Source organism: Lagopus muta, chromosome 2 (assembly GCF_023343835.1).
Source record: "Lagopus muta isolate bLagMut1 chromosome 2, bLagMut1 primary, whole genome shotgun sequence".
NCBI lineage: Eukaryota > Metazoa > Chordata > Aves > Galliformes > Phasianidae > Lagopus > Lagopus muta.
The window spans coordinates 38,817,417-38,889,505 of record NC_064434.1 but is presented as its reverse complement, the minus strand read 5'-3'; positions in this window follow the sequence as shown (position 1 = coordinate 38,889,505).

The following is a 72,089-nucleotide window of genomic DNA, read 5'->3' as shown; positions in this document are numbered from 1 at the left end:
GTTACTTTTTCATGATGATTAATCAGCTACAAAAATTATAATTGTCCCACTTATAGTGGCTGCATGCTGTGCCTGATGACATCATTTGGGCTACAGATACTCAATGAGCGGTTTTCAAAAGAATATGCAGATGAACCACAAAGGGTGAATTAGGTTAAAACTACATTTTGAAGATCATCTTTGGCTTTTGTAACCCAGACTTTGCATTGTATTAGCAGCTGACTAAAGGGTCAAATACTTTGCTAGTTCTACTTTGAAATATCATAACCAGACTGCACTAAAATCAGAGGCGTGCATTTTGTCATTTACCACCATTAAACAATATTTCCATTAGGGAAGCATCTGGAGGCAGAGAACAAAACCAAAAATATTTTCATAGCATTGGATAAATGAGTGATATGCCCTCAGCATACATTTTCAAGAAGGAGATGGCAAAAAAAAAAAAAAGAGCTTCCAAAATGTCAGTGATATATGCTAAGGAAAAAAATAAAACTGGACTGGAATTGTTTGCTTCAGGTCAGAGGTGAGTAATAGAAAAAGAGGAATATTGAATATTGAAGGGAAACAAATTAATTACTGTTTTTATGAATCAAAACATGAGGTCAACAAAAAAAAAAAGAGAGAAAATTTAAATCCAATTAGAGACTTAATATGTAAACCAATCCAGCTGATTATTGCTACTTGGGTTCTGTGACTATACGTTAACTGTGTGATCTGAGATCCCATCTGAGGTTGGCATCCTCCTACTTCCTCCATCTCCCCACAGGACCTGGTTCCTAGGAGAAAGAAACTTGATCACACTGGCCAAAAGAGAACAGCAGCCTATCTGGGTCAGCCCTCATCCTGGATAATGATCAGGAAAGTGGGACTGTGCTGTGCAATCTAGACATAGCCTTGAGATCAAAAATGTAATGCACATATTATAAGGATAGTGACAGCTCCTGTAATTACAACAAAACTCCTGTACTTTTTAAAGCACATATGCAGTTATGCTTTAGGGCATAAACCAGCCACTTACTAAGGGTTTAAGAAACAAGTCCTTTTGCAGGCAGGTGTTTCTGCAGGTTTTTTTTTTTTTTCTTTTTTTTTCTGACAAGGTTTCTTGCACCTTCCTCTAAGGCAGTCGGGATTTGGCATCTGTCAGAGACAGGGGACTGCGCTAGATGGATCGCTGATCTAATCCAGTGTGGCAGCTCTTATGCTCCTACGAAGACTGTGCAAGCTTCATGGCAGATATAGGTTTTGCATGGAAGCCTGAAAGTGTCATCCGACTGTTGAGTGGGTAAAGTGCAGCATTTTATAAACATATAACCCTCAAGGCTCCTAGGGAAAGATTGTTACTTCGGGATCCTGGGTAATCTTAAAAGGATGATGTACTGAGATCTGACACAATAACCCAAATGATGAATTATTCCAGGCAATTTTGCCCCATCAGGCTAAATTCAAATATCCTAATGGACTGTGCAAAGGACTGTGCACTGCAAAAACCTCAGCCCCTCTTCTCTCACTATTTTACATTTCTTTGTATCTACAAAGAAATAGTTACTTGCAGAGTACGAGATCATACTTTAAACCTAAAGTTCAAAGTCTTATTTAGGAAGTGAGAGTTTTTGATGGAAGAATTCTTTAAAATCCTTAGAGATAACATGCTTGGAGGGGTACCATCTTTTACAGTCATTTAAAATAGGTTTCAGAATTCTTTACAGTCTGTTCTGCACAGGCGATACCTTTCTGAGCTGTATATAAGACCTCACTAATGATCTGTAATGAAGAGCTCCTTTTTGCACATCCAGCATTTTTCACTAAAATTCAAGAAAATAGCACAATTTTGCCATTGCTATTCCCCTTTTAGTGCCCTGCCTTTGCTTTTGAATTATAGCACTAACAGTGAAGTCACAAAGTATAGTCCTATATTTCCTTCTTATGTCTTCAGTACACAGTCTCACATCTATGTATCCTAAAGTTTGGTCCTGTCCTATTCCTTAAATGTTAACCTTGATAAGAACTCATCTTCTGAAAGACACAGAAGAAGAGGCTTTTTACAGATTTATACTTACTGAGATATATTTGGTACTCTCTTTTATTTAGATTAGAAAGGGAAACATGGAAACTCTGGTCTCTCGAGTTTTTCCTAGGCACCTACTAATTGTTAATTATTAGAGACTAACTAAGTCACTGAAGTGAGTCGTTTGGCTGGTGTCTCAAATGCTGTCATTTACTACTACACAAATCAGCCTAGTGATAGAGTGTCTTTAAATTAGGTTACAACCATGCAGTTATTGGACAGGGAGTAATTGATAAAACCATTAGTAACACTTGTAGAGATAACAGCTAGCAAAATCATGCAACCATAATTATTCCTAATGGATACATACTATAAATTGTGGCAAGAAAAAAAATCTTGCATTATCTTTCAATCAAATTTGACAGTCCTGGTAGATTACTGTAGACTAAATGCTCATGTATGAAGAAAAAATGACCTATCAGAATATCTTTGCTTTTTTCCCTTTCCTTTCTCTTCTCCCATCAAATTATGTGGTGTTTTTTTTTTCTTTTTTCTTTCTTTTTCCTTTTTTTTTTTTTTTTCCTTTTATAATTTATTTCTACAGTGGCTTTCAGGCTAAGGAAAATGCAGTCCTTCCTATTAGCTGCCTTTACTACAGTGTTTTATATTTTCCATCAGACACAAGGCATGTCAAGACTTTTTGTAATGTGACAACATGAAAAGAATTACCAGTTTGAATAAATGATTCCAGGTTGCATTACATTTTTCCAACAGCAAAATGTATTCTTTAATAATACATAAAGTTTTATCTGTAGTCTGGTGTCAACATTTGTTTCACTAAACAAAGACTCCAATTCTTAGTGCCATACCCCACCTCCTTCTGACTTTTCTCCCCTCCAAAATCACCAGTTATTTTACTGTTTTTTTTTTTCCTTTTTCTGCAAGTGACAAAAGCCAAAAACTGTCCCTATTGACTAGATCAACCTTAAAATCAACCTCATCACTTGATTATGTCTTTTCCCCACTTTCATGTGCAAGTTGATACTTCTCAATCAAATGCTTGAAGAGTATGAAAGAAAACAGGTGAATTATCCATACAGAGAAAAAGCTAATTAAATTTGGAAAACTTATCATATGATAATAACTTATCAGAGAGATGCATTCATCACTAGACTTCTGTAGCGTTTTCTACATTTCTTGCATGTCGTTGTGAAAAAGAATACACAGATAATTTGTACAAATAATTTGTACTATAATTTTTTTTTCCCAGTGTACCCCACACGTTTTCATTCACAAATTTATGTGCATATTATCACTTTAATATGCACATATTTCCCTTAAGAGGAAAGTAACTCAGGAGCACAAGCTTAGTTTGTGAGTACTCAGAGAGTGCAGCTTGCAGGTCCCCTGGTTCAGTGGATCATCTAATGTTTTGTCTTTGAGGCTGATGGAAAAAGTCCTTGCAAGAAAAGCAGTGCTACAATTAGCATATACTGATGCTCTTTTGGCATCCAAGGCAGAGGTGCTGTGATTGCTGAACTCCCGCTATGCTCAGGAAGGGTGAAGATTTGAGGAAGATGTCTGAATTATGCAGCCATGATACTGGTCATGCTGCTGCTGTTCTGTAAGTTAGCAGAGGCATCTGTGTTCACAGGGTGTTGCTCAGCACCATGTGATGAGTGGGATGCCATAGAAGTACGAAGAACTTTGTTTCCTCCCTCACATTATGCCTAGAAGCCAAAAAAGTGAAAGTTCCCCAAAAGCCACAATCAGGAAGTGTTTTTCTAGGCTGGCCGTACTATAGATATGCTGTGTGTCCTGTGCTGGACTGCTGGACCATTCTTTTCTGCCTTGTCCCACTCAGTTCCCCAGTATTCATGGGTAGCTTCTCGGCTCTGCTGTGTACCTCCAGTCTGAGGCACAAACAGACAACGCTTGTAGAGTGTCGCGTATTACTAACAGCACCTTTGCCATCTGCTGCTTGATAGAGATGGAGGAACATCTGGGAATGTGGAACATCTTCCACATTCCTTACTGTGAGAAAACTGCTCTGGGCCATGTTTTTCCCCTGGAAAACACAGACATAAAATGTAGTTAAGCCTAAAAATCATGTCTTACTGCGATGTAAGGAATAGTTTGCACCGGGGGATTTTATTTTTCTTCTATTTTACTCTGACACCAAGATCACAGTGTACCTATTATTTCTGCATTAGCCAGGCTTAGGTTTGCTTAGCAATATTTTTTGGCAGCTTCTGAAGTCACACTAAAATGAGTCATCAACATCTTAACGGCATGCCAAAATGATTCCCTTACTTTGACAAACAAGCACCCCAACTTCTTATCGATCTGTTGCATGCAGATTTAATGAAGATAAGTCAGCACTTATGCAGCAATGATAGTGAGAAGGAGCAAAACATTTGGCCATTCCAGAAACCTCTGATGTTGCCTCTGTGTGGGAACAGGGCAAATTTATTTTCCCAGTCCCGAGAGAGGATTGAGTTACTGTCAAACTGCTGCAGGTAGGGCAGAAGCAAAGGCTCTGGCATTGATTTCCATATGGGTGCTGCTCTTCTACTTCTAGACTGTAACATGCTGTAGTCTTGCAAAAACCTATTGTGTCTAATTCCTCAACTTGACAATCTAAATGGATTAGTTTTATGACTGAAGCAAGGACATCCTCTTATGTATTATATGCATCAAATTTCAAGCAGGTAAATGCTATCCTCATCTTCAATAACCACATCCACTTGATTTTTCTTTCTGGATGATTTGTTAACTGTGCATACAGACCCATACATAAAATGCTGCTTATTACAATACAGAATTGGAATACAGCCTATACTTATGTGCATTTTTATTATACAACCCCAAACTGTAAAAATTAAATTCAAAAATTAAGTTAAAATTCAACATGAAAAAAAAGTTTCAGTAAAAATCACAACCAAGCCTTTAATACTGTTTTTTTAATGGATTGTTAAATGCTTATAAACCAGCCTTGAGTATAACAAATTAACTCAGTGAAGATTAGTTCAGGTGAAACCCTTTGATTTTCTCATTGTCCTCTAAATTAGAAATTAACCACCCTGGCATATACACTATACCAGAGCTGTATGAACTTTTAATATATCCAGACACATACAAACCTCATACTTCCCCCGAGAAAGATGAGTTTCTAAAGATTTAATTCAAGTTCCAAGGTCAAACTGAATAGACCTGAATTTCTTTTTAAAATGGGAGTTTCATTCCAATGAGGACTCAACTTCAATTTACTGCTTTTTCCTAAGTTGTGACAATATGGCACATAACATCACATGCAGATAGCAAATCAAGTGCACTGACAGCACAATGCCAAAAAGGTTGCCCAAGAGCACACTGTGAAGGCTAGTTGTAAGAAAAGTTTCCTTTTTTTAAAACCAATTTTGAAAGGCTTTTCCAAATCATGCCATTGCATCTTTTATAAAAATCTTTCTTGTGTCTTGCAGACAGATTTCTTGTGTATTGCAGAGCATCACAAGTGTAATGAAAAACCAAACCTTTTACATATTTTGCAGGCAAATAATACACCTGACAATAAACCACACACTTCAGGGGACAGATTCTAGCCTCCATTAAATATGCTTTACTGAGCAACTCCAAATTGAGAGGTTGAGAATTTTGGCTTTCCACAGAGAAACTGTGGTGATGGAGTTGATAGTCTGACCCTGTGCTTTACGGGATGCTCAGAAAACGAAGGCCACCAGGTTTAGTTATCAACCAGCCCACATCACCAGAAACCTATTATTGACATTCAGGATTCCTCCAAACTGTGCCTGAGGTTCTCCGTAGGTGAATGAAGGTCCCTGAGAATTTTGACTTGTCTAAAACTCCACTGCACCACCACTCCATGGCTACATCTGATAATCAGCCACATTATTTTCCATGACTTTCTACACTCTATCTCATCACAGTCACTCACTAAAGTAATGTATACGGTCCGACTCAGTGCAAAATTCCCTTCTCCTGGCTCATTGTCTTCCTTCCTCATTTTTCTATCCCCCAAATTCTTTTCCATTAGCTATTCCCGAGGCACAAGACCCTGCAGATATAACTCCTCTGAGAACTATATGTCTCCAACTTGCTGGTAATTTGCTTGCATCGATGTAGTGGAAAACGACAGGCCAACACTGTAGAAGCTTCAGACAAGGGAGGTTTCAGATTCCAGTCCTTACGAGGTCTTCCAGGACATGTACACACTACAGGTTAGGATTTCAGGTTAGGTTAAGATTTTCTTAATTAGTGGAAGAAAAAAAAAAAGAAACATCTGAGGAATGTGCTTATAGTTAGGAAAGCACACTAAAAAAAAGAACTCAGATATGTGCTATTTGGTATTTTCTCCACAGACATGATACTGTCCTTGGATAATGTCCATGGTCTTTCTGATTATTTCCTATACTATAGAAATTAAGTAGTTCTCTGCTGGTTGGATACTGAAATGGAAATAGCACTCAGTAATAAGCCCTCTAATTTATTACAGTATTTTTACAAATGACATTCTGCATAAACTATTTGGAGGGACCTGTATCTGAATTGGAAATAGGATAGGAAGAATTTGAAGGTTTGTAACTACCTTTCTAAGATCCACAAATTAAAACTTGGTAGATTTCCATAAAAATAAAGCACATCAAGAAAGGCAATTCCAAATGTAAAGGATAAACAGTAATGAATAAAATTGAAGTTAAATTAAAAAAAAATAAATTACTCCAACCACTAAAAGGGTATTTACATGACGATAAGGCCTAACATTATTAAAAAAAAACAACAAACTCAAGTTCTGTTCTTGGACATGTAAAGCAAATTTAAAGCTGAATAGAACACAATTGATGCAGGTGACTTTGACAATAACATTTAAAAAGTGATATCAAAGACATGTTATCTAGAACAGATATCCAGGGCAACAGAATATATGTTTTAGAAAGTTAGAGACAACGTTCAAGCTGCACAGTGTTACCTGTGATAAATGTTATAGATGTGATATTACTGTTCTTGAAAAGGTGGCAAGGTTGAAAGCATAAGCTCTGAGGACAAGCTGAACATCTAAATCTATGAAGTCTAGAAAGAAAAATCACTTAAGAGAAGATTTAATTTAAGTATTTAAAATTTTAAATGGAACAGATAATGTCAACATGATCTTCTACTTTCGGACGGGCACAGGAAGATAGAACAAGAGGAACATAAATGAGAATTAAAGGAGAACAAATTCAGAGCAGACAGAAGTGCTCAACCATGATGAGAATAATAAACGTGCAAAAAATCGTCTTGGCTAGCGAGGACTCGCGTCAAAAAGGCTGGCAGCATTTTGATGGGATGTGCAGTGGATGGTCTATACAAACTACAGTCAAGTAACAGAAGCATAGGCTGGTAGACAAAGCAAACAAGCTTTTCCCATGAACATCCAAGGAAACTCTGTGCTTGTGTAGTCTTTGCTACAAGATTTTATACAGAAGTGTAAACTATGCAATGACGCACACTACTTATTTACTGTTTAACTAGAAAACTTTTTCAGCAAAGAAGGGAACTTCTAAAATTTATGTTATTGGGCAATTGTTAAAACAGTAGCAATATTATTAAGTAATACATTCTACAATGCTAGAGAGTCTGGGATTTTCACAGATGAGCGAGCATTCAAAGACAGAAGTGTGATGTTATAACATTTAGAATAAAAAGATAAAAGTAAATGAGAACATTACAGAACAACAGGATAAATCAGTTTTTCGGAGTCCAGAAACAACCAAGCAGGTAGATAAACATTGTTGTGTAACGATGGACTGGAACAGAAGCAATAGTGCTTTAATTTTAAAAAGATATCACTATAAAATGGAGAAAAAAAAAAAGCAGCAAAACCACTCCACATTAAAAGGGAAATTAAAGTAAAGGTTTCAGCAGAACAAGCAGAAAATTTTCTGAGAGAGAAAGAGAGAGGAATCTAAGAACTGCCCAAGCAGATGTTAGTAATCTTGAGTTATGATACGTACTACTATAGAAAATTTACCCCCACACACTTCATTATTTTAGTTTAAAAAATTTAGTGAGTTTCTATCAATATGTTGGAATGTTAGTAATAACTATTGGAGTGACCACTGACGTCTTGTACAGGGATAAATCAAGCAGTTTTCCTGGAACCTGTGCAAGCTCGCTTTGTCAGGTCTCAGTCAACCCATTCATCAGCTGGAATTTCCAGAAGTAAGTTCTGAGAATTGTAACTGGCTATTGTAAATCTCCATGTCAATTCCCAAATAAGTAGCTACAATATAATTTTATAGCTGAGAACGTTGGTCCATCTTTTAGGACAGCTGACAATATAGAGCTCCTAAAAAAAAGTCCTACAGTAACTGAGCAGGCATCCTACATCAAGGGCAGTTATTATTAATTTTAAATATGTTTAGGTATGGAAATGTTTGTTTAGGGCATTTTAATAATATCATAGAATAATCAGGAAGTCAAGTTTAATGGAAGAAGTTTCATGTTTGCAGTTTCTGAGTAGAGTGTTTTTTTGTGTTCCTCTGTGCCCCCCAAAACTGGAAAGTCTCTCAATATTGCTGCATGGCAGTGCTAGTGCTGTTTTATTTTCTTTCTATATAACTATACCTCAACAACTGGACATCAACTGCTTGATCCTGTTTATCCATTTTGTGTATTTTTGCATTGAAATATGAAGAGCCGTAAAATGGAATGCCATCCAACTTGCACAAGTGTCCACATTCAACTTTATCTCCCTTTTGGAGCAGGAGATTTCAAGCCCTGCAGCCTGAAATTTCCAAAGATATAAGGAAAGAGGTCAGTGACCTATGTGCAGGTAAAGTGATAAGGGCTGAGTGAGAAAGCAGTGACACAAAACAATACTCCAGTGGCTACTCTGATGCAGCTGCAGTGGCCCAGCTCACTCTCTCCTGCCTCAGAACAATCTCAGTTCTTTATTTCTTTCATAACCAGGAGTGGAGCTGTATCACAGTGCAACAGCACAGTAGTATTTCAGACAAGGACAATAATGCTCATAGTAATTAACAGATTTTCTTGTGAATGATCTGTAAATTAATTCCAAACTTAAGTTGTAAGTGCTATATTAGGAAAGATTCTCTCTTTTTTTGATTTTTATTTTTTTCCCTTTTATTTTATAACCAAGTGGTTGAAGTAATTGTTCTAAGGGACTTTTTTATGTTTAGCTAAGTCAGTAATTCGAGTAGTAGGGGGTATTAATTAAAAAGACTGAACTTGTGCTTGCCCTCCATCACCAACATTTATATTTTCTTCAAACAACACAAAGTAACTGGTTGATAAGGGAATGTTTCAGTCATTTTCAATTAGCTGTAAAGTGTTTTTTTTTTACAGTAGTCTGGCTTCTGGTTAACTGACCAACAGAACAATGATGGCTATTTTATACAGCGGAGACGGTGCTGACAGGGGGTATAATGAGAGAAACTGTCTCAGATTTTTTCTTATTAACAATTGTAGCCAAAGCCCCCATTGGCCCTGCTAAATGGGTAATAGCATATTACTCTATTGGTAGAGGTCTGTAGGAGATTACAGACAAAGTTGGTTAATTAGTGGGATCTGAAGTGTTACTTATAATGCTGTCCCAGCTCTGCAGTTTTCCTACAGTTTCTAATTATTTGCCTTTGAATAAGAATACAGTACTAGATTTCCCAACCTGATTATTTCATAAAATCTGAATAGATAATCAAGCATTACTTATTTCAATCAAAATACAGTCAAATTGAGCTTAACCACAGATGTATGCATACCGTAGATTTGGTATTGATATTGATTTTCCAGTAAATCATCTTAAGTTCAAATGATCAAAAATCAAGACAGGTCAACATCAAAGAAACAGGAATATTGGCATGAAAGCAAGCTCTCTTGATTGGTACAAATTAAAAGATCATTTATTAGTGATTATGCTGTATAATACTGCCAGTGCCAAATGAATGCAATTAAGATGAAATGGGCCCCTGCAGCTACAGGGGTTAATAAAGACTGAATTCCTAATGATTTTTCCATTAATTATGAAGATGTCCACAAAACAGCTTTAACAAAGCTGTGGCCACCTCAGACAAATCTTTGTAATCTGTATAAAATGCCTCTCTTAATTGACATGTCATTGGGATAATGTAAAGATTTAACAGCTCTGAAATCATTACATGCTAAATAAAAGCACTTTGTTAAGAATGCAAAACTTGGGGTGTGGAAGAAGTGCAACAGCTATACATGTTTTGGCTGGCTTAGAAAAAATAGGCACTGATTCAAGTCTAAAACTGCTTATTTCTCCTTTAGAAACATTTCTGTATATTTGCTGAAATAAGAATCCTTTACCTATGCAAAGTTCTTGTGCTTTTCAAGGGATAAGGAGGAAAGGAGTGTGAAATAGGAGAAAATAACTGAAAGATTTGAGAAAACACTCTCTCTAACATGTCATGGGACAAGAATGGCTGCCTCTACAGACATCTAGCTCATTTTTGAACAGGAATATGGTTCTAAAACACTGGAGACAATGAAAGAATAATGCCTTACCTTGGAAAGCTGCTCACTCAAAAAAGCAGTCCCCAGGACCCCACTCCTGAGTCTCCCAGTCCTGATGTGTGTTTTCTGGACACTTCCAGAGCAAGAAAAGAGCCTGGCATTTTTGTGGGAAGGGCAAAGCCAGATGGTGCCTTTCTTTCCTTTTCTTTTTTTGTTGCTTATTAATGTAAAGCTTTCTCTGCTTCTGAGGGTCAGTTTGCCAGTCTTTTGGCTGTTTCTTGCTTATTCATGGAAATTCCTCAGAACTTTTAACTGATTCTTTTTCATCATTAGCTCTCATCTGTCAGTAAACATGGAAAAGGCCCCAAAAGATATAAAAACGAGGAGATTGCCTGTATGCTCGATTAGGCACCTGTTGCCTTTCAGCATTAAGTTAATTTTCTTGCTAATTACACATTTTTTATACACTCTGCTTATTTTCTGTTTTCAAGATTTTTTTAATTTTTTTTTTTTTTACGGGAAGGAGAGTGGGGGAGGAGGATGAGGAAGGTTCCAAAAAACTTAGAACTACATAAATGGAACTCCAGAGCATTTACAGATGGGTATATACCCAGGCATAAGATGATTTTCCTGCAGGTGTTCCCAACTTTTATGTAAGCAACATAAAATATCTGCTCCAAACCAAAGAATATTCTGCATTACAATATGCAAGACCATGTTATAGAAACAATCACCTAGATCAGTATACTGAAAGGCTATAATCATCCAAGAGAGAGCAAAAGGAACTAATTGAAAGAAGCAGAAGAATCAGTAAGTGCAGGGATAAACGAAAACATTTCAAAATTCTCTTTGCATTGCTGCACAAGTAGGTTAGTAAATCAAATAGTTCACATAAATCCATGTAAAATAGAGCAGGTTACAAAGATACAGATACACTGATAATCAGTTAAGATGTAGTCAGGACCAACACCAATACAGGTATGATCCCCAAATTAAACAAACTAGTTTTCAATGAGAATGATATCAGCCAGAGGACAATGGAGGAAATGCAAAATGATTAACAGGAAAAGAGGTCCATATTAGGAAATGAAATTCCATATTCCTTGTGGAGTAAAGATATTTACTGTAATTTTAAAAATGAGTATAAATTAGAAATCTGCCAAATGATCAATTCAGATCTGTAAATGGGAAATTATGAAATAACCAACTTAGAGGCTAGAAGAACTTGCATTGTTCAAACTGTTGATTTAATTCCTTTGGTGGGACTGAAGTTGCAAATTTGAAAAGTCTCAGGGAACACTTGAGAATACAGAGTGACTCCAAGGCAATAAGTTGCTTGAAATAATAGTAAATAGCAGATTCTGATTCTGATCCTGCCATTGGAAGCCACTCCTCACAGTTTTGCTGTACTTCTTAACAGAACACTGAAGACATATTTGTTAATCTGATATTATCAGTGTGATCACCACGGATTTCCCAAAACCTTTTGATAAATCACATTTTAGAGTCAATCACTCCTTGGAAGTTCCTTCTTCTCTGACATTTGATTGGGTTTGGACAATTGAATAGAAGGCTTAAATCTTCTGCACAATAAGCACCAACTTACCGTACCTCATTTGCTATTTTGTAGTACAGAAGAGCTCACTAGTTTATGGCCAAAGATTTCTTTCTCTAGCCTTTGGATCAGTCCAATCTTTCCCATCTTGTTTTGTTTATCAGGTGGTTATTCCATTTTCAGAACTGTATTTTCTCCCCACTTCCTGGCTTTCTTTCATTTTTTGTATTTGTCTGAGCTCAGTCTAGCTCAAGTGTTGAATATCATCTAAGTTCCTGATAATTGGACTGCAGATCATCAATTTTATATAATTTGCTGGGATGTTGGAACTTCCTTAATATGAGCTGGGGTGACATATTTAGGAAAAAAACAACACAAGGCAGACAGCACTGCATGTGTAAAGTTGCGTGTGAATATCTAATTGATCTCATCCTATACAGTATTCCTACAAGAGCTAGTGTTAAACAAAACAAAACAACACAATTCTGATATATATAATCTATTTAAGTGTGAAATTGGATTTTCAACATAAAGATCAAATTCACTGACTTCAGTGATGTTTCACTGGGGATAAATTGGCCTTTTAGTCATTTTATGGCATCTGCAAACTCATACCTCATGCCTTGTCTTTGTCTGATCTGCTATCAAATACTTATTCATTCAGCAAATAATTTGACTCTTTAGTAAAAAGGCACCAAATTCAAATAATATCTGCTAGACCAATAAATATGAAAATGCTGCCAAATGTGCATGAATAAATCCCCATCATCTTACTTCTTAGATTTTTATCTATGCAGGATATGTTAGGAAGAATATTGTAGAGGGACTGGATCTGATTTTCATCTCTGTGGTATAAATCAGGAGTAGCTCTTCAGTAGTCAATAAAATTACACTGTTAGAACATGTTCTTTTTTCCTTTTTAAGGTGTTTCACCACTGTCACTTTAACAAACATCTTAGAAGTAGCAAGTATTCAGATTTCATTATAATTATTTTCCTCAGTAATTAAAAGTTAGACATTTTCCTGCACTAATTTAATTTTTGGTTATTATAGTCACTGATTTTTAGAACACCCTGGGGTGCAGTTTTGCAAAGCTATTAGGTGAATCACCAGTGAGCACAGAATTTGAGGAAAGAATAAGCCTGTTATAAAACAGAGTGCTGTTACTTTTGTTTGTGGTTGAACATGCATATTATTTTAAGAAATTTTTATAGTTTTTTTAATATATAATTTTTATAATTTTTTTACAAATCATATATATTTTGCACTTGCAATTGATCCAGGGTTAAAATTTGTGATGACTTCCATCTACTTGGCATTTTGTAAGTATTTTACGAAAGTTTGTAAAGAGGTCACAAATTTGTTGATGATACAAATAAAGCAACTAAGGAAGAGAATTGTGGTCCAACATTTAACATGCATACTCATAGTTATGCACACTTCAGTCATATAGGTGAGAAATAGGTGGGGGTACATAGAATTGCATAGAGAATTCAGCTGTAAACCATACTGTAAAGTATCTTAGAGTGTAAGAGTTATTAAAACAAGGAACTGCAGCTGAATGGATGTTCAAGCTCCTGTTGAAGATCCTGTTGGCATTTTTTTGTGTCTTATTTAGTTCATTTTCTGATCCTATATATTTTTATGCATATTAATTCCAAGTGTGTCACTCAATCATCAATTCTGCTTCATCCTGTTTGGGCCGACCAATATTGTGTGAAATAATCATCTTCCACACAGAGAAATAACTTGCCTTAATTGTCTCAGGAAGAGTATCTTATGCGTTTACTTCCTTACATCCTCCTTTCTCAAATAAATTTTAGAATTAAAGATCAATATCAGCATAACATAGACCTACAGAAGCTTTTAAACTTCCTAAATATTCAGTTAAATGCAGAGTTCGTTTAGTGCCTCCAGTGCCTATTGACTTTATATACATCTACTAACACCTTCATAAACACATAAAATTCTGTAAAATCATAGAATCTCCAAGGCTGGAAAAGACATACAAGATCATCCAGTCCAACCACCCACCTATCACCATTACTAAACCTAAACCACGATCTTCAACACAACATCTAAACATTCCTTGAACACCTTCAGGGTCAGCAACTCCACCACCTCCTGGGCAGCCCATTCCAGCACTTTACCACTCTTTTGGAAAAGTAGTTTTTCATAATGTCCACCCTGAATCACCCCTCACCAACTTGAGGGCATTCCCTCTAGTCCTATCACTGTTAAATGAGAGAAGAGTCTGACCCCCAGCTCACTACAACCTCCCTTTAGGTAGTTGTAGAGAGCGGTAAAATCTCCCCTGAGCCTCCTGTTCTCCACACTGAACAATCCCAGCTTCCTCAGCCACTCCTCATAAGATTTGTGCTCCAGACCCCTCACCAGTTTAGTTGTCCTTTTCTGGACATGCTCCAGGGCCTTGATGTCTTTCTCACAGTGAGGGCCCCAAAACTGAACACAGTATTCAAGGTGGGGGTCCAGTGCTGAGTACAGAGGGATGATCATTTCCCTGCTCCTGCTGGCATATTTCTGAGACATGACAGGATGCCATTGGCCTTCTTGGTGACCAGGGTACAATGCTGGCTCATGTTCAGCTGAGCGTTGACCAACACCCCCCGGTCTGTTTCCTCCACACAGTCTTCCAGCCACTCTGCCCCAAGCCTGTAACTCTGCCTGGGGCTGCTGTGGCCAAATGCTGGTATTATTTCTGGTTGTGTTATATCATGAGGCATGGTCAACCTGGATATTATGATTGAGTTCATGTTCATTGCATCTTTGCCTTCTGGACAATGTTGTGACGTTATCACATATGAGTCTTCTGACTTCTATTTCTTGTGACCATTGCTGCCATTCTGAATAAGCTTAGTGTCAGCTGATAGTAGCTTTTGTTTCATACAATCATTTATGTATCTGATAAAATCTTTGACATCAGCTTCTTATGATACAGAATGTCCTCTGGTACACTATCCATTATATGTAATAAAGTTTGAGCAGGTGAAAACTTATGTTTCTGTTGCTGTCACTGTTCAATCTCTTAGTGCTGGAGATGCATCATAACATGATCACTGAGCCTTCTTTTAACAGCACCTGAGCCCTCTTTTAACAGCACCTTTCTCTATATTTTATCTGCATGATTAAGGGCAAAAGAGTGAAATTTACATGCTTACATGCTCCATGCATACTGTTTAAACACATGTCAATAAAAATATTGCCATTAGCAAAAAAGTGTTGCTACAGCATCTGCACAGTAGATATGTCTTTCAATCAGGATAACTGAGTGAAGATGAAACAAATTACTTTGGACAATAGATGCTACTGAGTCACTTGTTAACAGAGAACTCCTTTTCATAACAACGCGTATGTACAATAACAAAGAAATATGAAAATCTGAATCACAGGATGTCAGATTTACCCTGTATTTTGCTGAACATTGCCATTTGCTAGGAAGGTGTCTGAAGTGCCTCTCAGTTATTTGATTTCCTTGTGCTTTGAAAAAGAGCAAGTTTCTTGAAATCTGTTCCATTAGTTTGATAAAGTGAACACAAATAGAGTTGATCAGACTGACAGAGAATGTATGCAGAGCAGGAACTGTAGTTGAGAGATTATCTGCCATTTAAAAATCTCACTTAGAATGCACTTCCTTTTCAGATCCTTTTATTTATTATGATTTACCTTTGCATGACCTTAATCTTGCACAGCATGCAGAAAGGAGCAAAAACACACAACCAGCTATTGCTGCTAAGAACAGGTACTATGTATAATTTCTATTACAAGGGTCATAAAAGTCTACATTTTAAGGCCTCATTCCCCCAAGTGATTTTCCAAGATTCAAATAGTTGCAGACTCTATGTGCCGAATGGCTGCAATGAATGTAGATCCTAATGCAATCTGTGCTGTGGTGAGGAGACTCCTTAGTTCCTCAATGAACACAGTGATGGCAGCTTCTCTTGGGGACAGTCAGGAGCGATCTTTTCCTGTTTTCATTTTTCTCATGGCTTTTAACTTATCTGAGAACCCTCTCCTCAAAAGCCTGCATCACCACCTTGCTTACAGTCAACTGTTGCAGTGTACACTGTTCATTACACGGTAGTAGTGACACCAACTTTGACTGGAACTTTTCTCCCTGTGCCTCAGTGATTTTGACCTGAGCGTTTATGAATCTTTTCTATTTGCTCACACACATAATTATACCTTGATGCATGCCCAAAGCACACCCTTTCTAAAGAAGTGGTAGAAACAATTCCATTGATCAGTTTTTCCATTTTGCATGTTATGAATTACTAAGCTACTCATGACAGACTTTTGTTGGACAGAGAGAATTTTCTTGGAAGAAGTTAATCACTTCTAAATATTTTCCAACTATTTTCTCTTGATTTACAGGACAATAAAAGTCACAAATTCCTTATCTTTTGGAATTATGACAACAAAATCATGCATGACACCTAAGTAGAAAATTACTAAAACCTAAAAATCAAATTTACTAACCTAATAAAGAAGTTTCCACCATAATCAGCAAAGGTTTTCTGTGTATTTTAATCTCATATTTGCTAGTGTTCCTGTAACTTAGGATGCTGGTATCCTTCTAATAAGTATTGTGAAGGTTCATTTTCTCTCCAGCACTTAGTTTGCAGCTCTCGATTATGCTAATTGGAGTTCCAAGCATGAGCAAGTTAAAAATGTAGTATGATAGTAGAGCAGGATAGTATGTCAGAACGTCCTGAAAAGTAAAACGCAAACATTAAGGCAATCTGTCCAAACATATGTCGTTTCAATATTTTATGAGGAAAGACATTACAAAAACATACAACAGTTGACACACAGGTGAGAATAGGAAAGCCAGTAGTTCTCCATTTGTAATATTTGTCACTGCTAATTTTGATTATCCTTTAGCACATAAATATGGATTTACAGTATGCAGTGAAAAGAGGAAGTGAATGCTTGAATGTTTGAATGCTTGCATACTGAGAACCTTTAAGATGATTCTTTTTTTTTCCTTTCCAAAAGGACAAAGCATTAGATAGATGATTACTCCAAAAATATGTGCTGTTATTCTTCAGATGTTTTACCAGTTTAAGAACACTTGCTAAATCATGGAACATCTACATTTCTGTTTTCAATATCTAATAACGCATTTCAACATACTGGATACAGTTTAAACCAGAAGTATTGCACTCAAATGTAGACAGTGTAGAAATATTCTGTTTAGAAATAGATTATTATTAAGCAAGAATTTGGAGTACAACAGATGCTCAGACACAGAAAACTCAAACTGAAAAATACAAGAATATTCTGGAAAACAAGAAAACGAACAGACAAAAAGCCACCACAAAAACAAACAAACAAACAATGCACATACATACAAATAATTAGATTTTAATTTCACATTTTATGAAGAGTGATCTGTGATTTAAGCGAACACACACATCCTTCCTAGGTCTTACTTAAAATCTTGTTGGCTAGACAATAGAAAGAAGAAATTCTTTACAGTGAAATATAGAAAAAGGTAGCAAAACAATCTACAGTAAATACAATGTTTAGACCTCTCTACCTTTCACATTCTTCTGCAAAGCTTCTGAAGGTCAACAAGGAACTACAGGCTTAAGAGACTCTCACTATTCTAACCTATACCTAATGTACTGTCTATTCCTGTGTATAATGCTGGGGTCTGTTGACTTAAATAAAATGATGAAGGTTTTCCAGGATCCAATACAGAGTGAAAGAGGGGAAAAATTCTCTGTTTTTCGTTCTAAAGGTGTTAGATACCACTCTAAGTTGTTGTATTTTCACCTCAGAAGCCTGGTCTAATCAGAGAATAGTGAATTATAAAGCAGATTTCTGCCTTCATTATTAATGAAAAATTTCTTTCCTTAACATTTATTACACAGTTTTCAAGGCTGTCCTTACCCTTGTTTTATAAGAGAATCAAATATCAATGAGATTTACATTTAATAGGGAATATATTTCTGAAACAATTCACAATCTCTTGCTTCCAGGCTGTATTAGTCTTCTGTTTCATTATTCCCAAATGTTTTGAGAAGTCAGTCAGAACATTAGGTAACAGCTTCATTTTCACTAAAATTTTTGGATGATTTGTAGTTTGTAACTTGAGGCTGGATATTAAAAGAAATAAAGTTGTAATGATAATCAACAAAAGTAAGACACAAGGCATATCACACAGTACTCATTTACTAAGATGTACAGGTGTAATTAAAGATTCTTGTTCTTCTAGAGAAGACATTTACTAAACATAAAATTATTATCTAGATCTATATAAATGACTAAGGCATCTTCAGAGATCACAGACATCCTAGAATTCTTTTAAAAATTTAGAATATGCAGATCATGTACATCCGTAGTAAGTACTTAAGTGTTCAACACTGTGCCTTTCAGCCCATGCACTTTGGTAAGTATTTTCCTTTTATCTGGTAACGCTGTAAGTTAGAGAGGGACAGAAAGAGCAGGATATCAAATAGTACTGTTTTACTCCTTCCTCATCGGAATATGATGCAGTGAAAGAACAACTGACAAATTTTTTGGCCTGCACAGCTGAGCCTCTTACCTCTACCACCTGCAGAAATCAAAACAGAGTTGTGATGAGTAACATCCAGATAAGCTGCTCCTTTTCTTTTATAATAATATGAAGGTGAAAGAAATCCAGCCTTCTTCTGTACCACTGTACAACTGTCTGTGTTTTTTCTCTTGTTGTTTGTTTGCTTTGTTTTTGTTTTGTTTTCTAGTTTGAGATCTGTTCCTTTTAATGTACTACAGAAAAAAAAATCATAAAAAGCCCTGCATTACTGTACTTCACTAAGCTAAAAATGGCATTGAGACCAAGAACATGAGCAACAATGAACCAGCACAAACTGCTTTTAACTGTATTTCATTGATAGGAAAAAAAAAAGAAAGAAAGAGAAAGGACAAGGAAGCCATCAGTAGAGAGGAAATGCTAAAAAGTCTATATATTATTTTGAATTGCCTCAATAATGTATCATAATTGCAGAGACAACCTTGAGGAATGAATACAGGAGAATCATAAAGATATCCATGAATGAAAACCAGGAAGACCAATCAAAAAGCCAAGGAAAGTTCCTTTTGGCTCTCTATCACCTATAGCTCAGAGAGTAGATTTGAATAAGAATAATATCACAAGAAATTTACAAAGAGCAGAACAAAACGAACATCTTTAACACTTTTCCACTCATTCCAAATTCCTCTGAAAAATATCTATTAGATGGGTTTCAATTCCAAGCCATGCAACCTCATGACACAATACACTGCCCTAAGTCTCAGAACTCACTGCACCAACATGCGCATACGCACATCTTCCACTGAACAGCTGCATGAACAATGAACAGCCTTTGAGCATTCATATTCTCAAATGTGGCCATACTGCCATTTTTCATTCATCCTTGGGGTATCAAGGTAATAAGTAAAATAACTCTGCAGTGTTTCTCACCTAACATTTCAGAACGAGCCTTCAACAATGAATTTTCAGACTTTTCTGAAAGGCTGAATGATATATGCTCCGTGTCAGTATATCAGCAGCTGTTTTATAAGTAACTACAGAAAAGTAAAGGTGAGCCACTTTCAGTTCCTTCCTTCCACTCTGCAAAACCGTGAAGGCAAATTGATCTCCTTCCCTCATAGTTTATACTGAGGTTTTATACCTGTTCTTAGGGAGATATGTTTGAGAATCCCTACAGATGGGAACTGGTACTTGTGGCAACTGGTGTCTGGACAATTTGGGGACTATACCCAGAATGGTTCTATCTTTATATTTCAAAATTACCAATCTTCTTAACCTTAAGAGAGCTAACAGTGTCTGTATATGCCTTTTAGAATCAATAAATGAAATCTGGAAAGAGTGATTCTCTCTCTCTCTCTCTCTCTCTCTCTCTTTCTCTCCCTTTTTTTTTCTTTTCTTTTAATTGGGAAGATCAAAATCAGCTAAAAACTAAAACTCTGCAAATGGTGTCTCTATGTAAGCAATGAAGAAAAAATAAGGAGTATGAAGTAGCAATGCCTCTAGTACTCTTGGGGTTAGTTTGAAGAACTTGGGGCCAAAGGCTAGACTGAATTTATTTTTTGTATGAAATTTCCTGTTATTAACTCATCAAAGTCATTATAAGTCTCTGTGAAGCCAAGTGCTAAAAATCAATCTGGCATTTGCTGTCTGTGTTCCTACCTGTTTCCATCTTTCAGGCTCTTTTCTTTTCAGAGCGCAGGTTTTTGCCACATTTTAGCAAGAAGAGTATCAGATCTATGCCCCTTTCTGCAGTGAACATGCTGAAACTTCACAATATTCCTGCCTCTGCTATATTTTCAATCTGAATATGCCAGATAAGAACAGTTGCTGCAGTCGTACCATCACTGCTACAAATCTGAATATATTCATCTACATATATTTAAATCCAGGAGCACTTGAAACATAAGGTCTGCCATGTAAGCAATTTTTCCTTCTCTTTGCAAACTTCAGTTCCTTTTCTGAGTATAGTTTGAAACAAAAAACAACCTTGCCATCCATCCAGAAATTCAAACACATTCTTAACCCCAACATCTTGTCATACACTTCAGTAGAATATATTGCTATACTTCCAAGAACCCTGATTTATATGGTTATTAGGTTCATGTAACTGTGCGAGAAATACATTGTATACTCAGGAAGAGAGATTCAATTGTCATCGGCAGTTCCATTTTTCTGGGCAGGCAGAAATTTTGAGATCAAATGTTGCATCTCTTTCCTTTGTCTCACAGCAGAAAGTATGACTTTGTAGCCCTTGCATTCTTCAGAAGTGAGCCGGTGACTGAAGCAAGAAGCAGCCATTGTGTCTGAACTACAAGAGGCGGCTGTGTACTGGAGCACTTGGTGTTCCATAGATTTCTGAAGCCACGGAAGGTGACAGTGATTATCTGATTTGATGGCCTCCGCAAGGCGAGCCACGGGGCTTGTTTTAATGTCTTCCTTGGAGTTCAGTGAGAGCCGAAAACCCTTGGGCTGGGGTCATTTGGTTATTTGTACACAAATGAACAACAGATGAATAATAAAGTATTCTGCAGACAACTTGCTTTTTAATAAAGCATTTAATTTTTCAGTTTTAACAAATAAGATTCAATTCCATGTTCAACATGTAGTACATATTTCAATGTGAGACAGAGAAACACATTATAATCATTTTGTGTCATATTCAGGATTTTGGACACTGAGACATCCTTTAAGCTTTCCGAGGAAGGCACTGACAAAATTTCAGGAGTATTGATCAATATTTGGGGCAGCTGGCAGAATTGGAATCCGGAAAGGAGAAAGGGAGGACATTTGGGGATTGTTCCATTGCAAGAAAAGTATGTTTTCCTTAACTTATGCAGATGCTTTCGGAGAATTAGGCATCTGCAAAGGGACATTCAATCAACAGTTATCCATGCACCTGTGTGTTGCCATTTGTGATAGACAAGTGTGGACCAAATCTGGAAAACTATAAATGGGTATAAACTTAAATATTCAGCTAAAATTTTCTCACAGTTTCTGAAGGATTTGACCTGAGTCTCATTTCTAATATAACAGACTTTATATTTGTGAATGAGTGAGTGTGACACATATAACTCAGAGTAATTTATAATTCCAATGCTCTGGTAGAAAATGAGATTTTTCTCATTACCAGATAAAAAAATTCAGCATCTAAATGAAAACAAAACAAAACAAAAAACAAAACAAAACAATGATTTTTACTGGTTTCAATATTTATTCACCAAGAGAGAATCCTAATGACAAACCATTATATAAGATTGTACTTTTAATCTAGTAGCCCTACGGGACATTACCTTTTCCTCATACACTTGAAAGAGGCATCCAATGACTTGTGGGATAAGATATAAATTGTATCTTGAAGGTAGGAAATCAGTCAGTAAGCAAAATTTACTTTTTGGGGAATCTATCTGTTGAAGTTGTATTATTTTAAACTGGTCTTAGCTTAGAAGAATCAACCTGGTATGAAATCATTAGCCCTAACATAGATACTGGTAACTCTAGGCTATGTATTTAGTGGATGCAAATAAAGATGCACATAAGTAGCCAATTATCTGAGGAAATGAACCATTAATGGATTAATGTAATTGGAATACATTCTTTTATCAAGAGAGACATTCACTTAAAGTGGTACTGTATTTGCTTTACACATGACTTGTTGCATATCTAATGCAATGTATTATCACACATTCCAAAATTGTGACATCCCAGGAGTCAAACTTGAGAAAGAAAGCCAGACAGAAGTAGAAACAAGTCAGACAGGTAGCCCACTCTTTATTTCTCCACCCACAAATATTTTGATGTAGCATTTATGTAAACTCTATTCCAGAAAAACTGCAGAGGTAAAGCAGTGGTGCACCCAGAGCCACAGACAGCCCAATATTTGCTCATCTCCCCTTACAGAAATGGTTAGTTTGTACCATGGCTTTTAGCAGTGCCATGATAAATTTCCTGCATACAATGGTTTGATAATGAGAAGCATTTCTCTAAGATTTTTTCCAAGTCTGTGTCATTTCCTGTAACAAAAAGTACAAAGAAATGTATCATCATTGAAAGGGCAAGTGTTCCCCAGAAAAAAAATCCAAACTCTTTCTCATATTTTCTCCCTTTCTATGCCAGGATTATTTTGAAAAGGGGGGTTGAGGGGACTGGGAGGGTGGGAAGAGATGAAATGTATCTCTGTGAACATCATGGTAACATTTGTCTGGCCTTTTTTTTGGTACTAGAAAAATGTTTGAAATACATTCTATGTAATATTGTGAGTGAAACATAGTAAAATTTTAATAGAGAAACTGTGAGAAAAACAGTCTTTCGTAAGTGCTATAGGAAAAACAACAACAACATAAAACCAAAAAAACTCAACTACATAGAGCTATCTTTACATGGATAGGAGAAAAAAAGACAAGAAATAAAGGGAAATGCAGATAACCACATCTATTAGCCTGAAAACATGGAGAATGGATGCAGTGCTAAATGCTTTTCTTACCTGTCTTTCAGAAACTGTTGGAAAATATCTAGAAGAAATACCTTAAATAACATAGTTTTATGCAGAACTCTTGTGAACAGGTGTTGGTGCCAACATTGCACATTTCACCATACACATTTTATTACTACTCTGTATTTTGCATAGAATCGGAATTCATGGCCTAGTACATGTTGAAAGATACAAGAAAGGTAACTTACACTTTTAGTAGTTATTGCTATCTATTTGTATTTATATTTTTACACATGCGAGCATGGAATTTGGTTCAAGACCATATGTAATTATAGTACTTTTTTACCCATCATGTATTACATATTCATGGTACCACAATACCATGAGAAGTGACTAAGAATAAAAGCTCAGTTCAGCACAGCTGAAAACACCTATGTTGAATCTTCATGACTGGATTTCCTAAAGAAGTTGGTGGAAAATGGGTGCGAGCCCAGAGTAAAGGAGGAAGATCAGTATCCATGCTGATGTAGCCACTCAAGTTGTGTGGAGCCAAGAGTTGGACTCTGTTCCTTATGAATCCCCTCCAGCTCAAGATATTCTGTGACTCTGTGATCTATGATTCATAGGAAGGAGAACAGGACAGTTCTCTGCCATTTTCCATACATGAAAACTGATGCTGAGCATGCCTATGCCCTAAATTTGAGGACTGGTTTTCTATTAACCACATTCATCATTAGCTTTCTATAGCCAAATATTTAAATCTATATCATTTATTGTTGATATATACGCAATATTCAGAATTTTTATTTAGATGAGTAAGTTTTGAGGAAGAATCAAATTTTTATGACTCAGGAATAACAAATAAAAAGATGTATTTTATAAATGACATGTGATTATTTTCCAGGGAAAATTACTTTACGGTTTAATTTTTTTCCTGACATTTTCCCCAATAAATAATCAGCTATTTTCCAACAAGACAACACACAGTTTGAACCCTGAACCTGGAGGTTAAGGCACTATTCATTTATCTCTGTCCACATAATGTGAATTATTGGTTACTTGCTTTTCATTGTAACTGTGTTATTGGAAAATTATAATCCAAGATATGTTTAATGTATTTTACTTAATCTCTACTCACATTTGTTTTGCATGATGTTCGGTCTTATTCTATTCTATTGATAGAGCAAAGGCTTTAGATTTTACTGGAAAGCAAGGCTACCATAGCTCAACACGGAGACTGCTCTCGGCACACACAAACATCCCGCCTTGATACTGCAGCAAGGTACCTAACTTGTGAAATGAAGGGTGCACATTCAGCAATTTACACCAACACAGCCACAGGATTGTTCTACTGTCTGTTGAAAAACTAGTAATGTGAATGCAGTCAGAATATACAGTAACTTCCCTGACTTTGGGGTAGAAAAAAAAAAGATTAGAATGACAAATAGTCAGACTCCAGGGTCAAATGCTTTGCCAGTAGTTGCATATGTTTATGCCAAAATACATAAAGAAATGTCACTTCAGCACATGAATGATGACAAACACTCCAAGTGGGACTGCACTTCATCAATCATTTCAAACGTGCAGATTGGGTTTACCTATATAAACAAAAGCAATAAAACTACTCAGAGCCTCACCTTAAACTATTCAGGCATGACATAAACAGTGTTACCACACAGTCAATCCCCGTTTTACTTGAGAGGCAGTCAGAAAGCACACGACAAACTGATTTATTAAGATTAATAAAGCATGTCCTCAATAAGAATAAAGCCAGGTAATATTTTGTATAATTACAGGAATCATGCTTGGAGCTAGAACAGACCAGAAAGCACGAGGAGCAGGAAAAGTAATTAATTTATTGTATTATTTTGCAATTTTTTTTTGCAGGATTCCCAAGAAGATTTAAAGACGCGTTAATCATTAGAAGAGTTTGGGGACATAGAGGTTTTATACAAGTTTTCTTGGGAAAAAAAAAATAGGGTGACTTATAGGAAGGACTCTGTGTCAGCAAACTGCAAACCCTAGCTGAGCCCTCTCTGGCTTGGTCCTTTGGGTATCATATAAACCTCACCGAAGTCAGTGGGAATCTTTCTGTTGACTTCAGTGAGATTTGGAGCAAACCCCCTGTGAGGGAAATTTAATTGAATTCCTTAGTATTGATCTCTTCATGTCAGATGCTCATTTAGCCTTTTTTTTTTTTTTTTTCCTTAAATCTGCACTTGCTTTTTCAAAGGAGATAGAATGGAAGGGAACTTTTAAAATGTAAGTTTTCAATAATTTCAGCAATGTTTTACGTAGCTTATGTAGTGATAAGAGATTCCTAAATCATTACAAATGTCCAAATAATACCTCAAGGACAGAACAAGTCAAACAATTTTTTAAGTGGTATTTCGTAATCCCTTGCAGACACAAGAAAGTGAGCTCCATGACACATTTTCTCACATTTTCACTAGCTTTCACCTATCTGCATTACATTGTTTCTATATTTAATTAGCCCATGGCAGAATCTTAGCTAAGCTTTTCCAAATCTTTCCCTCTACCCAGTCACTGAAGTGTTATGTTATCTTGCACACAAACTGTTTCCTTAGAATTAGGAAATATTCAAAGCAGGCTACATTATATGTCGAGGGTCTCTTTGGTTCAGGAGATGTTGACACCGGAGCTTTCCAGCCACCCACCCTAACACAAGCCAAGTATTCATCACTTACTAGAGACCAACTAACTATATCATAAGTGCAGGAAGAGAAGTCAATCTAACTCAGATCTGAAATTATATAACTGATACTCCAGCCCTTCAAAGCTAAGGAAAAGGAGAGAGATTTCAAATCTCTCTTTCCTCTCAATTACTTTTTTTTTTCTTCTACCTATAGCTCCACTTGAAACTTCCTCACCCAGGATAGCTTGTCTTCTCCATCTCACATATAATAACTGTCTTTTTATCTCCATCTTACTCCCGACATCTGAACACTCAGACCTCTGTTGCTTCACCAATACAAATATGGCAAAGGTCGTCACCCTGGGTATTGTACCATGCACATTCCTTGCCTATTTTATGGCAGTATGCCACTGCCTGAAAAATAATACACAAGGCAAGAGCTGATATACTGAAAAATCTCATAGTTCTCCTTTCTCAATCTGTCAGTCACAGATTTTACTTAAAGGAGATCTTGTTCACTGTAGTCTCTAAAAGTTTGTCATTTGCCCCCAGCATACATCTAAATGTTAAAATTTCTTTTAGGCAATGAATGATGCCTTTTAAAACTATTTATTTATTTATTTATTTATTTATTTATTTATTTATTTTTCACCTGTCCTTTACTGACTATTAAACTGTTGGCAAGACATAGACATCTCATCCTTAAAAGTGACAGACACTGTTGGAATGAAACTTAATTTTTAAGTTATAAACAAACTAATAACCCTTGCTGGATCCCGCAGAACCTACTTAGTTGTTGGTCAATATTTATGAGCAGTCAACAATGAAGTTATTGAAGTAAAGCAGCCAACATTGCTCTATTATAGTGACACGAACAGAGTAGTACAACCTCCTGGCATTCTGGAAAAAAATTCTCAGCATATTGCATTATTTCAGTGATCAATAAAATACTATGAAAAGCCTCTGAGGTGCAGAAAGTATACACTTATTTTACAAAGGAAATCCATGGAGGACATGGTTCCTAGAGTCACAGAGTAGATGTGAACAGTTGGATTGCTTGGAAAGGAAGACAATTCATAGACACTTCCTTAAGTCACTGCACTCAGTTTTCTATCAGTTACAGTCAGAGTTATGCCAAAAATAACATTGTAATCTATGTAGTGTCTTTCATTCACCAGTAGTAGTGGGAGTTATGAATGCAGAGAAAAAAGAGGTTTCAGTCATTGACTGCAACTCATGACTCTAAGAGAATTTTATCTTTCCATTTAAACTTCATTTATTCACTGTTTTTAAATTTGCTGAGTAGAAAACTATGCTCCATGCTCTAGGGAATGATAGCCTGTGTGAAGTGTCAGGAAAAGTGTCTTTAACCCAAAGACCTCTGCCTCTTTTCATTCAGCCTTAGACTTGATCCAGGAAGCTCATGCTTTTCTCGAAACAATAGCAGTGTATCAAACTAAATTTGAATTTTTTGTTTTTGTTTTGTTTTGCTGAGGTTTTGAGGTTTTTGTTTTGTTTTGCACTCAGTACTCCAAACAGCAGAATATTAACAAAGGACATGTTACTTAAAATGCACCTACTCTCAGGAAAAAGTGTTCTCGTCCAGCTCAGACTTCAAAAAGCCTTTTCAAGCAGCAAAGCTTAATTTGTAGTATATACAGATTAATTCTGTGTGAGAAACACTATTTTGAATGTGGAATGTATTGTGTTTTACTTAATAGAATAAATTTTTACCTTATTTTGTTGTTTAGAAAGACTTTGATACTGCGAATGAATGTATAGAATTGCATGAAAAAATAACTAACTCCACATTTTGGTAGAATTAGATCTGAAGTTTAGATTCTGTAAGTTGATGAAGTGACAGTTCAGTATGGCCAAGGAATTTCCTGTACTTTTATCAGCTTAAGACCATCTTTGATGACTACATTATGGTATTTGTTGTTTAGAGCAAAAACAACATTTTGAAATAATGTGTATACAACAAAAAAAACCCCACAGTTGTACCTTTGAGAGTGCTAGCTAAAACTTTGTAAACTTCTGTGACAGATGCAAGAGTATTTGGCCTTAGAGATAAGAATGAAACAAGTATATATAATATTTTGCTTTAATGTAAAAGAAATCATGTTTCTTGTTTAGGAAAACATCAGAAAAAATCTTGGAGTGAATTTGTGTATTAGTAGAAATGTGCCTAAGAGAGATCTGTTTGCCCTCAGATAGTCCTGAACACAAGCATCTTTCCAAAAATGTTCTTCAAGTCGAACTTTACCACCATGATTCTAGCAATAACACATAAATTTGATATTGACCCAAGGACAGAACATGAGGTACAGCTTATGTTGGTAAAGTATATAGGTATAGTATGTAAGTGAGCATATATGTAAAATTCTGCTTCTACACACAGAATGGAAAGAATCTGTTCTTCTAGACAACATTGCTAACACCACTCAATGGCTGTATTTCCACCTGTGCATAGCAAGGTTATAAGAACTGTTAAGGAACTGAAGTTATAAGAAAGCATGCTAAATAATTACAGAAAAAGACTATAAGGAAAAAAAATAATGTTACATATTGAAAATCTTCTTCATATAACTTCCTCTAACACATACCAGCAGTTCTTAGGATAGCCAGGAATGTAACTCAGACGGTTTACCTCCCTCTACTCAATCACAAGGTTTCTCTATTATATTTGTTGAGGAGCAGTGTTTTATATTTATGCGTTGAACCATAAGACTATCCTTATTCTTTATTATCTTTGATAAGGGGAAACATGTTTGTGTCTATGCAGTGAATATTTTAATTGACTATTTCCAGCTAACAGAATATTGCATCTTTTCTCATGTAGAAGAGATGGGTATGTGTACAATTCCATATGTAATTTTTAATGAAGAAAAAATTGAATAAGACTTCTGATAATTAGAAATAGATACTATATCAAATATATACAAATTAAGAAAAGAATTAATAAAGTAATTTAATGCTCTAGGTATTGAGATAATAATGCTTTTGAATAAAGAATATGAAGTACTGTAGATGTGAAGGTAGCTATTGCACATTAGCTTCTTGGGGATTTAATGTTTGCCAAGGTGCAATGGCAGCTCCAGACTCCAGAAGGAATTCTTGTTAATCTGTTAGTAAAAATGTAAGCAGTTGCTGTCAAATGCTCTCAAACCCCACTAATGGGAACTGCTGGCTCCTCAATTGTTTGATAATAATTACAAGACACAAACTGGAAAATTTTTTAAAATCCCCAGGATTATCCTGCCTGAGAGACCAGATTTACTGTCATTATAGTAATTTCTCTGAACGTACACACAGATATATATATATATATAAACTCAAACACATTTATAAATGAACTCACTAATATTAGAAAGACTTCTAAGTTGGCTGAATGAAATAGTCATGACAAGTGTAGCTTGTTTAGGCCCATGTGCATGTCAAGGTGTATTGCAGTTCCATCCTCATTATTGTGGAGTATTGTTCTGCGTATCCCATGTCAGGTTTAACATGAGAACTCTTCAGGCTAATAAAACTAAATTGTTCCTAATTGAAATAACTATTTGCAGACATATAACATCTGCAAATGGGAGAGCAAGTTGAGCAAAAAGTGCCTTCATAGTCCTTTATCTGCCCCTTTGCTTTAGTAAGCTTGTGTTTATCCCTCTGTCACCATGAGTACAAAGTTAGTTATGCAGATAATGGAGATACTGAGCTAGAAAGCCTGGAGATTCACAGCAACAGTTTATTTTGACTCAGTATTAATTCTGGTTCTGAACAATTTGGACAACACTTCTTGTTTCTGTTGAGAAGACAAAGGGGGGAAGTGTGCAATTGAGACATACTGTGTGATCTCACTGACTATCTCTATACTGTATTTTACTCCTCAGTCAAAGAGGTAGAAAAAGTCCAGCATGTTCTTTTCCTTGTTTAGTAAACTGACAAAACTGATATTATTTGATGAACAGAAATGGTTCGGTTCAGTACCTTCAGTGGTGGGAAATTTAATTTAAACTTGATATACTGCATCATTTGTATTTTCCGTTGTAAAATACAGGAAACTTCCAACTGAGTCTACTGACCATCCTTTAGAGATGATGTGATAATAGTTTAAACACAGACTTTTGTTCTCATTGGTTTTGTGAGTAAGAAAAGCGAAGACATGGCAGGGGAAATCTTTCTGGTTATATGACAATGCTAAACTAACGCTACAACAAAAAACTAGTCACAATTCCAAGAAAGAAAAAGAATAATTAGAGTAAAAAACCATGTGTATATTCCTTTTTTTTTTTTTTTAGAGATGAGATGAAAATATTTTTGTTATAGCATTTTAATTCCACTGAGTATTGAATTAGAAAAATGGGTATGCAGCAGAGGAAATGTTGCTGGTTGCATGACAGTGCAGAACCAAGGCAGATAGTCATTCTTCCAGGAAAGATAAAAGAGAATCATTATGATGAGTCAAGAGCAAACAATCTAAATTTTCCCTGTATCTATATTTTCATAACATTTTCCTATCTAGTTCATCTCTTGCTTTAGCTGAAGAAGTGGTGTTTCCTATCAAATGAGTCACAGTAACATCCCTGGTAGTTTTAAAATAGATGCACAAAGTATAATTGCTTATATTAATATAAAAACGAAAGGCTCTCTATTGACAGCACTGGTTCCTTCACCTTGGCCAAAAAATAAATAAACAAAAATCAAATCTATTTCAGTGGCAATCCATTGCAGAGCTCTTTCTTTCTTGTGCAGACCAAATCCTTTACAGAAGTTTACCTTACGGTATTCAATCTTATCTGATAATATTTCTAAAATTAATTTTGCTCTACGAAACTAGGAAAGCTGCATACCTATTTTTATTTATTTATAAGACTAATGTCACCTCTGGGGGCTAGCAACTTCCATATTAAATGTGTAAGGCATTACTGTTCTCCTACTCTTCCACTCAGTGTAAATCCTATCCATAATCCTTAAACTAGATGCCGTGATAAAAGCCCTGCTTTGGCTCTCCACAGTGTCTTGCTTTTGGGATGAAGTCCAAATAATCTGATATTATGCAATTTAATGCAATGTACAAAAGGTAATCTTTCCCTCTTTTATAATGCTGGTGATCTGCCGTGGAACACAGCTGGGAATCTCTTCATTTACTTGAACCTGAATTTTCTGAAGCTTCAGTGTCCATTTAAACACAATAAAATTGTTAACTGATGTCCTCAGTGCTGTTTAAAAATCTTTTCATTTCAGTAGCAAGCAGTAGCTAGCCCCACTATATTTTTAAAGATAATTTTTCCTGCTGTTTTCAAATTGATATAAACTCTCACCATCTATCCCTCTTAAATTTAGAAAATATGTTGTTTTAGCTTTTGTTTTCCCTCATTGTGTTAAATATTCAGCTTTGCTATTTTCAAGTTTAAGATTTTAATTTTTTTGATTTTATTTTATGAAGTACATTTCTAGGAGATGCTTTCATTTGTGATGCTCAGAGCTTTACTCCCTATTTCTGATTGCTAATTTTTATATAATAATTGCTAATAATTGCTTTGAAGGTCCTCTTTTTACTTTGTTAAGAACTTTATATTGCAGTACAAGTTATTTGATTGTTCAATAGAAACTAGAGCAGTTTCACCTCACTGTGCTCTCTGTCAAGCACATTCTATGTTCAAACAACTTTAGAGACCAGCCAAGTTCACAACAGTGTACAGGGTCTCCCCTCATCACAGTGGGAAACCTGGTTGCTTGTGCTGCTCCTCTCCGGGAGTCTCACAAGGTAAACTCAATTTAGTTTAGAAAATAACAAAGTGTAATTAAAAAGAAAGGAAGAGAAACAAAGGTGTCCACTACTAGTAGTTGCTATTTGTGTGATGTGAGAAGATAAACCTGGAAAAAATTAAGTAATCTCAAATAAACTAATTGAAAAAATTTATAACTCGCTCAGTACCCAGACTCTGATTCTGGTATAAAAAAAACCTCAAAGGTTGATTTAAAAAGAAAAAAAAAAGCTAATAACTCAACAAGCAACTTCTCAACAAGCCTGCATATTTAACCTAAATTTTGAAAGAAGTACTTGGACTGCAATCTCTGCCTTTATGCTTGTTACTTGAAAATACAAGAAAAAACAGTGTACTAATAAACAGGAACAAATTTTAAGATAAGGGCTGATTCTTAAGCTTTTTTTGAAAATTTCTTTTTATTTTCCTATTTTTAAAAATTTCTCCCAGATCAACCTCTTTTCAGAGAGAGATTGGCCTCTGCTTCTTATCACCATCTCTGAAAGGTAGCATGCTTGTCTTGCCTAGAACCAGGCTCCCAGAGGGGCTTCTATGTTTGCTCTCAACTTTTGTGACTGACATAAGGATATCTTTCAGGTATTAACTCCCCCTTGTTTAACTCTCCTTTTGTCAAAACCTAAAGTGTATATCAGAAGGAATATTTCAGTGAATGGTGATGCTTTCCTCTCTCACCACATGCATTCGCAGGCCAGCATGTTCTCTCATGTGTACCTTTGAATCTGCAATTATTAGACACATGAAATTTCTACAGCAATTGGTCTTCTAAGTAGGTATATTAACTTTTGACTGCAGCATGATTGAATTCTTTTAAAGTTCAAGTGCTGAGACTTGATTATATTATCTTGGCTCCCAGTGCTTCACCTTAGCTTTACTGTAACCCTCTGCAGGCAGAATGCTGCAGCAGATACGTAAAATTGTTCAGATTTTTGGATCTATGGTAAGACATTTATAGGCAATTGTCACTTCTGTCTTCGAAGCTGGTGTGAATCAGGTATCAAACCCAAGATTTTGTAACAGAACATATTAGGTTCCCAGCATACATGGGATTACATTGAAGATCTCCTATTATCATGCATTTTCCTTTCTCTGGGAATAGTAGCTACTGAAAAGATTGGATTGTGTCATGGTCATCATATTTTGCTTTTAAGTATCTTTTGTAAGGTACAATGATACTGTCAGAAAGAAAGAACTGAGAAGACTATCACAATCTTAAGAAATTCCTTAAGCAAAATTTGCCCTAATTTTTTGACTGCAAAACTTCCTTGAGATTGGACCTGGCAACGTACAAATTTGATAGATTAGCTCTAAAACTGTGATGAATATACCCATCCCACTGAACTGCTCAGCAGCAATTTCCCACCTAGATCTGTTAATTTCATTACAGATGAACCAGGTCAGGTTTCCTGGGATACTGAAGGCATCCTGGACAGACGGGTAAATGGTCCAGCTGTACTTTCTAGAACTTAATATGTTATATTTTCTGTTTTCCCTTCCTCTTTGTCATCATTCAAAAAAAAAAAAAAAAAAAAAAAAAAAAAAAAAAAAAAAGTGTCAATGGAAATATACTTCAATCAGCCAAGATGCTCTGGACAACATTTTTGAGGGATCTTTTATAATTTAATGTTGTCAAAAATGGCAGTAAGTAGAAGCCATGGGGAGTTTGAAATATTCTTGAAATATTCTTATGACAACTGATGTTCTAGAACAAGAAAAAACTGTAAGAACAAATTCACCATTCAGCATAACATACTTTGCTCTATTAAAAAGGAATTATTTTTTTTTCTCTGCAAATGAGACAATATGATAGCAAAATTAAATTAAATGGTGATGTTATTCCCCTGGGGCAAAACAATTTTATTCAATAAATTAATTTTACATCAGAAGCTCTTTTCTTTCTTCAAACTGACAGTAATAACCTGACAGCTTAAAGCTTTAATAAACTTCAAGAAGTGGGAGACTGTCCTTCCATCGAAAAAAAAGAAAAAAAAGAAAGAAGGACAAAAGCCAAGTGGATTCAGATATTAGAGTCTTTCCATGTTCACTGTAACATAAAAAGCCCTCCAAATTCAACTCTACTCATCATTTTACTTGATGAACCAGACCACTTAAAATAGTTTTTACAGCATACAGTTTTAGTATCTTAATGTTCCCATTCTTCAGAAGATACTTAAAACCTCGATGACATTTCCCATTAGGAGACTCTAAGTAAACATTATACAAAAGAGGGCAAACACATGAAAGAAAAAGTGTTCTGTTTCTAAGACAGCTGTATTTGTTAAAAAAGAATGTCTTCTGTACAGGCTGTTGTGAGAGTTGAGCCTGAAGGAATGAAGAAATATACCCAGTGTCTTCAAGAGTTAGGAAATCTCTTACCACCAGCAATAAAATAAATAATAATTTTGTATTTCCTTCCTTCCTTCCTTCCTTCCTTCCTTCCTTCCTTCCTTCCTTCCTTCCTTCCTTCCTTCCTTCCTTCCTTCCTTCCTTCCTTCCTTCCTTCCTTCCTTCCTTCCTTCCTTCCTTCCTTCCTTCCTTCCTTCCTTCTCCCCCCCTCCCTCCCTCCATCCCTTCCTCCATCTTCCTCCCTTCTTTCCTTTTTTTTTTTAACTTCACTGGAGTCTATCCAACAATAAACTCATAATGTTCAGAATTCCATGATAGTAGCTCAGTATCTTACATAGGCGAGCATGTGCAGCTCTGCTGCTGCACTGCTGTGTCTTCAACTGCAAGGGGAAATAAAGGACTCTGACTTTCTCCCTTGATCTCTTTTCATTTTTAATTCTCAAAGTCAGCCCACAAGTGCAAATATTAACCCCCAGCCCTAGAATAAGTAATCTATTTTATCAGTCTTCTCATAAAAACTTTATGTTTCTCCGAAAGTATTTTACAACTGTGACAGAAAGCGCTGTGACAGATTCCGGTAGAAGAGGACCAAGAGAAAGCCTGGGAAGTCAGCCAGAAATTAAGAATGATTCCCCTTTTGCACCCGCTCCAGGGTATGACATCATCCTCTGTACTTCGTTGCCTCTGTTCAAAGCCTTTGGATAACAAGCCAAACATATTGTGCCAAATATCTTTGCTATTATTATCATTTTTCATTTGGGGACGATTCTGATAAATGATTTGTAAATGCAAAAAGGCCATTAAACTGAATAATAAGTAGTTGCTCAATTCTTCACTTGCACTGAGTAGTTCCAATTAGAGTCTGCAGGAGGAATATTGCCTTTCTATCAGTCAAGCCAGTGACACAGCATACCTCCCTGAGGTCATGGGTCCTGGATACTCAAAGAAAGATGTCACTTGTATTCTCAAATAGATTATAGAGGTTTGCTAATCAGTAAAAGTAAGAGTCTCCCTAAAGCATTCATTGGGTAGCTGGGCAGAAAGGGCACTTTAATGGCCAAAATTCAAGGCCCTGGAGTGCTATCATTATTCAAAGGACATTTTGGAATACTGAGTAATTAAGCTGAATATTTGTTGGCTGTTTCTCTGTATGGAAGAAGACAATTACTTTAAAATGAACATCATTTCAATTAACTGAATATTCTTTCATTCACAAGATTCTCTTCTATAATGCAACAGCAAACCATTGAAAATAGGAGATAAAGACATGGTAGAGTATGACTTTAAGAACAGGAAATATTGTTATTAAAGAATGAAATAGCTGTTTGCCATTATGTACCTCCTCTCTCAACTCTGTCTTCTTTTGGTCTCAGTGAGCCCTAAATAAACTCAACAGGCATGGTATCTAACAGAACCAAGACATTTAGTCTAGATATTGAAAGGTACAATGAAGTGTAACAGGGTTAGTTAAAAAACAGAATAGAACTTGGGTTGTTTCAGGCATTGTTCAGGGACAAAGCCTCAGTGTGTTGTCCAGCTGAAGACCTGGTAGGCAGTTTGTGCAATGAAGAGTTAATGTTGTCATCAATAGCAAACCTTCACTCTAGTTGATTATGAGTATACTTTGAGTATGGCCAGCTTAGATTTAATTAGTGCCCCTTGCTGAAGTTATGAGGAGGTGGACTTGCATATACGTAAGAACATTTGGGGCTCTGGATGTAAAAAGACAAGAATGAGAGGGTGTTCTGGTAAATTCTCTATTCAATTCTACAGAAAATATTGATTCAAATTGATTCCCTGCCTCTACTGTTTTTCACTGAAAACAAACAAGAGGTCATTTTTAAGCCCTAGGGCCTATGAGCTTTGGTAATTATGGAAATTTTTTTGAAAGACTTTTTGAGCAAATTGACCGTGTTCAGGCAACTTTATTAAAACCTTATATTAATAATACCTAAACTCAGCCCTACTACTCAGCAAGTCACAGGGTCTGGAACATGGACTTAGCCATTCTTACAAGGTCACCCAGGTGATTTCATTTGACATACAGCAGCAATTTGGCCTCCATTTCTTTTCCCACTGGGCTTATTTAACATACATATCAGAGATGTGATTCTTTTATAGAACTATTGGCATAATGATAATGTCTTTATAATAACAGCGATTTCACATTTTATTAAAAACATTAATAGGGAATTACTGCTCCTATGAAAACAGCAAAGAAAAAGAATGAATCATGCATTTTCATTCTTTTGGCATCAAACTAAATGCCATTCCAACTTATTTTTAAAATGACAAATTTGAAACAAATAGTCCATTACACTTTTAGTGCCTAATATCTCAGATTGTTCAGTAAGCATATGAATGGTATATCTGCAACAGTGTTAAGTTCATGTTTATTTCCTTTTTGTATTTATTTGAGATTTACTAAAACATTTAAATATAGATAAAATAATTCATGTATTCATTATGTGTATCAACATTAATAATTGGAGTCTTTTAAAAGCTCTATTTTGGAAACATATTTATGTCTGCAAGAGGCTAACTAGGCAACCCTCCAGTTTCTCTTGGCTTACCTACAAAGGTCAGAGAAACCCCAGGTGACTACCTCATGTAGTCATTATCACTCCACTTGGTCCTGATCTGCAGACATCATCCATGCCTCAGATTTACAGCCTCCTCAAACAGCAAGTTCTTCAGATCTCAGGACTGAAAAATCCAGTTTTCACCTTCAAACTGGATGTTTTACACAGTCCAGCCACCTCATGCCCCATTTTCACTTCCATTTTCATTCACTTACTGATTGTCCTATTGCTTGAGGAATTAATGCTTTGTGGGAATTAGGCCCATTAAAAATGTGCTGGGATGTGAAGGGCTGATGCCTTAATTGTGTGAGAAAGAGACTGATCTACCCATACAAAAATGTCGAGAGAATTCTTATTTCAAACACACACATAAGCGCATGCAACCTTAATTACTAAATTCTATTCTAAGAAGACATTACTATCAAGTTCTTGAAAACTAGCTTAAGCAGGAGGAAAAGGATGTGTACACTTACTGGGTGGGATTCATCTCACTTAACTTTAGACATCTAAAAATTATTCATCTGAGTTAGTCATCCTTGGCTACCCTTAAAGTCAGCAGTGAGAAATAAGCACACCTAAAAGGCATTCATCCTTCCCATCTTAGAAGAAGATGAATTGCTCTTTAGAGTTCCTGCTTCTCTCCATTGATTATAAAGGGGAGAATGAAGTAAATAACTCTGAAAACCTGACTCTCAGACATATAGAAATTAGGCAGTATGAATTTTCCCCTTTCTTTTCTTCTGAAAAGAGTCAAATCACATCCTTAGGATCTTGAATTAAAATGTTATTTAAGGCCTGGTTTGGGTTGACCTTTTTTTTTTTTTTTTTTTTTTTTTTTTTTTTTTTTTTTTAAATCTTGTTGTTAAACTGAAATATTGCAGCCAAAGCTGCACTTGAGGTACTAAAAACCTGAAGCTATGAAGCTAGAATATGTCAGACATGCAATGCATTTGTGGACCAATAATCTGGAGAAATATACATATGTACAAAAGCTGGGGTGACCAGAGATCCTACAAGTCTCTTCAGAAGTGTGTTGAAAAAAGCTGAAAATATTCGTATACAAAATACTATAAATAACCAAATGAAATATTCAGTGGAAATGCCTCTGAAAGTCCCACTGAAGTGAAAAATTTTTGAAGATTTATTTTAGTAGCATTTCATGTTTCTAGAATGATTCTGTAGATCTTTCTAAGGATTTTGATTGTCCTTGAAAGTTTTCAATTAAAACTGAATTATTTTTTGACTGTGATAAAAATGTGATCCTGTTTGTGGTTTTCAGAATGTGTACACAGAATTTGGTTTTCCAGTTGGTTAAGGTAGAGCTTCTTTCTTTTTCTTCAGAGCTAGAGTCATACATTTATTGAGGAAAAAGCTACCATCATTTTGATCAGTACCTTCATCTTAAGAGTACGTCATAAGGGTACAAAAAGTCATTGCTCAGTTTCTTTTTTAAACAGAACTGATTCAAATAACAGCTTTCATGAAAGGTTTTGAATAATAATGTTGTAAGTTACATGGGAAGGAGTTCACTTTTTCAGGACGGTTACTGTAACTGAATTAATTTGTAGGCTGAAATGCCAAAAGGAAAGTCTTAGATTTCTACTTCATTAAAATATGTTGAGATCTTAGTCTATAAACGCTAAGTCATTGACATGTGGTGCCATCTTTGTTTTTTAACCTAAAAAGCAAAAAAAAAAAAAAAAAAGCAGAGAAATGAAATATAAATGTAACTGTTTATGAAAAAGTAGCCACTTACTGTTTATGTAAAGGCATTGTTTTTTACTTATTTCATCATGACTTATTCCACGGAAACAGTTAACCTCACTAGAATCTGGATGATAAAGCCTTTATGGTAAGACTCACACCTCTAGGGTAAAGATTTTGAGAGGTTTCGTTTGCTCTTTATTTTGTTTATTTATCGTTTCTACTAGAAAAAGAAGTTCTGCTGTTAGTTATTATGGAAACATTTTGTTAAACAAGAACATTTGGCAGCAAAAGCTCACTCTAAATTTGTCAATATATATTTGGACAAATGTTTCCAGATGGTTCTCTGGGTCTTGGACTTTCAAAAATCAACATATAACAAACGCTTGTGTTTATGAAATATTATAGTGAAATAAAGTTATTTTTTCCAGTCACCGAACTGATTTTTTAGTCAATTTTGATCTGGTAAAACAGAATAAATCCCTCCAGCAAGCTGAACTTACTGACATTACTTAGTATTTACACACAGCAGGGAAGCTAGTCTGTCCCAGGTATTTACAAATTTTCAGGGCTCTGCAGTGTATCAGAACACATGTGCATGTATCTGTAGTCATGGTGCTAGTTCCTGACAGGTTCCTGTTTGGATATGTGAACAGAAGAACAGAAACATGGGGAATATATGAATATTAGCACAATGCAGTTGATGCACTTTTAAAATCGGGAAATGTGTAAAAACCCATAAACAAAATAAATGTTTTCAAAGCTTTGTCATGTGAAACTTTGAAAAGACAAGAAGGACAGGGAGCCATTGGAGGGAGTCCAGAGGAGGGCCACAAAGATGATCAGAGTGCTGGAGCACCTCCCGTATGAAGACAGGCTAAGGGAGCAGGGCTTGTTCAGCCTGGAGAAAGGAAGGTTGCAGGGGGACCTCGTTGCAGCCTTCCAGTACTTAAAGGGAGCCTAGAAACAGGTATTATCTATCTTTACAAGGATAGATAATAGCAGCACAAGGGGAAGTGGTTTCAAGTTGAAGGAGGGAAGATTTAGGATGGATATCAGGGGAAGTTCTTCACAGAGAGAGTGGTGAGGTGGTGGAACAGGCTGCCCAGAGAGGTTTTGGATGCCCTGTCCCTGGAGGTGTTCAAGGTCAGGTTGGATGGGGCCATGGGCAGCCTGGTCTAATACTAGATATCGAGGTTGACGGCCCTACATGCAGGAGGGGTTTGGAGCTTGATTATCCTTGAAGTCCCTTTCAACCCAAGTCTTTCAATAATTCTATGATTCTACAACAAGGTTTTTGCAAATTGGTGCATGTGGCTTTTAAAATTCTTCTTTCTTACCCCTTCATGCACGCTTAGATGCGGGTGAAATGTCAGATGAAGTCCAGTTTTCACAAGCTGAGAATCCCGCTAGCTAAAGCTGTGAAAAGCTCTTAGGTCTATGCATGGTGCTGTCTTGAGATTGAACAGACTTAAGTCCTTTTTTGATTATATGGGCCTGTGATTGTCTATTCTGCTTTTCCGATATGGCCAATTCTCTATTTTCTGAGTCTTTTAGAAAAAGAGCCTTTTAGTGAAGGATTACCTACAGAATTTGGGGGTCAGTTCACATAACTGTTCAAAACGTTTATCTGAAAATATGTCTGGAAAAAAAAAAAAAAAAAAAGCATAAAAGAAACCAACTCTCTAACCCAAACCTGATAGATTTTTGTGAAATGTTTATTTTTGCAAGGTGGTTACCTGGAAGAGACAAGTGAATCTTTTATGCTGAAATATTGATAACACATCACAACTTCAGGTCCGATACCTATCAATCACATTCTATAAGAAGCATCAATCTTAAAATCAAATACGATGTTTCAAAAGCCAAATTTTCTCTGCATTTGCCCATTACTTTGTTCTCTGCATCTATGGGGATCTCAATTAACGTTTTTAAAAACCTCATCATTCGATCTTCTTCTCCAAAAAGGTAGAAGCAAGTAAAAATTATACTAGTTGGACTACATATGATGTGAAATCTAGAAAAATTCATGGCCATTTTCTTGTCTAGTTATCACATTCCATGTCTTAGTTTTATGTTCTCATAGCTAGGTACTAATGAGATTACCTCAAAGAAGATAAAGTTGGTATCGGTCCTTGCAGCTGTGTAAGACTGTCTATGCAGTTTTGAAACCCTTGTGACAAGATCTTGGATGCTCTGACTCACCACAGACAGCAAAACACTTCATCACTAATCTCTTGGGAGGAATTAGAGATGGCAGAACTGGACAAGAGACAGTGTGGATGGATTTAGAGAAGCTTACTGAAGTAAAGAGCAAAACTCGTGCTTTGTAAACGTAAGGGGAAAAGGACTTGACTTGATCAAGATAAGTTCATGTTTGCCTCATGATCAAATCATTGTAAACGATACAAGGAACGCAACATATAAAGCCCTTCTAGATCTCTACAGTAGAGATTTTTGCACACTCTGTCACACTGTTCAAGTGCTGGATCTTTGCAGGTGTCTGTTTTATGTTAGCATCTGATCACAAAATATCCAGGCTCTCCTTATTCTCTTTTTCTTCTATGATATTTCCAACTTCTGGTCTACAAAATCTGTAGTATTTAGTTTAAAAGTATGCTGTATTGTAGATAATTTTTTAAAATTATAATTAATACGTTGTTGTTAAATGTTGTACAGTGAGGACAAGCTAAGATTCCTACTTTATTATGCCAACATACCTTCATTCTTGTTAGCCTTGCATTGAACTTTTCTTAGCACAAATTACTGATTGTATCACGTCATGCTAATTGTGTTTTTTATATTGAACAGAATATATCCACCTTCTCTCTAGTCAAGCCATGAGAGAGAGATTAACCTTGGGATCCAGCATCATCTAATAGAAAGAATCCTATAGTTTTCTTAATTTCTTTACTTCCTTCTCACCTATAAAAGAGGCAATAATAGAACCAAGCTGTCCCACAGATTGTTTCTTGGGATCACACTATTAATTAATACCATCCATCAGCAGTATAAAAGCTTTGACAGAATGTTTCTATAGCTGTTTTAAGAAGATTAAATATTTTTAATTTTTGAAATTAACCAGTATTGATCACCATTGCCCTTATTGTAGACAAGGACAAACGTCGTGGTTTTACAAAATACAGGACAGATTTAGAAAACATTTGAGCAAAAAAATATACTTGGAAGAAAATCTTTGATAATGAAAATAATGCCATTGTCTTCATTTCCAGGACAAAGATATAAGTAGTGCAATCCACCTAAAAATCTCAATGTGCTTCTAAGATTTTGGTTCATCATTCAGTCCTTCTCTATAAAAATTTAATACCATCATGTACTTATCATCGTGTCCTTATTTGGACAAGAAAATCAGAAAAAGTGTATTTAATCTTTGTCCAAAAATGTTCATAAATTCTGGGTAATGGAGTAATAATATTTAAGACTGAATTCTCAAACCAAAGTAACTGTATGTTGCACATTATAAAATAGACCATAGTGATTCAAAGACATATGGAAGTGAAAGAGGTGGAATTCCAGCTGTGTGACTTCCTGATCTCTGCTGCAATGACAAGCCTGTCATTACTATGAAAACAAGGCCTGTGCTAAAGGAGCGTATAAAATAATGACTGAAACAGCTCTGGAGAGTATTTATAGAAACCTCAGGCTGAGGATGAAGGGTGTTTTCTTATTACATTATGTAAGTTGCCTTTGATACTGAACAACAAATCCTGCAGATATTTCCTGTGCCCTTGACACCTTGATTCCAATCACTTTTGATTTTATATTTAACAACTATATCTGGTAAATGAATGCTGTGCTGAAAGAAAGTAAAAACCAAGAAAATGGAAGCGATAGAAATAAATGAAAATGAAATGAGAGAAGAATGATAGAAATAATATGACATGACTGTAAGGGAAAATTTTGGAGGAATAAAAATTGAAATGAAATCAAAAAGCTCAAAATGACATTAGATTGCATATTCTGATTTAGGGCTGGATCAAGCAACATACTGGTCAGACCTTTTGTAGTCATCAGTGAACTGTTACCTCCAAAAGTCATCTCACTCATTTGTTCCCCTGGGGCTACCTGTGCAAGCAGCTTCTCACAGATGTGAGAAATGGGTTCAAGCTTACTGGCCCATATCTTTGCGTAAGGAGAAAAATAAATTGGATTATCATTTAAAAGCAAATGCATCATATTCTTTTTGCCTTGATGTGAGCTGTCTGAGGACATGAGCTTAAGTAGCAAAACTATAAAACGTAACACTGATTACATTAATCCTTCTGAAATCCATGCACAGTTGTCTAGCATCCCATATACAATGTTTCAAATAGAACACTCAACTGTGAAAACTTCCCTGTTTAGACTTGCCAAGCCTATAACATATTTAGGTGCATATCCCAATATCATTGATGTTTCAGAAGAAAAAAAATCACCTTCTTGACACATCAAAAAGCAGCACAGTACTAAACAGATGGCACTTTTGATTTTTTGATGCGTGCTCTGTTTATTCTGGATTTTTTAAAGACAGGAACTAATATGGAAGAAATTAAAATATATAGGAGAAGGATTTGCAGATGTGAAGGGCTTTAACTGGAATCAAAATATGGCACTCACTGGTATGGAGAAATGAACATAGAGGGTCCCCAAGTGCAATGGGTTTCCTGCTTTGAAACTCTGAGATGCCCACTGAAAACATTCTTCTCTTTCTGCTGAACGGAGAATGTGGATGTACATGTTAGGTTATGTGAATAAGGACTCATCCCGATAAACACAAAAGCACAATAAACTAGTTAGGGGAATGAGTCCCTGCCCGGGGAACCTGACCCCTGCCAGGGTGCCCCAGAAGGATATCAGCTCCAGGGTGTGTTTCATGGCATGAAATCCATCACCTTCAGCCAGCAGGACCAGATCTCCAGGTCATCTTTCAAACTGAGAGATGACTGCCTAGGAGTGTGATATGCATTGTGGGATGAATGAAAAAAAGAATTTGGAGACTGTATAAGAGATATTCTGGGATTTTTTAGTGTACCTCAAATTGGGTAAAGGCTGGCCTGGAGAGGAACAAGTGTGAGAAAATAGGGATAAGTGAATAAACCAATTTCATGTAAATAGTTGCTGGTCTAACCCTAAACTGTATTCTGAGTGCATGGGTGTGTATGTTTGTGTGGGGGGTGAGGGGGCTAAACAACAACCACTGAGGTAAGATCACAGATCCCACATAGAACACAGGTGTGTGGTGCCAGCAACTGGGCAGACCAGTGACATTGTGAGTAGATATCTAAAGGTGCAAACTTCAAGCTACACTTGCCAGTAAGTATGACAGAGACAGGTATTGGAGTGGCTGGGCCTGCCACTGGAGAGGATCATAGTAGTTTGAGAGATGACTGTTGGAAAGAGTTTATCCAGGGCCAACTACTGGCTTAACAGTCTATCTGAGGCTGTTTGCTGCAGAGACCCATTGTGTGTGTATGTATTTGTGAGTGGAGGGGTCTGTATCAATACTGGAAGTTAAAATGTTTTTCTGCAGAAATGACAATAAACAACAACAACAAAATCCACCAAGGATGGAGTTTGAAAAATGCTAAAAAATAATGTTGTGTGGGTGTATCCATATGAGTCTACTGGGAACACACTTAGACTTGCTCGTGGCTGGACCTGGGGACACAGAGCTCACCTCTCCTCAATTGGGTTGCCCAATGCAGTCACTTCATCTTCTGCAGTAGGCTCTGCTCCTCACACAGCCCTGCAGCAAGAGTGCCTGAGGTTAGGTGGAATAAATTATGAGCCTGAAGTTACAGCAGATAGTGGCTGACTGCAAAAATAATCCTAAAATGAATACATATTTTTTGTACTCATAACACTGTTTTAAATGCATGTTTTATAGTGTGAGAACTGTTTTATATTGATTTAGGAGGTATATTAAAGGCAAGCACTGTTTGGGAGCATATATTTTTAATAACATTCATTTCTTGTCAAATTTCATTGTTGTCACCTGCAAAATAAGGATAAAAACACTGATTTCTTTAAGAGAACTACTCCTTAATATCTTTAATTCCATGTTGTCCCAAACATTCATCAGAAAAGTGAAAAAATCAGATGTAAGGCCTTTCTTGTCTAATGCTATCAGAATGGCTTTTATTTACAATCAAATAAAACTACGATTATGTTTCCCTTTTCACTTGTATTTTTCCCTTCATTTTATTTTCTTCCTTGGATATACAAGTGGGAATGTATACAGCATTTGTTCTGTAACACATTTATCTTCTGAAATCATACTACAAAGAAGAGTATGAGAATTACTGAATTTTTTTCTGGTCTACTTTCCAGTGTTGCTTGGATCACATGTACACTACAGAGTATAAGTGAAGAAACACTGCTTGAAAACAATTTGAGATCTTATAATGGCAGTAATACATAGGAGCAGAAAATAGTACTATCACCAAAAAAGACTGCTACAAACATCCTGTATGCTTTGGCTATGAATTCACACCCTGTAGGCAGCAACTACCTTTCTTCTTTGTCATAAAAGTGACACTTTAGTCTTGAACAAAATGCTCTTTTGTTACAGGACAAAGTACATTTTAAAAATTTATTAAAAATTCTATTGAATTGAATATTAACATATCTGAACATGAAAAAAAAAAAAAAAAAAAAAAAAAAAAGCCACAATCCTCTGTAACAATGAGAAAACACTCAACATTCCCACTGAGGATAGCAAGAGTTTAGCCTTGCATTTCGATGTAAGTAGAGGTAGGCCAGAGCTGAAAACTTTCCAAAATTCCCTCTCAAATCTTTCTTCTTTCCATGTGAAATCCCAAAAGAGAACAAACAACACAAAAAGAAAGGAAGAAACCCAGCAGGCTATGAACTCTTTGTCTGTTCCCCGCTGTTCATGAAGGACTCTTGCATGGCCTCACAAACTCTGTGGTCAGGGACAAATTCCTTGAATTTCTTCCGTAGTGGAATCACTGGGGAGTTACAGTGCGCCAGCAGTGTGCTGAGGGATGCTCCAGACACAATCAATGGGGAGTTTTGTGTGTGGGAGTTGATGGAATGACCTACCACACAGATCAGCCATAAACTCATCACTCTGCTGCATCAAAACAGTTTGTTATATTTAGGTACGAGCTGGAACTAATGAACAAATTTTGAGATCTTGGTTACCAAGAATCATGGCCTAGAGAGCTAAGTAGAGGACTTGGATGGGAATACTAGAGATCTAGGCCTGGCACTGCAGTTAGGCTTTTTCTTAGGGTCAAGAAGCACACAAGCTTTTCAGCTGCATTAGGGAAAAGATGGGGATTTCTATTGAAAGGATTGGTTTAGGTAAAGTTGTTATGAGGTTATGCTTGTACAGTTAAGCATACTGTTATCCATTTTTTTTAAAAGTAGAAGTATGGTGGAAGGGCTTCTAAAAAAATCCTCACTTCAATAGAAACTGAGGAGCTTTGGGCAATCCGTTTAAGAAAGAAGCAGAATATTATACGAAAAGACTGAAAAGTATAGTGAAAAAATAAATAAAAAAAAAGCATACAAAAAAAAAAAAAAAGTGCACTCCTTTACCTCTCTCTGGTATCACAAATAAAAAGTGAAACAATGAAAATATTCAAGTCAATAAAATATGTATTTTTTTCTTCCACAAAAATTCCGGTTGTGAAACTCCCGTGGGATATTACTGAATGAAATTTAGGCAGTTTGAAACATGAATGTGACTTCAAGTTTGTAACGATGTTTAGCATCTGTTCTTTAAGTGGAGAAAAATAAAATGCATCATGACGAACGGCTAAAACTCCTAGATTGATGCAAGACACTGTTTTCAGTATATGGTACTTCATTGTAGAAAGTGTACACCAATTTACTAGGAGAGGAGTTTGGGCTTTGTGTCCAAAAGAAGAAACAATTCCGTATGTACTCTTTAATAATAGTGTAATATAATATAATATAATATAACATATTCTGTTAGAAGCAGCAGTCAAATATAGTCTTTGAAGGATGCTTCATCTTCTATTAGACATAATCTCAGAATTATGTATTTTTAATTTTCAGTAATGTCAATCTAAATTGACAGAGAGAAACAGAAAACAACAAACATAATTAAATTAAAGTACACTGAAGAAGGATGGTTCTCCAGAATTCAACAACTAATAGTAGAGACCAGAGCTGAGAATCAATACACAGTGAAGGCAGAAAACATGAGTAAACACATGAGATATTTTAAAATCAGAAATTGGGTATTGATACAGCATAGAAGTCAGATAAAAAGAAAGAAGCAACAAAACAATGGTTAAGAGAATTGACATGCTTAAAGAAAACAAAGAATTTAATAATTAAAATATCTACTGTCAAAAGAAAACAAAAAGATAAGTGAAAGAAAATAAATGAGTAAAGCGAAAGTCAAATCAAACAAAGGAACTATGATCAAATAAAAATGGCAACTGAGTTTGGATTTCTAAAAGTTCAGCATAGAGCCTTACACTCTTTGTCTTCCTGTTTCTTTGTGTTTAATAACACAATCAGACAAGTCACTTATTTAATTACAGTCTCTCTTCTTGCCTCCACTACACACATAATTTCTCTGTTTGGTAAGTATTGCCTATGGGATCCCACGCAAATCACTTAACTCTTCTCTCACCTCAGTTCCCTCAACTGAAAACAGCGAACACACAGTGTCCCTTGTTCCCACAGGAGGGATTATTTTTAATTTTTATTGTATTTTCTTTCACCACAAACCTTGTTTGAACACCTGATATTTTTTCCCACTGTGAAGTGTGAGCCTATGAGCCAGGAGGGCTTTGTTTTTCTGTTCTCTGCATTGCTACGCATTTCCTGCATGACTCCGGGGAGGTCACTTAACCTCTGTGGGCTTCTGCTCCTCCATTAAATGGTGGGCTAACACTGACATACCTTGGAGAGGTACAGGAGGCTAAATCAGTGTTTAGAAAGGACTGCAGAGGTACAAGGTGTAAAGTATTATTATGCTGAGTGCTTCACCAGTGAGAAAGTAACCTCGCAACCGAAAATCAGTTTAATATATGAAGCTCTAGCAGCTAGCATGGATTTGCTGATGAGAAGGGTGGCTGCCCTTGAGAATGGAAAAACACAGTCCCACACCACTCTGACCATATTCACTTTGCTTACCCAAGAGCAGACAATGACAGGCAGGGGCTGGAGGGGGGAAGGAGGAGGGGAGGATTTAAAGTTAATCTTGCCATGCGACTGTGTACAAGAATTGCTGTCAGTACAGAAAACTGACACAAGGTAGGGAATGAATCCAAAAGACATAAGCTAAAAATGTGAACAAGGAAGATGCATTGCTTTCTCTCTCTCTCTCTCTCTCTCTCTCTCTTTTTTTTTTTTTTTTTTTTTTTTTTTGTGCAGCAATCTAGACCTCCTCTGCTTCTCCCTCCCATCCCCCTTTCCCCTGGGAAAAAAAGAGGGGAGCTGTTATTAACCAGTGCCTCTTTCTGCTGTGAGTAGGGAAATGCTTCACCACTAAGTCATTTAACTGTAGGTTACTGTGCAGCCATACTGCTCGCAGTGAATTATGTATGGCTATTCAAAGCAGATATTAGACTGCGTGTGCAGATACTACTGTACATATTAGATCACTCCAAAGAACGATACCTTTGGTGAAGGTGGAAAAAAGTCACAGCTCAGGCATATTTATGGAAAAGAAGAAGAATTGAAGTAGCTGAACTAATAGATCAATGCACCACACAGCTAATGGGTAAAAGTCAGCTGTCATGGGCATGGTTAAGAGACTTACAATATTCCAGTGAAGTCCCAGGTTTAAAATAAAATAATAAAGAGAAAGATTAAAACTACTCTGTCACTTAATTGATAGACTAAACCTGAATCAATCACTCTTGATTGCTGACCAGCTCTCACATTCACCATATGTCCCTGGATTTCTAAATGCAAATATAAATCTTTCCATCACAAGCAGATTTGAACACAGTAAAACCTTAGCAGTGGGATTTCTGTTACCAAACTGAAAAGAAAAGCAAATGAAGAAGCAGAGATTCTTATTGTGCCACTATCACTCATACAAATTGCACTCCTGAATCACTGTAGAAAGACAGATGCTGGAGAAGCAGAATCTGGCCCTTTTTACTGACACATGTTACAAGATGAGGACTCCTCATAAAACTCGCAATGTGTCCTTTGAGCATGTGTGATTGCTGCACGTGCTCCATGCTATATAGCCCCCTCAAAAAAGGCTACATTATGAGTCATCTAGCAGCAAAATTATTTGTGCAGATCTCTCATCCTTCCTTCTCCCCCAGCTCCCACAGCTTAATCCTATCCCCCTGTGTCTCCTCCATGGATGCTGCTGTCCTTTCTTTCTCATCCATTAGAAACAAGAAAACAAGCAAGACATTTCATAGTTCTGATTTAGCACAGGTAGAGACACTCAGACAAATGTGTGTATGTATATATGTATGTATATATATATGCATACGTATACATGATATATGCAGTCAAGGTGACAGTAACCTCTGCTGGGGTAAGTTGTGAGGAATCATCAGCAACAGTTCAATGGTTCATAACGTGGAAGAACCTCTAAAACAAGCTCTGCTACCACAAAATTCATGAGGTGAAACCATAGACACAGATGAAGCAAATGAGCAGATGCTTCCTTATCACTTTTTCTTAACCTCTTGAAATTAATTTGAGAATAACAAAAAGGTAACCTTTAGCACAATAGTTGCTATTAAAAGCATGATTTCTACTGTGCAGTTACTAATGCAATGGCCCAGTGATGTCCTATGCTGAGCCATCCTCAACCTGCAGGAATGCATTCAACACCCTATCAAAGCACATAAATTTGATCTGCCATTCATTACCTCTTTTCTTGTCCTAACATGCATTGTGCTTCACACCTCAGGTTCAATCGGATTAAACTATTATCCTAGTAAGGCAAGGGCATATACTAAATATACATTCATCTGTTTCCCTAAAACATTCTTATAAGAAGTGATAATTACCATAGCCTTTATTCTGCTACTGAAGGACTGCTCTGTCTGTAAAATTTGATGTGCAGCAAGTAAAGTTCAGGATGAAGTGTAGCAGGCAGCTACACATGACAGCAGGCAGGTGGGGACAGAAAATCACTATCCCTTTGCCTTCCCATTCACTTCCCCCACCTTGTGCCCCCCCCCCCCCCCCCCTCCCCCCTTCCCTCCCAGATTTCTTCTGCTTAGTGCTTATATAGGGCCCTGTTGCTTTTGCACCAGAGGCTGTGTGGCAATAGGTGATGGGTCCAAGCAAAGCCAAATCATCCATCACCAGCTTCTCTGAATGAATTTGGAAAATCTGGCCTTGGTTCTGCAGGATTGCAGGGTTCTTCCCAATTGGTCTGCCCAGGTCTTCTCCCTCACTTATGAAAGAACAGATTAAGATTTTGAAGCACCAAAATTCAAGTTTCCAGTGGTGCTGATAACTTTGAGACACTTCTGAACATGCGTTTCTGGGACTGTAAGCCATATTGATGTAAATTTCACCCAACCAGAAGAATACACAACTTAGAGACTTTAAACTCTTTTGGTAAGTTTGTACGTCCAGACATGAGAAATCTGTGTCTTTTTGAACATGACACTCTCCTTAATACTTGAGAGACCATAACGTCCAAAAACTTCAGCTACTAATTCAAGGTAATCTAGATTTTCTTCCTGCAAAATTAAAGTAAATACAAATTACTTCCCCTGATGATGTTTACAATATTTATTCATGGACCCTCCAGTGTGAAGCACTTTGATTAAACAATTTAGCAAAAGCACAGCAAACCCACCTGCTGAAAGCAGAACGGAGCATCTCCAAGGTTGTTACAAACCATTATATGTGCATGAAAAAGATGCTTTACACTTGTAGTCAGAAATCCAGAAAAGTGACAGCTATACAAATATACACGAGCAAAGCACAATGACATGGGAAACAGTCTATTCCCAGCCTTTTCTGCATGCTTTATGAAAGTGGAAAGTTTTTGAGATTATCTACAGTAATTAGGAGTCCCCAGTTGTGTTTACACGGTTAGCAAGTGTAAAATATGATGACCTGCTGAGGATTTGCAAACAGCTAAGTTATAATGATGGATCGTGGTGAGAGGACATGTAAGATTTCTCAGACTTCTGCTGGGAATACTTCAAAAATAAAGCATGTTGTTTTCCCTTGGGGTTTATAACACCTCTTTGACTTAATCAGCTTCTCTTTTTGCTCTCAAGGAGAAATTTCTACAATTTTACTCATCAGGAGAAACTTGCAATATTCACAGTGCTATGATGGTGATTTTTTGACTGTCTTCCTCATGAGAGGCATTGAGCTAGGGCAGCAAATAACTGCAAAATTTTATTCATTACCTTGCAGTAATGAATGAGAGGATATTACATGTGTTCATGTATATGTTCATATATTTATAATTATACATATATAGGAGTATGGTTATGAGCTCTAACTATGTACTTATTTTAGATAAATATAAAGAGATAATTTAGCTTTTATATTTTAAAAAGGTGGAGAACATCCTAAGCAAACACATAGCAATTTATTTCAAATGTTATTAAATATGTGAAGGCAAGTTATACATTTAATTTGTATTCCCGTAGTGCCCAAGCATATGATTCCTGTTCTCCATAATGGGATAATGTATGCAAGCCATACTCACTTATTTTATACAGTAACATTTGAGCACTGATATCACTGACTATATGTTTGCTCGTGTGTGTCAGAGAAAGAAAGCAGGGAAATGAGTAATGCTTTATTACTGACAAACCCTGCTCAAAAGTGAATACCCCTAGGCATAGTTTGAAATGTTACTATAGGGCAGGGGGAGCTTTGCATGTCTTTCCAGTGGAGCTACATAAAACAGATCTGAGAGGTGAAAATGAGACAGGAGAGCTGCTTTGTGGCTTCAGAGCTAGACATTACCACCTTCACTCATATTTCTGGCTAATTTTAGATGAGTAATGAAAAAAAATTAAGATTCAGATATTTAGGAAATGGAAACCAAGTGCAAAACTTGACAATATTGTTCAGTGTGCTGTGGCCAACACACCAGCCGTTTTACACTTCTCATCCCTTGTGCTAGGTCAACAATCCAGAATCTGAACTCTGCTATAACATCTACACACAGATACTGCTCTTCCCTCCAAGAAGCTGGCGACAATGAGCTGAAAACAAAGGACAGGTTTTGTCTCACCTTGCTTCAGCTATCTGAAAATTAGACATCAATCTTAAACTAATCATTCAAGCTCCCTCTATAGTCCATACAGCGAAACAGACACCAAAGAGATGGATTTGTTTTATAAGATGAACGTGTGAGGAAAATTCCCTTTCCTCTTCCTTCCAAGATGGGAAAGGAATCCACCTTTCAATGAAATGGCTAATTATTTTCTTGTTTAAAGCTAAGTGGGACAAAATGTTTAGCATTCTGGGTCACATTTTTGATTTGTCATGATTAAGTCTTCTGAAATTACCCTTAACTTTGCGTTTTCAGCAACTTACCCTTATATTTTCAACAACTGAATTTATTTTTTTTTAACCCTTAGCCAACTAGAGTTGAGACCTTGTAGGAGTTGATCTTCCTAGACTTCTGCTCCTCCACAGGCACTAGGACATCAAGCACTTGGAGTGGGTCCATGGGATGCCTGTGAAGATGATAAGAGGGCTGGAACTCATCCCATATGAAGAAAGGTTGAGAGAGCTGGGACTCTTCAGCCTGGAGAAGAGAAGGCTCTGGGAGGACCTTATAGCGACCTTACAGTTCCTGAAGTGGGCCTACAGAAAAGCTGGGGAGGGACTTTTCATAACGGCGTGTAGCGACAACAGGATGAGGGGAAGTGGCTTTAAACTGGATGAGGTTAGATTTAGAGTAGATAGTAGGAAGGATTTCTTTAATGTGAGAGTGGTGAGACACTGGAACAGGTTGCCCAGTGTGGATGCCCCCTCCCTGAAGGCATTCAAAGCCAGGCTGGATGGTGCTTTGAAAAACTTGGTCTAGAGGGAGGTATACCTTCCTACAGCAGGGGGATCGGGAACAGGTAATCTTAAATGTCCCTTCCAACCCAAACCATTCTAGGATTCTATGATTATATGAATTTCACCCTTCCATCTTCCAGACTACTGAAGTGAAAGTTGCTCCATTATTTTTTTTCTCTGGTACGTTATTTTCTCTTGGGAAATCTATGCATCAAATGCTACTGAAGATTTCTGTCCTGAGTTTGTTTCTTTCACTCTAATGACTGAGTTCCAATTGACTTTAATTTGTGATTGTATGTGAAGATTAAGGCTCTTCTATTTCACAAGTGGCTAAACTTCCTGCTCATATTGAAGATGAGTATGAATTATAATACTGTTCTTTTTTTTTTTTTTTTAAGTAACTGAGTCTAACCTTGTTACAGGCTGGCAAAAGAGAAAAGTTAATATATCCAAAAAGCTTTTTTTTTTTTTTTTTTTTTTTTCCCCTTTGGCTTTTTCATTGCTTTCATAATATTTTCTTATTTCTGTGTGTGAGTGAAAATATTATAATCTTGATTTTTTTAAGTGGTACTTAATGCTTCTGCTACTTCAGGTGTGCTGAAATACCACATGCCACTTTTCATCAAGAACTTGCAGATTAACAAATATTGATGAGCTTCTGAAATTCCTGTGAGACTAATACATGTACATTATATAATGAAGGTGAGGCACAAGGAGATTTTACAAGGTTCTTCAATTTAAGGCTTTCTGAAGTAGATTACTTAATTTTTATTACTTGTGTATACGTCAAATGATTTCAGAATTTTTTCTTATTCACCACCACTACAAACATATACTCTACACTCAAGGTTTGATTGAATCTTATGAGGGGGGTTGCTAATGTTCCATAAACCGCATTCTCACTTTTAACGAGCTCCTCTATTATGAAGTGTCTCATTACCTTTAACTTTATGAGTGGTTCTCTCTTTGATTTTCTTTTCTAATTTTGCATAAAATCATGTTTTTTTTTCTTTTTTCCAGTGCTTACTATCTGTCATGTAATGCTCTGTCACTGTTTGTCAGTTGCACAGCAACTGTACTTTTAAAATGATTATTCCAGTGATACCCTTTTGATTTTCCAGTCTCTCAACCTCCTAAACTGTTTCCAGGTAGGGTCATGACTTCAAAGACTAGGAGTAAAGAACAGCTCACAAACTCTGCATTTATTAACAAAATGTGCATCTTGAAAATTTGCATATGTGTTATAAGTAGTGGGTCTCCATTCATTAATTCTATAAGCTTGGCTTTGGTTCCAAATGGAATCACTCTCAAAAAGAAACATACTTTCAACAGCAGAGAAATCAGCACCTACAGAAATCACAGTAGTTGCCATTAAAATGTCAGCATCTATCATATGATCATTAGTCACTGGTTAATGTAAGCAAAAGAAGCATTTATTTTCAGAAGGAAATCCAACTTTTAGCTTTTAGACTCCTATGAAAAAAAAATAATTAACACCTTTCTGGTTTATCTAATCTATTAAATCATACTAGATGAAGAGTATTTGTTTAAACATATTCTCAGTCAATCACTCCAATGTATGCAAACAAAGGATGACACTTACTCTCATGGACTGAGCCAATTTGGAAGTTTTAAACAGAAGCAAAATCAGTTCATGGAAAGCCATATGGTGTCCTTATGATCTTCTATTAATCTAAGTAACAGATTTACAGCCACAGAAATAACAGCAACAATAAAATAAGAGAGAAGAAAATTCTTTTTTTTTTTTCACTTTTAATTTGTACCTGCTTTCAAGCGTCTTATTTTTCAACAGTAATAAAAACACTGTGGAATAGAAGAATTTTATTTTTTGCGTATTTTATTTTCTAATTGTCATCATAGGGTTATTACTGAATTTCCATCAATACAAGAAACAAAAAAAAAGTAACAAAAAAAACCCAAAACAAAACAAAAAAACAAAAACAAAAAGAAAACATTCAGAAACCAGATTACCAGACAGCAGAACATAGCAATAAGAGGTAAAACATTTAGCAATTTTTCTCTTACCTATCCTCTAAATTCATTAAAATGCCTGGAAGATGGATAAACACAATGTTCCTAAAAGTCATAAATTCATGGAATTTGAGGCAAAAAGAGGACTTCATAAATATACCTCTGTAATTTCTGCATTTTTTCCCCTTTAATTCAGAACTGAGGCCATTTACATTTTTGGCTAAAAGCTGTCTCTGTGACAGACTCTCCATTTTCAAATGAATAAAATATCAGAGTTAAAAAAGCCACAGTTTTTACTGATATTTTGTTGGGCTGGTTAACTGCCTATGCAATTAAAATAATCTGTGTGGTGTTTAATTTGAACTCATGTGGCTACAAGTTCTTATGCTGTTTTTTAGTGCATGTGGAAACTCTGCAATACCCATTTATTTTCTCCACATGGAAATACCAATACTCCATAAAGAGGTTACCTCAAGATCTGCATTCTTCAAGTTTCCCACTGGAAAGGTTTATCTGAAAAATTCAAATGATTTCTGGAGCTTTGCTAAATTTCATTATTCTAATGACCCTTTCAAGAATATCTGTGCTAGCAATCTTTGTAATAGCCTAATGCCAGTCTTACCACTGTCTTATAGAAAAGGAGAGACATCATGCCCCTAGTTAACAGTTCCCTGTTTATTAATACTCTGATTGCATTAGGCCATTTTACTATAACAATGCACTAGAAGCTTGATAGGAGTTGTTATCTATAATTAACCATAAATCTTTTTTTGAGTCACCACCTTAATGATGTTGTCCTTCACCCCGTGTATACATCCCCACATCCCCAGTTCCTACAACCATGACTTTGGACTTGCCAGTATTATAACGTATTTTGTTGAGTAAGGCAGAGTTTACCAGTTTACAGCTGGTATGTCTGACAACTTCATCATTATGTACCACTTTGCCAATCTTTGTGTCACCTGCCAATTTTATCAGCAGCAGTTTTATTCTTACTTCCCAACCCCGATGAAAATATTGAATAGTGCTGGGGAAGTACTGATCTCCGAAGCACCCTGTTAAAACCACTCCCTTCAAAATGATGATCTCATTGACAGCTACATTTGGAGATCCATCAGTTTCTAAGTTTCTAATCTTAAAACATACATTGCTAATGTTGTTTAGTATTAAAAATTAATCGTAAGATCACATCTACTAAGCTAAAAGCCTTATAAAAGCTCACAATTATTTTTATAAAGGAACTGGAGCCTTTCTTAAAGTAAGTTAAGTTTGTTTGATAGACTTCATTTCCTATAAAGCCATTCATATATATTAATTCCATATTAAATCCCACATAAGTTTTAACAGTATTCTCCCTGAGCTGATGTTAAGCTAACATATTACTATGCTATATATAGCTCATACCAAACTATACTCGTGAAATAAGGCTGAAAGAGAGGAGTTGGTAAGAAAATAATCTTTATTTGATAGCTAGTTCTGAACTTATCTTTGGAACTAACAGGGTCATTTGTATTTTTAGGTAGATAAAAAATCTCTCAGTTCTGCCTTCAGAGAGCATTCAGTGAGGCCAAAAGTGACTTAGAAAGTTCAGCATTCCTTCAACCCATGAACTTCAGGAAGAACAAAAAGTAAGTAACCCTTTTCAGTGTCCTAATCTTACTCCATTCACTGTCTGCAATAACTTTATGAAGGTTATAAGAAAAACGAAACAAAATTAAAAAAAAACCAAAAAACAGCTTCATAATTCAGGGGAAGCTTCTGAGAATGGCAAAATTCGCATCTGCAAGATGTTATCTCCCTTTAAAAAAAAACACATATTAGAGGGTTCATGATGCAGTTCCTTCCAAGATTTGCAGTTATTGTGTAGCCTTCAAGTATATTCTGTTGAAACTTTCTTCTTTAACAATTTTTTCTACACTATAGATGAATGATCTTTAAGATTGCATCATTCTTGGTAATTCCTTCTTTCCATTATTTTATACTCAACAATACTCAACTAAACTCTGTGAGCTTTATAATTGTGTGCTCTGAAAATTTAACAGGCAAAGTGCCAGCCACTTAATTGTGCTAATTATTATTCACGCAATAACGCCTATTAGTCTGCACTATTTTAAAGGGGTTCAATCAGCATTCAGATCTTGCTTGCTTGGCAGAATGTCATTAGAGAGGCTTTCAAAATCTGGCAATAAGCCTAAGAAGAGTCCATTTTTGCCACTGGGACTGCCTAATCCAGACATCATTATCGATCAAACTGACACATGCCTGCCAAAATGGTTACGAGAAAAACAGGAACTGCACAGCTCTAGTATCTCCAGCCTAAGCCTGCAAAATGATAGGAATTAGAAGATGAAATCATATTTACATGAGAAATTGGAAAATATACCTATGGGCATGAAGTAAGAGTACAAGGATGATACAGAGCAACAGAAGTAATCTTTGTAATGGATGAAGGACAACTAGAAAAATCTGACTAATTCAAGTCACAAGGTCTAGTACTGATAGTAACATATCAGTTTATCAGGAGTAAACATCTCCTAACCTTTGGTCGGTTTTACAGATCCACTTCAGATTAATTTACCCGTAGAGTGAAGGTTGGTTGCAAAAGTAAACAGAACCATCAGGCTTCTTAAAGCGATGCAATTTCTCAACACAGAATATGAAAGAGATAAGAAGGGTCATTAATGTTTTTCTTCACAGTGGTTTCACTGACCAGAATTGAGCATACTTTATGTGATGGAGTCTTGTATGTAAGAGAGTGTTTTTTGGAAATACTGCACATTGGTCTTTTACATTGCTGAATAAGAGGCTCCTCGTGAGCAGTTAATATGTAGGATGTGAGATGAGATTTGATAGTTAGCAATGAGATTAGATGTGTGGCGGAATGTGGCAGGGCAAAATTTTTAGAGACATTGTTAAATCTCCACTGTTCTGGGCTGTACTTTTTTTGTAGCATTTTACATCTTCTTACCACACAGATCAGCTGAACTTGCTTCTTATTTACCTAATTCCGTTTCCTCTAATTCTGGGCAAACTGTAATGATGCAAAGTCAAAAGCTATACAGACTTTTTACTTTTTAGTGTCTTGTGTTGAGAATAAAAAATATTTATTTGTTCTTGCAAACAAGCAGCACAGATTCTTGTATCCAGAATACAGACCTTCACAGAAACCGTACTCTGTAGGCAATCATCCTAAATTGCTTAACATAGAGAAGGCACGGTATATTTTTAATCACATTCCTCAGTACTCTTGATTTTATTCTCCTGACATGTCCATTAACCATCTAGAAAGGAAACTCCAGTGGCTGATGCACCAAACTGACCATCTCACTGATGCACAGTAGAAGGAAAGAAGTCAATAGAAAGCTGAATTTAGCACTCCTTGATTTCTCAATTTTCTTAATTTAATGGTTAGCTATTAGTGCAATATTCACTGATTTTAAGAACTGTTCATATAAAAACAGTACTGAAAGTGGAGAAAACTGACCAAAATATGAGGGACACAACTGGGGAAAATAATAATAATAATTAAAAAAAAAACCAAACCCACAATGTATTTTTTAAAAGATTGGGAAGGGGGTGTGGAATAGAGACAGAGAAAACAGAAAAAATGCAGAATTTTGTTGAATGCCAGTATACATTGGATAAAAGTTGTTAGTACGAGAACTAATTTTGAAAACTTAAAATCAGTTCAGTGGTTTTTCCCTTCTGATACTGGATTATCTCAGCAAAAACAAAAGATAGACTAGGACTTTAAAGCCTACTGAAGCTTGGTGATTTTCTTTTTCACAGCATTTTTTTTTTTTTTCACTGAAAAATGCTGATGCATTGAGCTAAATGATTATTGGAGCTTATCTAGTTTAACAGAACTTTGTCTGGGAAAGGCTCTCGGAATGAAACTTCTGATTAAAACCCAAGAAAAAGATAGAAAATCTTCTTCAGAATGGCTGCATTTGGCAACACTGAAACCCCAGAGTCACATCCCAGCTCTAGTTCAGTCATAGGAGGGAATAGAGACTACATGTTTCCAGGCCATTTTTGTTTCCAGGCCAAGAGACTTTCTCCACAGTGATACTGACAGACATTTCTTCTGTACCAAAACAGAAACAAGATGTTGAAACCGTGATATTTTCCACAGTCTAGAAGGGCCATTTTCTGATTAGACTTGAAGACTTCTCACCTTTTATAACTAGTCTTCTCTGCTACTGTTGTGATTCTCACATTGCTGATGCATGTTAAACACTAGTTTTTAACTAGATTTGCCCCACTTCTGAGAAGTCAATCATGCCTTGCATGCCCTCAAATGGTGTCACAGTACCAGCTTTCCCTTCTCATTTTACCTCACTCTAGCACTTGCCTTTTATTCACAGTATGATTCCTCTATGTAAGTGATTTCCATTTCACAAGTAATCAAACCAAACAAAAGAAAATGGGAAAGACTGGAAATAGTTAAAGAGGAGGGAAGCTCATGTAGGAGAAAGATTTGTGATACAGGAAAGAGGTGCATCAAGACAAGCTGTAGTCTTCTCAGCACTCAGAATTTTCACTCTACAGCAAAGCTGAAAAAAAAAAAAAAAAAAAAAAAAGGAATAAAAGGAATTAAGCAAACTTCCATGAATCATGTCATCCAAAAACTTGTGATACTTAAAATGATAAGTCTGTTTGCATCGAACCCCGTCACATCCAACTAACACAGCAACACAACTAAAAGAGAAGAGGCATGCTGCATCAAGGCAGCCTGAGATGTTCAATAACTGTTCTGAAAAGCCCAGCACATTATAAAAAACTCTCTAAGTTTGGAGATGATAAAACTTAATTCAGCCCTGGTAGCAGTCATGTGGAAATCCAGCTTCTGTAAAAGAATCCACCAATTCTGCCTTTTACTCTTGTAAGGTATACACCACAACACATGAACTAAGAGTCAAGAGGGGCCTTTACACTACATGGGCTGCTCTCAAAGTAATACTTCCTGTTTTACAGTGTTGGCACACAACATCAGAAGCAGATATTGGTGGTATGGCAGTAGAGGTTGAACCTCCCTGACAATGTTTCATTACATTTTGCTGCCTCTGCTGACAAATGGCAGCAGAGGGGCAGTATGACAGTGGTGTCTGACATGGAAGAGCATGTGAAGAAAAAGTGTCATTGAATTCCTCCATGCAGAAGAAATAGAATCCATTGACATTCATAAATGCTTGCTGAATGTTTATAGAGACCAAACAGTAGATGTGAGCACAGTGGTGATGCATTACAGCAGTGGTGACACAGACAGTGGGTCACCTCCACTGGTGCAGATATTTATGAGCATGGTATGCAGACTCTTGTTCATTGATAGCAAAAATGTACAGCTAATGATGATGACTACATTGAAAAAAGCTATTTTGGAGCTGAGAATTTGCTCTATTGAATTAGTTTTATTGTACTCTTTTTATCTGTTGTAGTTTCCATGGAAATAAATAGGAGGCATTACTTTTGGTGTGACCTATGTATTTATGAGATAGAAACGTTTACAGTCCATCTGGTAGACATGAGAAGATACAAAATTAATGCGAGAAATAGATACTTATGTGCTATTCTCATGAATCCCACCGAGGTGTCACAAAAGTACCTTACACTATTTAAAAGTCAAAGGGAAGGGTGATATCACTGAGCCTTTCACACAAAGGAAATGAAATAATTGGCACTGGAGAAATAGGACTGTTGAAATGAACAGATTATTGTCTGAAGAGATTATTTATATCTTTTGTTGGTGGTAGTGGTGGTGGTTTTTGTTGTTGTTGTTTTCCTGTCAGTTTGTCCAAGTAATCGTCTTCCTTGCTGAAGAGCTATACACAGCTCTTCATTCTTTTGCCTTGTAGATACCAAGGTAGCATGTTTATAGGCTTTTGAAAGGAATGTACCCACTAAGAGATTAAATTTCCTTTATTTTCACTGAGACAAAGAGTTGTAACTGATATCTAAACATAAGATTTGGTTTTCTCTTCCTCGTACAACTTCTGGAAAATGTTCTTTAGTTTCATTGCATGTAGAAGAAATTTATGTTCCTAAGTACGTAAATCACTTTGGAAAACTGAAGTTAGTTCTGTAGTTTTGGAAATGTTACTTATGATGTATTTATGGTTGTTTGTTGTTGTTGTTGTTTTTTTAGTCAGTCATCCTCAGTGGTTAAAGGAAAATCTATTTTATTTTTTTTCTATTTCACGTTATTTTAAAAACCATACAGACACCTTGTGAGTGTGCCTCTCCCTGTGTGTTCTTGCCTTCTTGGTCTTCTTTGTATAGTTATAGCACAACCATTGCATCGTCTCGTAAATTAGACCTTCTGTATCCCAGCGATCACACCTTGTATTCCTGGGAATTTACGCAGTGATGAGAACAATGATTCTGAACAGTGCCTTCAGAATTTCCTGTGATATCAATTATATACGATAACAATCCTGCTCATGAACAGCACTGTCATTATCCTTCAAGGCACTCATCTCAAACCTTAAATTTCTTACTTCATTTTCATTGGCCATGACTGAAGTAAGGAGTAAACAAACAGATGATGACCTTTATGAGTAAAACATCTAAGCATAAAAAGATTAATCAAATCCTGTCAGCCAGTCATTAAATCAAATAAGTGCTTTTCTTGTACTTTTAAAGCTCAGATTTACAGTCAGGCAAATTGTGTAAAAAGGCTGGTAATACAGTGATGCCCAGTGCCACTGGGCTTTAGAAAGCTGACAGTTGCTGTAAAATAGTCATTAAACAACCTCTAGAAGAGACTCATCAGCAGATGCCCCCAGGTGAAGGAGAGAGAAAGCTGAGAGAATGAAGGAGAATCTAACATCTTAGCATGACTGAATTAAACAGAGCATATTATGCTGATTTTCAGAGTCAGCCCAGTAATTTAATTTTCATAGCAGTTCCTTTGATTGTAGCAACCATTTTATGAAACATTAATAAAACTTCTTTTTTTTTTTTAATGTAGCACACATCCCTTTTCCATTTCATTAAGAAAAAAAAGGCAGGATGTATAAATTTGCTGACCATTAGCTCTGTAAATGACAAAAACAAATGAAAGATTATTTTTAATGCAGTAGCACTGTGGTGGGTAGACTATATTTGGCTTCACAATAATTTTAGCACAAATTGGAAGAGACAAACAAACTGCACATGTATTTGCCATATTGTACTGCAATGTCATCTCATAAATCAGAATAGACTACTATAAGTCTGCATGTGTGCACAAGCACTTCTTTTATATGTAATTATAGTTAGTAGTGATATATGCTTCATTGGAATTGATTCTTCTCATGCTTCCACTGGTGTAAATTGCAGAATTAATTGGAGTGAGTATCAAAATAAAATGGATGTGAATGTGAGAATAAATGTAATTACCTACTTGGGATAGTGGAATACACTGGGCTAAGGATTTACTTTCCCTACAAACAAAATTTTCAACTTTCTGTTTGTTTGAAAAAGCAGCCAACAGTATTTTAAAGAAAAATACCTTCCTCAGAAAAGTACTGATGTCTCTAACCAGAGAAAATATATTTTGCAGACAGGAAAGAATGTCACAAAAATATGTTCTCATTTGGTTACAAAATCTGTTTCTTTGTTAACTATCTCATTTGAATGCTGCCTGAGAATCAGCCTCCTATCATAACAAATAGACACAGAAACTCATACGTGGAAGTACACACATGTTTATATTTGCTTACATGTATATTTATATGCGTATAAACAAAAATACAGTCACAGACAACCTATCTGCAAGAATGAAGACCACAAAATGAAGTATTCAAATAGCAAGAGTTTTCCAGTACTAAGGTTGCTCAACCTTAACTCTGCCCGTATACAGACAGGCACAAAATCCATGTTTCCTTCCCAGAATTTCCTGCATGATAACTATTTCATACAAGAAAAATTGTTAGCTTGTGTACAGTTAATGTTACAGATTTTTTATATTTATTCTAATGTTCCCTCACGGAGAAAGAAAAATGACTTATTCATCTCACAGTGAGGGACCAGTCTCTGAGACAGGCTACAGAGTTTATTCATAGAAATAAAAACATTGGTGGGAAATTACCAGATCTGAAACAAACTTTCCACATGATCCCTGCCAGACCATTTCTCTATACCTCAGATTTTAATTGGTAACATAGAGATACATTGGTTGGACTGTAAAGGTGAGGTTATCAGATTTCATATCAGTTACCTGCAGAAATCAGATGTTTCTAAGTTTAAAGTTCTTGTCAAGAACCAGTGGAGAGCAGTAGATGTGGCCAAGAGAATATCTTCATTTGTACTTTCATCAGAGCAGGATTTTCTGGGCCTTTACTTTGGTCTATTTTACTTGGTCTCTTCAGACAGACTCCAGAAAATTCATGTAGATCATGCAACTATTTGGGGGAGGTCAGACAGCCAATGCTCACTTAGAAGAAGGCTACCCTTGCTGTTTCTTTAGTATCTTGCACAATAGATCACTCATCTTATTTAGACCTTTGCAAGAGTAAGTCATTTATCATGCATATTTTATTAAATATTGATTTTATACTTTATTTTATTAAATATTATATTTTATTAAATATTGATTTGGAGCAGGAAATTTCTCTATCCTCAGTGTCCTCATCTGTAAAGTGATGATAATGTTTACCACTAGCAAAGCAGTTTATATCATTCTATGACCTATATGGTTTCAAAGCATCGTAAACCTACCATAGATTCCTTTTTGCCAAGTCAATAATACAGTGATAGAAACTAAATAGACACATAAATTAGTTCACAAAAATAAGGTTATTTTCCTAGGTTTTGGGTTGTCCATTTTTTATTCTCCTCATTATTTTATTTGTTTGTTTTCTTGTTATTTTAATTATGTAATAATAATCTGGAAAAATGTGTCAGTTACTTGATGAAAATTCTTACTATTGGAATAGTTACTATGTATTCACTTTGATTTTTCTTCAGTATTTTATTCCAGCACAACTCTCTTTAGGCTCATTGTATATTATATAAGACAACTATATTGCAATCATGACTTTTGTTCTTCACATATCTGTGTGTACACCTGAGAGAGTTTTATGTTATTTTTACTTACATTTTAAGTGTTGACCTCGACTTAGTAAGTTGTCTAGCATACAAAACATACAGATGTTTAGAAGTACCTTTCACAGAATATTCCATAGGGATTTACATGAAGTTTCTTCACCTAATACACTCAAATATCTCCTCTAATAACATAAAACACCCTAACCCTCATCCTAACCCCAACCTTGATGTCCCACTCTAAATAAAGGATTTAGTTAAGAAACATAATTGATTTCTTTATAAATAAGTTAAAAATTAATACTATAGGGTATAAAGTAATTAATTTGAGAAAATAATTTTGCAAATCACAGAAGAGAACATTGCAAATTACTGCAAACAACTAATTTAAATGTACAGGGTAAAGGCAGAATAAGGTATCATCTTTACTGAGAAGATTTTATACATGTGAATTTGCATTCATCATACCTCCTATTTCACAGAAATAAATGCAGGTTTTACAGGTGCATTTCTTTTTCTATTGAAATTATTCTACGTGTCTCTAAAATAGACTTAGTATACAAGCAGACTAATGTTAAACTGCATAACCAGGCAACTGAAATGCATTAAGCAAAACTTTTGCAAGAACCTTGATGCAATGCTTGCGAGTTCCTTGCATTTTGTATCTGCACCACGCAAACAAGGGGGAAGGATTCTAGTTAGAGCAGACAGAGTTTTACCTAAAGGATCAGAAAAGCCCAAAGAACACTCTGGGTTCTTTTATCACGTGCAAATCATTCCCTTGAAACAACATTAAAAAAGAAATATTTTTTTTTCTTTAAAAGATAAAAATTCAAAAAGTTAAGAGGTAGACTGGGCCACAATTTCTCAGAAGTTTAATCTTCGCTGCTAGTCGCCATAAAGAACAGATGCTGGCCTCAGTATTTTCTTGCAGTGTTGTTTTTGATTGAAAACTTTGTGAATGTTTGTGATATTGCTGAGAGCCTATTGGCAGATGAGCATCTCTTGCTATAGTCTCCATCATTATTTGCCTGTCTTGTCTATTAACGAGCACTATCATCCCATCGTAAGATGACAGCTGCAACACGTACTCAGGCGCAATAAACAGCTAAATGAGGCGCACAGCAATTTCACTTGTCACCAGAGCCCTCGGCACGACTGGCTGCACAGCTTGATGCATAAATTCATGAGGCTGTTGCATATGATGGAGTATGCCTGGCTGAAAGAGGTGATGGATAGCAGGGCAGCTAAAAATGGCCATCACCTTGACTCTGTCAGGACATTTTTTAAAAGTACCCCATCAGCTTTCTTACATTCTTTCATGTACACTATCCCCAAGCTATAGGCTTTCTGAAGTACTGATATCAGACTTATCTTACTGAAGGTTTTTGGATCTAAAGGCAAGTAGCTTCTCTGGTTCAGTGAATAAGTTACAAATGTGTAGGGTGAAATGATCCTATAATAATTCATTCAAAGTACATAAGGTTAAACACTAACAACAGAAATTTTCAATTTTCCTGAATATGTCTGAAGTACTGATCCAATACATACATCCACTCACAGACATGTATAAATGCAAAACAAATAAAGACTCATTTGAAAGTGCATTCAGTTCCGCATGTGCTTACAAAACTGTTTTGCAAAAAACGATAGAAGTTGCACATGAGTACGATATGTAAAACCAATAAAGGTCGAAGTAACTTGCCATTACGTACTGTTAGATCTGGATTAACAATGCATTTTCTAATAAGTCAATAAAACTGAAGGAAAAATTACAAGAGAGATAAATGGACCCAGTTTGTATTGGGTTTCTAAATGAAGCCCAAACCTCGAGTTGCCATAAGCACAGTATTTGATGTCCTAGTGAAACTCGTTGCGTCCCTTTGATCTATGTTACTGGAAGTCACCTAAGGAAGACAAATACAAAGGCAGCAAAATCAATGAGGCAGTTTCCTGCAAAGCTTTATGCATTAATCTCTATCACACAGAGAAATATACACCAGTACAAGGGAAGGAAGTCACTTGTTCCCTAATAAAAGAGAAAACCCTTGGTAATAAGCAATTAATTAAGTTGTCATGATTAGTTACGCAACTATGAATCAATGTTCATGATAAAAATGACCACTCTCGTGGCTTTACATATCTGCGATCTGGTGGTATCAAACATCACTGCCATGTTAAAGAGTACGCAAATATTCTGCTCGTTTTCTTAATGTTGCTAATGGCAGATTCTAATGGGAGGTGAGTTTCCCCATCTTACACAAAAATACACACAAATCACATGCAGTTTTGTCACCGCTCTGATCTGCTCGTAAACTCTCTTCCAAGCTGAACAAATCTGGCTTACCTATAGTTGAAAGGCATTGGATCTTACCTTCTGTCACACCTCTGCCACAGCACTCTGCCACACAGTTGTGGCTTCTCCAGGCTAAACACAGCCTCAGTGAGACATTAGGGTGTCTGCTTGCCATCCCAGGCATTTTTCCAGTGAGGGGCACCCTGGCTTTCTGCTGTGGTCTATTTTTACATGATGCAGACACTCAGCTGGCCATCACAGTGGTGGTGTATAAACCAATAAATGCTCAGGAAGCACGGATATCCCTTGAAGGCCTCAAGGAGAAGCAGCTGCTCCATTGTTTCTTTCATTTTCTCTGGGAAGTGCTGGTGACAAGTTAAGACACAGTCCTCCAGGCACAGGCAGCTCTGGGGACTGGCAGCAGCTGACATGCCTGCAGTGCGTTACCTGACTTTTCTGAGGTCGTGAGTTTTGATTAGATTTAATTGTGCAGCTAAAAAAATAATAAAAAATTAAATGCCTAAATATTGATTTAAGTGACTGATTTTCGATATGGCATGCTGCCATCTGGTGGACGTTTCTCCAATGTAGTCGTTTGACCAGAGCTGTGAGGTCGCGGGGCTAAGATCAGTAAAGTGAAGCGAGGAGTGTCCTCTGTGGAAGAACCAGGACCCTATGGCAGTCTTCACACATTAAGTAAACTATCACTGCAAAATCTGGGAGCCCCTACTTCCTCATTACCACAGTTTTAGATACCAGATTCAGAAGGTTTTGGCCCTTGGGGAAAACATGAAGAAAATCCCATCTTTCTGACTGTTAGAGGGGAAAAAAAAAAAAAAGAAAAAAAAAACAACAACAGGAAAAATAAAACACAGAAGTAGAATATCACTGAAACTGTAGCAAGCTTTAAACGTTCTCCTTGCAGGTTAGGGTCCTTCTGGCTCAGTTGCTTGGTCACATAGCTGCTTCTATGGAGGAGCTAACATCTTGGAAGAAAGAATATAATGAGATAATGAGCAGTCAAGGAATTAGATAAGACTAAACTCAGCTCCATAGAATGATGCATTCAGGGGCATTTCATACTACATAAAAGAGAGTGTCAAGATTTGTTGACATTATCCAGTCTCCATCAAAGACATCTACAGGCATATGATTCAAAAACATTCTGAAATCTAAACTAACCCAGGCTAATAAATCCAGACGGTTCCACATTTTTAAGAAACTTGAGACAAAGTCAAGTGTTTTAAAAGGTCTAGCAGAAGGAGAAAAAAGAAGGAAAAATTAGCTGCATGAATTTTTACAAGCTGGCTCTAGTACTAACTAGTACTTCCATGAGAAGACGACAATGAAGTTCTTTCAGTACTACATTTTCTTTCCACCATATCAAGTCCCATTAAAAATGGTGATTCTATAAATGAATGCAGCATTATGACATATGGTCTGCTGTAATTCAGGAACTTTGAAAATGCTGTCAAAACATAAAAAGGAAAAAAGAAGACTTGTGCCTCATGATATGTGTGTATCAAGCTCTTTACACAGCAGTCTTACACTTTGTCCTAAACACAGTAATCAAGTTTCCCACTGAGAGACTTGAAGATCAAGACTAGGGGCCAAATTCTGTTCTTACAGTTACATGTTCACCTGTGTAACTGACAGCAGAATTTGCCCTTAGGACTTTAAACTTGATCTGCTATTCGATGGGCAGCTCGTGCACTGATCTGAGCACCAGAATGATGTGCTCCTGTCAACCTGTGAATCACAGGAATTGCTGCTCAAATAGAGAGGAGGAAAAAAGCTCCTTGTAAATTGCTCTTGAAACTGCCTCATGCCTCTTTCTAGCAAGGATGGGCAAATTTGAGTGCAAAATTCAACACAAACTTAAATAATGCTTAGATATCAGGAAGACAGATGCCACAGAAATACAAGTTGGTTGATGATTAATTGAGTCTGCCTTTCACTTAGGACACACTATGATAAAAGGATCTAGTGAGGGGAAAAGAGAAATTTAAATGAAAAAAATACATGAAGCATGCATAAATATATACATGCTGCAGATAAACAAAGCAGATTTAGTCCAGCTTATGAGTATTTTTTCAGTAATACAGAAAATATACAGAAAGGAATGTTATTCTTTTGAAACCTACCTTGATCCTCTAAAGCAAAAATGATCTTACAGATATAGGCCAAAAAGTTTCATTTGTTCATTTTACCACTGCAAGAATTACAGAACTGACTGCTTAATTTTTCATAGGTTAGCAACTTTGTGCAGTAGAATAAATTTCTCCAAATTTGATTTTTTGCATAAAATTAGTTGTCACTGACCACGGTCTGTCAAAGCGTGCCTAGAAGGATGAGAATGTGGGGCTGATGAAAACTGCTGAGTTAATTTTAGATGTGGGCAAACTACCTTCAGCAAACAGACCCTATTCAAATAGTGCTTGCAATCATGATTTGCTACACTGTGTTATCATGCAAGTAGTCTGTTCTGTATGGAAATACGCAGACTTCCCTCATGCAACTAGGCAGCCTTCCTTGCTGAAAGCTTCCTTCCCTGGTCCCAGGCTCTTCTTACTGTTGCCTAGCTACTAGATTAGTCCACTGAGCCAGTAATCATCACAGGAGAGGGAAGTATTTTTTGCTGATGTTGCCCCCATGCTGCTGTGGAGAATGTCAGTTCGCTGCTGTCAAAAGATGCTATGGATTTGGAGTTGGACAAGCCCAAGTAGTCTCAACTTCCAAATAAAAGTAGAACGTATGAAAGTGCCACGTGGAAGACAGAGGTCCTCATTCAGTTTGCAAATTGTGTGTGATTGCCACTATAACTTCTTTGATAGGAAAGGTGGGAAGAAGACGTTCCTGCATGAGGTGATATTTTGATAGTACATGATTCAGTACCCTGCAGAAACATAGAAACATTGTCTTCATCAATGTAGCTTCCTACTTTCAATTAAGAAGCTGAATTTAGAAAGCCTAGGTGGTAAACATTTCTTCCTTAGAGAAAACTTACAAAACTCATTGCATTAATTAACTTCAGTCTTGAAAATGCAAAAAATGGACCCTTTCTGATGCAAAAACACAACACTGATGTCATGGCACAAATTATTGGTATGTTAGAAAAGAGGAAAAAAGAGTACTTTGGAAATTATTTTATTGTGTTAGCATTTTTTTTTCTCTATTCTTTCACTAGTTGTTCAGTTTTCAAGGTCAAAAGTTTGATAGAACACTTGGAAGGATATTCCCTAAACATATTTTCAAAAAAAAAAAAGAAAAAAAAATCAAGTTTGTAAACAAGTGAAATATAAAGTGACAGAAGATTATATCAGACATGTAACATTTGTGACAGATGAAGCTCACAAAGATTGCCCACAGTTACCTCATTTTCCTTAGGAAAGACTGCTCCTGCATTTCCCTGGCCAATTCAGAGGTCCATTTTAGCATCTTTGAATTTCTAAGACTAAGCAGTCAAATTAATATATTATAAACTGCCCAGAAATTTACAATGAGCATCGCACATGCTTGTTAGCATGTAGCTCATCCTTAATGGAAATCTTCCAAATTAAAGAAATAAACACTGAATTTTACCTTTCCTTTAGTTTTCCTCTCTCTGCAAAGCTCTTTATTCCCCCACCAGTCTTGAAAGCAAACAAAAAGAAAACAAACAGAAGATGCTGAGAAATTGATAGAAATATTCTGCAAACTGCAGAGAGGTAGCTGAGGTTCACCTCCTAATCACAGCTAAACACAATAGGAGAATTTGTTTTTGACATTTTAATGCTAAGTAACATCTGACAGGTAAGACTCCACTAAAGTAAGATTTTTCTTCTTTTCCAACATCTATCATCTTCTTCAAAAGGTCTTGGCAAAGTCTTCTCCAACTATTCCATCTTGAACATTCAAATTACCTTTGGAATCACCTTCTTCCACCCACAAATCTAGATCTCCCGAATCTGTTTATATTTCTTGTGTGCTTGCAAATGCTATGATAAGACCCAGAAAGCTGTGAGCATTTTTTTCCCATTGTGATAGACAGGAACAAAGCCTTCTGCAGCAAGAAGTGGACGGAAAGTAAATAGGTTCATGAGCTCTGGGAACACTAGAAGTGCTGCAGGCAGGGTAGCAGACAACGTAAAATAAATACAGTTAAAGAGTAAGAAAAATATATTTACTTTTGCTCCTTTAAGCTTTGAGGTATTTGAAAAAGTTGTGAAGGAGATCTTAGTTCAGAAGGGCACATAACAACTTACTTGCAGGCAACACTATTGCCTCAGAGATGAAAAAAAATAGATTTCAGATGTTCCACACATCAGAGAAGGCATAATCACAAAGTACATGATACCCAAAACGCTGGGAATGAGCAAGAAAACAGACCATACTATGGAAAGTATCCAGACAGGCATAATTTTCACAAATACAAGTAATTTTTCCCATTACATTTTTCAGTGTTTTTCACTTACAGTATGTACTTACCAACACATGCCCCCAAAACCAGGAATAGCCTATAAACTGAATAGATTTGAAAGGGGAATTTTGCAGATTTTGGAGTGTTATTTGTCTCAACTTGTATGTAATTTGTATTAGTGGTGTAAATGCCACCATTTCGAATTCTACAACTGGGGAAGTACAGTATATACTGTATTTTTGTTAAATCTGAGGATTTCATATATATATTTTTTAAATTAATAGTGCCTGGAAGGCACAACAAGAGAACCAACTACTGCATTAAATCAATATTGTGTCTTGTAAAACATATAACAGCACTAGAAAATAACACATAATCTGAGAAAAACCTGGCCATAATGCATTTCCACCTCTATGAATTGCTATAGAACATAAAATATTTTCTTCTTTCGTTTTTCAATTTTAAATCTGCTTTCTACTGAGGTTGTTCTCAAAAATATTTCAGCTGGAAGAATTAAAATAGTCAAAGTGTCTCTATGTTGCTAGAGATATGGGGAATTAGATAAACAAAATCAGAAGAAATAGGAACAACAATCATGAATAATTTCTTCATGTCCATTCTCCATCAAAAAAGACCTATTCTTTTCAGTGTTGCCCTTTATACCTCTGTCAAAGCAGCATTGCTTTTATCAGTTTGGTTGCAAAGATATTTCACTGCTTTAGTATCCAAAGTGGTAAAGGCTTTTCTTGACATTCATTGTAATTATACCATATCTGCTTTATTACTCTTCCTCTTCTTTATGCAAGTATTTGCTGATACTTCTGACTACTTTTGTTTTTTTGACTAGTAGCAGGTTCCTACAGAGCATTTCCCTCATGCAAGAATAATGAGATTTTGTAAGGCTTCCTTTCCATTGCAAAAAATTAAGAACTTTGAAGTTACAATAAGGAGGAAGATTAATATGAGGAATACTTTTGAATAGTTTCCACATACACTGTAAAGAAAACAAGATTTCACTTCATTCCTGCTTCTCTCTTGCTTTCTCTCTGAATAAGTGTGCCTCACTCATTACTCTTTTCTATTTTAAGATAGCATTAAGAATGAACGTTTATTATCCCAAGAATTCAAACTTGAGTGTCCTACTTCCCGGTAAATGGTCAATTACTGTTTGGCTTCAGAATTCGTTTTCTGTTTATTCTCACAGAACAGAAAGATTTCAACAGGGAACAAATAGGTGTCCAGAGCATCCATTTGAAATGAGATTTCATACATACTCCTAGTATGAACCATAAGACAGGCACTTGGGCTGCCCACTTTTACATCTCAGGCGAGGAGGACCTTCAGGTTTTGAGCTACTTTGAGACCTCCATAGAGAAGGCTTTCTAACCTAGACCTGAGAAACTCTTCATGTATAAACGTGTGTCAGTCTGGTACACACCAACAATTCATGTCACTCTTGACTGACTGCTTCTTCCTCTGGCAATACCTCTTTGGACAAAATACTTAGACCTAATATAACTCTGTACTTACACGGCTCTATGTCCCACATATAAATTTAGTTTAACCAACCAGTTATCTACTGATCCAAAGTCTGACTGACATAAACAAAAGTTATATCCTCTCCTGTTTTACATAGATTTTATGCTGCACTCATTGCTGTTCTGTTGCCAGCACAGTGTCAGTGATGCATATATGAATCAGTACAAACCATTCACAACTTCTATATTTAAAAGGCTCCGGATGTAGCAGCTCTTCCAGCCTCGTCAGATGTTTGGAGGCGGGTAGGCGTGAAAGGAGGAGAGGGAAAAGGAGTGTTCCGCTTCGAATTCCCACCAGTTTGTTTTGACATCTTCCTTGTACTGAAGTGGCTGGAGCTCACTCTGTGGCTTGCAGAGATTTGTATGTTGCCAACCTGATATGATGACTCTGCATACATCGCCAAAAAATTATAGTAGATTTTTCAGATCAGATCACAAAGCAAGCTCATGTTTAATTTGGTAGCTACTATCATCCCAACTCTTTTGTGAGGCATTACTGCTTTACATTTGCACCTCTGTGTTTTACAAGTAAATGACAGTTTTTTTTTTTCAGATACTTTGTCCAATTATATAGGATTGTCACAAGTATATAGGACATGGGGAGAAAAAGAGCTGTTCTGGTGAGATAGCTGACAAAGGGAAAAACTCCAGCTTCCTATTCACTCTGGACTTGACCGAAGCCATTCTATTTCACTGATTCACATTATTTCATGGAAATAAAAGAGTGGCAGTGGGGAAGGGCAGGACATGGCAAAAGTGGAGGTAAGGA